A 72,089-nucleotide genomic window follows, 5' to 3' on the forward strand; every position below is an offset into this window, starting at 1 on the left:
AGGCGTAATCTACAACTAGCCTCAAAATATTTTATATCAAATTATTTTTCAACTATGAAAGAGTTTTCTCACAGAAGGCAGAGTAGGCTTTAATTCAACATAGTCAATAACCCCTAATTTTGTGCTTGTCTTGGTTTGCTCCTCCTAACCATGGAAGGCTGTGATCTGTTTTTATTTAATTTGGAATATTACTAAAGATTTGTTTAACAATTACCCCTTCTCCAAGGCCCAGGTTATTTTTGGAACAAAATATTAGTGGAATATAGTTTCCAATGGCCATATAGTTTATACTTTTAATGAGTTTTGGTGAAATTTGGTAAAAATTAGGGACAATCTTTGTGACAACATTAAGTAGAGCTAGTTTTTTTTTTTTTTTTAGTGATTACATAATAATTACTTTAAATGGGAACTCATAGTAATTTAATATTCTTATTAATATTTACACAATATTTACAAAATAAAATAGCATAAAAATAATGGTGCTTGCTCATTCCCTGAGTTCTGACCCATTTCCACTCACAGATTGTCTTTTATTTGGTGGTGATTTTCACCTCTCTAAATAGAGGGTCTCTATTTTTATGAGTGTGAATCAACTCGATGACAATGGGTTTGGTTTTGGGTTTTATATAATGTAGTATGCTTTCTCCCCTTTGATTTAAAAGGTTTAAACATTACGTGTTGTCTGAATACTGTGGTAGGAGAGAATTTGTCTAATTGCGCACTTGTATTGTTCTTTTAACTTACATATTTTTATTACTCTATTTAGTTCATGGGAGTCCCTGGATGGTGCAAACAGTTAAAGTGCTCAGCTGCTAACCAAAAAGTTGGAGGTTTGAATCTACCCAGAGGTGCCTCGAAGAAAGGCTGGAGATCTACTTCCAAAAAATCAGCCACTGAAAATCGTACAGAGCATATTTCTACTCTGGCACACATGGTATCGCCATGAGTTGGAATCCACCAGATGACAACTGCTTTTATTTAGTTCCATAGATTAAAAGTCTAAATTAGAATATGAAGCCTAATCTTTTATTTCTTCTTCTTTTTTGTTTAATCAACTGTAGACAGCATGTCTTGACTCCCCTCCTTTAAAATGAGAATATCTGTACTTCTGTTTTCTTAAGGTTTGTTCCCTCCCACCACTGTTGTTGTTCATTGCTAACCTCTGTCAAATAAACTTTTACACTGTCACAGATGATATCTTTTACAAGAATAATTTTTTTTGTATATTATATGTAGATTAATTCTGAATGTTAAAAATAAATATATTTATTATTTGCATCATTATCATTCTAAAGTCTTTCTTCATAGGGGAGCATAGAAATTCACAATGATTAACTTCCTTTTTTAAGATCCTAATAGCTCAGGCCTGTGTTATTGAAAATAAGTCTTATACTCATTAATGAAGTTTAAAACAAATACCTGAATTTACTTTCTGAATTCATAATTTCCATTTTGCTGTTATTTAAATAAAACAGTCCAGGTATGGGATGAATACACTGAAATTCATTTGCCCTAGATAAAATAGCTTCCACTTTGCTCTCTGCTACCTCTTCCTAAAAAAGAGCTAAAAAAAAAAAAAAAAAAAGTTTACTTTTCCTTACAAAGATCAGTGTTTTTTTTAGTTGATTTTATTTTCTTAGTTTTTCTGTAAGCTGCCTTGACATTATGATTTTTCAATCAACTTCATGTTAATTGAATGGCATACAAAGTATATGTTTCTAAATTATATTAGTGAGTTCATCTACATAGAATATTTACAGATAGCTTTGGTTTTATTTGTTTTTCATCAAAGTTGATTTATGCAGCTTATAGTTTTAAAATTAACTCTTCAAAGTGCCTTGCTGTATAAATAAGGATAAGGTATAACATCTTTCATAAAATATACCTTTTAAGTTATGTCATATTTGATATGTTGAATCAATGTACCCTTGTGATCAAATGATTAAGCTATTTACTGCTGTTGCACAGAAAACCATTAAATAGACCACAAGCACAACACTACGGAGTGGGTGTTAGGATTTCTCAGTTCCACTCACCAGTCAGTTGTGTGACCTTGAACAAGTCATTTAATCTTTTTTGACCTCAACTCTCTCAGATACATAGCAAAGAGACTGATTATGCCTATGGGCCTCTTTGCTTGTTGTAACGCTTTATGATTCTATTCTACAATTATCTTTGGGATAGATTTAGCATGAGTGAGGAAAGCTTCATTGCCACAGTTATGCAAACAATGTCACGAATTTTGGAGTTAATTTAATAATCCTCTTAGCTTTTTCCTTCTTTTATTTTCAGGAAAAAAGTAAATATTTGTTTAAGAAGAAATGTACTTTAGATTACTTTTAGCAGGAAAGTTGTAAAAGATTTACTCTTATAACTGAGTGTTTCTGGAAGCTGCTTTTCAGTCACAAGATACAAAGAGTTTGGAACTGTAACTTGAAAGTTCCACCTTATGGTTCTAACAGCTGAGAAAAATTTAGCCTTAGAATCTATAATATTATAAACTTGTTTTATTTCTCAGTTTTCCTATACATACCATAATATAGTTTCTTGTTACTAACAAAGAAGTTAAATATCTTTCTGAGGAAAAAAGTGCACTTTTTAATATATAAATAAGTTTGTACAACACAATCATAATGCTTGGGGTTTTGCCCTTATTTGACTGCTCTTCACAAGTTGGGTGAGACACACACTCACAAGTTGGGTGGCCCTAAGACAAGCTGATCAAGTTAATGTTTTGGAAAACTTGTCAAATATAGTGAGAGCTTTGGAGAAGCTAATGGTGTAAAATGTTCAACAAATAAAAGGGTCAAAGACTGGCATGTGTGAAGCCCATTTCCATTTTTAATGAGCAGCTGGACACTTACTAGGTGTTATGGATTGGAACATGTACCCAAAAATATGTGTTGTAAATCCAAACATCTATACCTGTCAATGTAATCCCATTGAGAATAGTATTTTCTTTGTCATGTTAATGAGATCATACAGTGTACCTTAAACCAATCACCCTTGAGATATCCAAAAGCAGATAAAGCACAGATACAACCATGCACAAATGGGGAAGGATGATGCCACACAGAGATCACCAAGGAAATCAGGAAGAGTAGCTGAAAGAGACAAGGATTTTCCCCCAGAGCCTATAGAGATTATATCATGAATTTGGACTTCTAGCCTTCTAAACTGAGAAAATAAATTTCTGTTTTTAAAGTCACCCACTTGTGGTATTTCTGTTATAGCCACACTGGGAAACTGAGACAGCAGGGAACGCCAAAACTACTTCTTTCCAAGAGCTACTTCATTTTAGTAGAATTCATTAGGAAGTGGCAAAATATATTGAGTAAGGTTGTCACATCATTATCTGAAACATCAATATTTACAAGCATGTTTTGTTGTTAGCTGCCATCAAGTTGGCCCCAATTCATAGTGAACTGATGCACAATGAAATGAAATCCTGCCCAGCCCTGTGCCATCCCCAAGATCAGTTGTGGATCGTACCTTTGTATCCATTGGGTTTTTGTTGGCTGATTTTCAGAAGTAGATGACCAGGTCTTTCTTCCTAGCGTGTCTTGTTCTGGAAGTTCCACTGAAACCTATTCAGCATTATAGCAAAAAGTAAGTTTCCACCGACAGGCAGGTGGTGGCTGTGCATCAGGTCCATTGGCTGGGACTTGTACCCAAGTCTCCCACATGGAAAATGAGAATTTACTGTGGAACCACAACTGCATCCTATTTACAAGCATAAAAACCAGTTGCCATCCGACACATGGATACCCGATGTGTATCAGAGTAGAACTGTGATCCACAGACTTTTCAACAGCTGATTTTTCAGAAGTAGATTTTTCAGGGCTTTCTTCAGTTAGCAGCTGAGTGTATTAAGTATTTGGACCACTCAGAGATTCCATTTACAAGCACAACTTACCAATAATAATGTTCAGAATAATATTAATCCTAATATCTAATAATAAATATTACTAGTGATGAATTAGAAAGAGCAGAGACTAAGGATTTAGACAGAGTCAAGTTCAAATTACAAAGTGGCTACTTGTTGGCTGTGTGGGTCAAGCTTTTGTGCCCTCCTTGTCCATTTGACAGTGTGGCAGAAATTATTAAAAAAAAAATTCTAAGAGGCAACTTGGCCTTGCTAACACCTCAGTTCAGGGCAGACTGAGAAGGAGTTCTCTTCAGGCACAAGTCATCATTAGCCTCTGAACCTCCTCAAAAGGATCTTCACTTTTCTCCCTCTGTGATTGTAGTGCAGTTACACGTGTGAGTCTCTTCTCAAGTGGCAAAGTGTGACTTTGGCAAATGAAGCATTTGACAGAGAGTAAAATCTCATGCTTAGTGTGGTTTAAAAGTTATCTAAAATTTAGTTGAATGGATTTTACATGTTGCAAAATATTTCCTTGAATCCAGACATTGCATTCTACTATACTTTCTTCCATCACCCTCAATCTTTCTCTCAAAAATGTTTGTACTTATGTATGAATTACATTTGCATATAAATGACTGACTCATCCTATATTGATATTGTTATAAACAAAAACACAAAAGACACCCATCAAATTAAAAAAAAAGCCCTAACAGACAAAAGATCTTATTAAACTTGTATTGATATTAAATAATTTGTTGAACATGTTACCTATTAATGTTATAATGATTTTAATGAACAGCTCATAAAACTTCTAGCATTATATATATATATATATATATATATATATATATATACACACACACACAGAGAGAGACAGAGAGAGCCCTGGTGGCACAGTGGTTAAGAGCTACAGCTGTTAACCAAAAGGGTGGCAGTTCGAATCCACCAGCTGCTCCTTGGAAACCCCATGGGGCAGTTCTACTCTGCGCTATAGGGTCGCTATGAGTTAGAATCGACTCAACAGCAACAGGTATATACATATATATATATACACACACACATATACATATATATGTATGTATTAGTAATGCACAGGGTCAGATAAGCAAATATGAACATGAATGAGAGATTTACCCAGTATCAAGCTTATTAATGATCTCAGAAATATGATAATTAAGAGGCAAAGACAAGGGAGATAAAGATCTGGGCCATCCAAGATATCTTTGCAAATTAGGATTGCCAGATAAAATACAGGATTCTTGGTAAAATTCAAATTGCAGAGAAACAATATTTTTTTTTGTTATTGTTGTTATAAGTGTGTCCCATATATTACATTAAATTAATTGTTTCTGTCCAATTTAAATTGAACTGGGCTTCCTGTATATTTACTTGCTAAATCTGGCAACCCTACCAGAAACTTCCTTTCTACATTAACCATATACTCTCACACCCAGAATAATAGATGAGGATTCCAAGGCAGGTTTTGTGGTTTTACCTCCCAGAGCAGCAGACATTTAAGTTTTATAACATCTCTGTTTTATAGAGCCCACAGAGTTGTATCTGCAGGGACAGATTAACCAGTAAGCAAAGTACACATGGGTTTACAGTAAGCAAGGTACATAAGGGCTTAATTGTATTTTCTCACGGATGTGGTGAAAAACAGGTGAAATTGTGCACTACAAACTAGTAAACAAGTACAAGTAAGCCTGTGTATACATACCTTGCTTATTGGGTAATTCATCCCTGTTTGTGTGGTTTACATGATAGTATCCAGGAATCCCTACCTCATAAATCCTTTGCAATTTTATATGTTATAAGCAGTCTTTCACCTAGGGATACCCATCAATATCCTAAAGAATTCTATAGATGAAGTCTCTTCCTTCTAGCAAATGTTATTAGTCTTATTATGTACCAGAGGTCCAGGCGATAAGGAAATTTAATCAGGTCACCTGCCCTCTTTTTTGTCCCCCAGGGGTTGTGCTCTGGTAAAGGGATTGAATGGCTCACATCCCAGATACTTTAACTTCTCCCTACCCAACAACATTCATGCCTTTAATATTTAAGTATTTAATATATATTTCCATTTATGTCATAAATAAGACGAAAAGCATATATTAAAAGAAAAATCAAAATTTCATGATTAAATTAGACATAATAGCCTTCATTATGTCTAATTTAATCACTGCTAACCAAAGGGTCAGTAGTTCAAATCCGCCAGGCACTCCTTGGAAACTCTATGGAGCAGTTCTACTCTGTCCTATAGGGTCACTATGAGTCGGAATTGACTCAAAGGCACTGGCTCCTGGCCTTCAATAGCCTTCAACTTGGAAGAGTTTTTCCTTTTTTTTAATCACAAGCTTGACTATTAATAAAATTCTGCTGTATTTCATATTTTTAACTGTGAGGAAATAAGCTAGAAAAGCTATTTGAGAGGAAACATTTAACAGTAGTCTCTTAGTTCCATCAAATAGATCTTCCATTTCCCCCAAATTGTGTTTAATCAAATATATGACATCTAGTAAGTATCTCAGAAAGAGTATGACAGAAATAAAAAAGAGCAATTTGATGGTTAGCAGGCTGCGGAGACAGAGGTAATATCCTCAAATCAGTGAATATAGATGAAATAGATTCTAAAAATGCTAAAACAGTGTAAAATTCAAGATTAACTTGGGTTACATAAATTTTGCATATAAGAATAAAATAGAAGACTCTGTTATCTGCACGATTATAAAGATGCTAACTTTGTCAGCCATTTAAACTTTTAAAAATACATGTTTGCATGACTTAGGTTAAAAAAACCAAACCCATTGCAATCAAGTCGATTCCGACTCATAGGGACCCTATAAGACAGAGTAGAACTGCCCCATAAGGTTTCCAAGCAGCAGGTGGATTCAACCTGCTGAGCTTTTAGTTAAGAGCTGAGCTCTTAACCACTGTTCCACCGAGGCCCTAAATCTCTTTTCAAATAAGTTTCTTTTCATTTCCCTTTTTAATGTTCAGTGGGCAATTAGAAGGGTGCTTGACAGTGTAGTCCCTGAAGAAAATGCATTGTACCTATTATCTCCACTAAAGAGGACTCTTGGAAATCCTAGAAAGAGAAAAGTAGGGTGGTAGGTTGATAAGAAAGAGAAGGAAGGGATGGCACAGTTAGCTGAAATATTGTCCCTAAAGTCATCCAATGTAAAGACTAACCTCAGATCTTAGAAAACTATAAAATTATAATATTTTTATATATTAGCAAGGAAAGAATTATGACTTTAAAAATAATGACAAAGGAATAGCATTTGTTCTCTGCTTCTATAAATAAAATATTGTTGTTGTGTGCCTTGGGGTAAATTCTGACTCATTGGGAACCTACGGTGACCCTACAAAAAAAAAAAAAAAAAACCCGTTGCAGTGGAGTCAATTCCGACTCATAGTGACCATATAGGACAGAGCAGAACTGCTCCATATGGTTTCCAAGGACCGCCTGGTAGATTTGAACTGCTGACCTTTTGGTTAGCAGCCATAACTCTTAATCACTATACCATCAGGTTTTCCATAGGGACCCTAGGACACGTTAAAAGAGTTTGGGAATATGAAACATCATCTTCCCCACTCATCCCAAACCAGTGTTTTGAGGCCTAGGTTTGAAACAGAATGGGCAATAATTGGAAAGAAAGGAATTTTTTTTAATTTATTTTTTGCTTGGGAACTTTTTGTTAAAATATGGCACTGAATTTATATCTGTCAATAAGTGAAAATCCCTGTTGTTGACAAATTTGAAAAACACATGGTTTACTACATGGCAGAAAGGATGATGCTTAGATATAGAAAATACTGAAACCTGACATTTCCAAACCTGTAGATATTTGTGACCATTTATTGCTAGATTCAACTTTACCAAAGGTACTTGGTATAATTTTCTCAAAAAATCTTGCAATTTCCCCACTTTTAAGGGCTGGTAAAATTTTGTTATGTTGTACATAGGGTAGCTGTGAGTCAGAGCCAATTAGAAGGCACCTAATAACAAGAAGAGAAAGTATTATAAAAGTTAGGCAATAGTATGCCAATATTTATTGTAAAGCATAATGTTAGCTTAGAAAATTGTTCACTGGCATATCAAGATAATTAGGGCCCTCTTGGTGTGAAACTTTCTAGTGTGAAAACGGAATAACACAATTCATTACACTTTTTCTCAACTATTTAACTACTTTGAATCACTTAATGTTTTATATGTAAAACAAATTGCTGCAGCTAAGTCAGCATTTTGGCTAATTTTTATTCTTCCCCCAACATAGATAGATAGATAGATAGATATATAAATTGACTGTGAAGTGACAGTATTTCTCCTCATTCTTAGTGGAACTTTACATTTTTCTATATTAAAACAAAATAAATCTGTCAAAAATTTAAGTAAGCATTTTGTATTGCATATTATATTTTCCTATGATGCATGATTAATTATATCAAATAGTTTCCTTTTTCTTTTTAATATAAACTGGTAGAATAAATGGCTGTGGTGGTTATGTACTGCCTTCTACTAATTACACTTTTTTCTTAAATCTTATATTTATGTAAACCTTACTGATTATTAAAGTGTGTTTTCATAGTTAAAGATATTTTAATCTTAAAACAAGGCTTTATGAAGGTAAAAAATTGTTTTCTTATATCACATATAAAGAAATTGAGGATCAGAGAGGTCATTACTTGTTCACGGTTGTTGTTGCTGTTTTTGTTAGGTGCCATCGAGTCGGTTCTGACTCATAGCGAAAGAGTAAAACTGCCCCGTAGGGTTTCCAAGCAGCAGCTGGTGGATTCCAACTATCGACCTTTTGGATAGCAGCTGTAGCTCTTAACCACTGTGCCACCAGGGTTCTTTGTTCAAGGTAACACTCCTAATAAACAGAGAACAAGGACTGTTTTAGGACCCCAAGCCATGTAGTTGACTGCTCTTTACACCATATAAAACTGTGTCTTCGTTAACAGCCAATGATCATCCATTCTCCTTTTTAATAATCTTACCTTGAAAGAGGGGCATTCCCTGGGGGCTCAGTGGTAGAATTCTCACTCTCCGTGCGGGAGGCCTGGGTTAGACATATGACCTATGCGCCTCACGCACAGGCACCACCCGTCTGCTCTGTCAGCCGCTTTTATGTTTGCATGCTGCGGAAAAGGTTTCAGCCGGGCTTGCAGACTAAGGGACTCACCAGAAAGAAAGGCCTTGTAATCTACTTCCAGAAATCAGCCAATGAAATATAGAATTGATGGCAACAGTCCTACCCACAAGTGACCTTGGGAATGGCATAGTGCTGATTCCACAGCCACTAATAACAGTAACCTCGAAAATAAAGTTATTATGTGAAGGAATTCACTTGACTCTATACATATCTCGATTTCTCTCTTTGCATTCTTTTACAGGGAAAAAAAAGTGGTAATCTTGACGGATTTCCCTGAATGACACAGGACAATCACGGGGGCTTATTATGACAAAGTTTTAAGAAAACTGAAACCTGAACTGGTGAGGAAAAGGCCAGGAAATTTGCACTGAGGAATTTTTTTCCGTCACTACATCACCTGCTCATTCTTTGAGGGTAGCAAGAGCTGTTCTATGAGAATTTCATTGGGAAACCTTACCCCAACCACCCTACAACCCTGATCTTACCACTTCAGACTTCTTTTCGTTCCCAAAACTCAAAGAACATTTAAAATGAATGCAATTTGGGTCCCTCGAGGATACCAAAACTGCGGTTTTGACCTGGTGTAAATCAAAGAGCACAGAATTCTTCAGGAAACGGTTAGAGAGATGACAACACCACCTTCAGAAGTGTATAGGCCTAGATAGAGGTTATGTCAAGAAAAAAAAGCTTCACATTTTGATATTTTTGTTTAATAAAGGTGTCATGAATTGAATTGTGCCCCCCAGAAATATCTGTTCACTTGGCTAAGGCCATGATCCTCAGTATTGTGTAATTATCCACCATTTTGACATCTGATATGATTTCCCTAGGCGTTGTAAATCCTATGTCTACGATGTTGATGAGGTGGGATTATCAGCAGGTATGCTAATGAGGCAGGACTCAATCTACACGATTAAATTTTGTCTTAGGTCAATCTCTTTTGAGATATAAAAGAGAAAAGCAAGCAAAGAGACATGGAGACCTCATACCACCAAGAAAGCAATGCCAGGAGCAGAGTCAGTCCTTTCAATCCAAGGTTCCTTCATGGAGAAGCTCCTAGACCACAGTAAGATTGATGAGAAGGACCTTTCTTCAGAGCCAACAGAGAAATCCTTCCATGGGAGCTGGCGCCCTGAATTTGGACTTCTAGCCTACTAGAGTATAAGAAAATAAACTTCTGTTTGTTAAAGCTATCCACTTGTGGTATTTCTGTTACAGCAGCATGAGATGACTAAGACAAAAGGTTTCTATGATCCTGTAGCAATACTTTTTGACTTACCCTCATATTTTGCATTTCCTGAAGAATAATGAATAATGGTGTTAAATATTTTTTATATTATTATTCTATATTTCTATAATCTTTTTCTGAAATGCCCATCCCCTAGTTTTATACTGGATTTTCAGTCTTTTACTTATTATTTGTAGGAGTTTTTTATAGATGCTACATATGTGTCCTTTTTAAAATATGTATTGCCAACATCTTTTCTCATTATACTGTTTTCTTTTAACTCTCCTAATAGCAGCTTTTAATATAAAGTACCTCTTAGGTAACATATTCTACTTTATCAACTTTTCCCTTTATGATTAGTTTTTATTATGTGCTTTAAAGATATCTTTACCTTCCAAAATGACATGGAAACATTCACCTATAAATTCCTATTGAATCTGATTACTTTGCACATTAAAATTGGAATTGATTTTTTTTAATGGAAATAGATAGGGATCAAAAATTTTTTTTCCTAATATTCTAATTGACCCAGAATTTGTTATTGAAAACACCATCCATTTTCCAGAGTACTGCAGTGTCACTTATGTCATTATTCATGTACATACACACAAATATGATTTGTAGCCTTTGTATTCTCTTTCTCCTTTACTGATCTATTCCTCTAACCTTGGATCAAAACCAAACATAAAAATTACTACCAAGAAAAAAAACAAAAAAAAAACACATTGCTGACCAGTCAATTCCCACACACAGTGACCCTGTAGGACAGAGTATAATTAACTGCCCTACAGGGTTTCCAAGTCTGAGATCTTTTTTTTTTTTCAACAAAATTCACCTTTTATTTAGACTGAAATAAACTAAAAAACTGATTTCTTCATCAAGAATAGCAGCAATATTTTCTGTATTATTCCTAGGTAAACCACAAAACACTTATCTGTGTAGGTTTTCCAGGGTTTGCTTATAAATCAAGACGAGGCAGTAGATACAGTCATGGAAAAAGACAGAAGAAAATAGCTGTATCAGTTTTTAGTGTTCTTAGCCTCTGATTCTGTCTTAACCATGAAACAGAAGTCTTCAACGTATACCTGCCAAAAAGTCTGTGAATGTGTAGGCTCAACAAAGTAATGTAAACAGCAGCAACTAGATGTGGAACAATGGTCAGCTCTTCCATTTGAACTTTAACTGTAACTTGTTCTTTTAGGTTCGTTTGATAAAGAGAAAATCTACACTGAAACCCTCAGTTTGTCTCACTCTGCTAATTCCCTTAGCTGTCCATTACAGATTTTTAACAACATGCTTAAAATTCCCACTTGTCAAAGACCAGTCTTAAAATTCATTGTAACATTTTATAAAATGTATTTCTTCTTCTCACACCTCCTCAAAATTATTACTTAAAAGAACTGTAACTCAGTACCTGATAATTGGATCTACAATGATGATAAATGTTATGCCTAAAATGACTTAACTAAAACAATTCCAGAGTGCCCCAACAGAGATCACACAGAAACAAAACGTGGCACTTCCGCTGCTATCTTTTGGAAGAACGGACACAGCTTCAAAGCATGAGAGTTCAAAGAGGGGTCATTTAAATAGGTAGATTATCAGTGGCTAATGTATTCAATCGGAGGCCTACAGGCAAAGATATTCAGTGATTAAGTGGCCTACATACACCTTACAGCTTCTCCTCCAAATATCAAATATAAGAGAAAAGCTATTTTAAAACACTATTATGTATTTTCAATAGTTTCTGAAGTATCTGTAGGAAGCTCTGATTTAGTTGTATAGAGTTTGATATGTGCCACCATGAAATCCAGATCACACTTTGTAACAAAATTTATGTTAAGCAAAGCCATGTGACCTTCAGTCTGTCAAAATATTCCTCAGGTATGCTCTGAGATGCTTTTGTCCATTTTCATAGGACTCACTCTCAACCTTCATCACAGGAAATATACATAGGACCTTCAACAGTGCATAAACATTAGGAAAGAACGGGGTGTCAGGCAGGTGGAAGGCTTCATAAATGGTGGATGGAAGCTCTGTATTGCTTCCTCTGTGTTTTCACATAATTCTCCAACAAGGACGCTCGGCTGACAGTGTGTCAAGATTGGGTAAGTCACTTCTGTACATGTCAGCATGGTGTTCATCGACGTATTGAATTTGAGCTATCACATGACAGAGTGTACCAGAGTAAAGCATTTAAGAGCTTTGAGGTGCTGTTCTGAGAATATATCTTTAAGTTCCTGAATAATGTGCTCCACTGTTGGGACACTTAAGGTTTCTTTATAGTAACTCTCAGAGGTTTGCTGAGAATCCAGGTTACCTTGTTGAGCTCTGGGGAATTTCCCAGGGAGTTTCATTTGACTATCGTTTGGTTGCCAAATTCGTGGTTCCTTCGCATCAGAATTCATGATAAACTTCAGTATTTTTCAGCACTTCATTTACTGAATGCAGCTCTACCATCAAGCTGCTGGCCGCAAAAAAGACATCAGAGGTTTGACCCTGGAGATTTTTCCCAATGGCTCTTGCAGAAGACAGAACATTTTTTTTTTTTTTAGTTTTTTATGAAATTTATTTTTTGTCAATGAACTTGAAATACTAACAGTTTTAACTCATTTCTTTTTTTTTAATAACTTTTATTAAGCTTCAAGTGAACGTTTACAAATCCAATCAGTCTGTCACATATAAGTTTACATACATCTCACTCCCTACTCCCACTTGCTCTCCCCCTCTTGAGTCAGCCCTTTCAGTCTCTCCTTTCTTGACAATTTTGCCAGCTTCCCTCTCTCTCTACCCTCCCATCCCCCCTCCAGACAAGAGTTGCCAACACAATCTCAAGTGTCCACCTGATATAATTAGCTCACTCTTCATCAGCGTCTCTCTCTCACCGGCTGACCAGTCCCTTTCATTTCTGATGAGTTGTCTTCGGGGATGGTTCCTGTCCTGTGTCAACTGAAGGTCTGGGGAGCATGGCCGCCGGGATTCCTCCAGTCTCAGTCAGACCATTAAGTTTGGTCTTTTTATGAGAATTTGGGGTCTATATCCCACTGATCTCCTGCTCCCTCAGGGGTCCTCTGCTGTGCTCCCTGTCAGGGCAGTCATCCATTGTGGCCGGGCACCAACTAGTTCTTCTGGTCTCAGGATGATGTAGGTCTCTGGTTCACGTGGCCCTTTCTGTCTCTTGGGCTCTTAGTTGTCGTGTGGCCTTGGTGTTCTTCATTTTCCTTTGCTCCAGGTGGGTTGAGACCAATTGCTGCATCTTAGATGGCCGCTTGTTAGCATTTAAGACCCCAGACGCCACATTTCAAAGTGGGATGCAGAATGATTTCATAATAGAATTATTTTGCCAATTGACTTAGAAGTCCCCGCAAACCATGTTCCCCAGACCCCCGCGCTTGCTCCGCTGACCTTTGAAGCATTCATTTTATCCCGGAAACTTCTTTGCTTTTGGTCCAGTCCAATTGAGGTGACCTTCCATGTATTGAGTGTTGTCTTTCCCTTCACCTAAAGCAGTTCTTATCTACTGATTAATCAATAAAAAACCCTCTCCCACCCTCCCTCCCTGCCCCCCTCGTAACCACAAAAGTATGTGTTCTTCTCAGGTTTACTATTTCTCAAGATCTTATAATAGTGGTCTTATACAATATTTATCCTTTTGCCTCTGACTAATTTCGCTCAGCATAATGCCTTCCAGGTTCCTCCATGTTATGAAATGTTTCAGAGATTCGTCACTGTTCTTTATCGATGCGTAGTATTTCATTGTGTGAATATACCACAATTTATTTACCCATTCATCCGTTGATGGACACCTTGGTTGCTTCCAACTTTTTGCTATTGTAAACAGAGCTGCAATAAACATGGGTGTGCATATATCTGCTTGTATGAAGGCTCTTGTATCTCTAGAGTATGTTCCCAGGAGTGGGATTTCTGGGTTATATGGTAGTTCTATTTCTAACTTTTCAAGAAAATGCCAGATAGATTTCCAAAGTGGTTGTACCATTTTACATTCCCACCAGCAGTGTAGGAGAGTTCCAATCTCTCCGCAGCCTCTCCAACATTTATTATTTTGTGTTTTTTGGATTAATGCCAGCCTTGCTGGTGTGAGATGGAATCTCATCGTAGTTTTAATTTGCATTTCTCTAATGGCTAATGATCGAGAGCATTTTCTCATGTATCTGTTGGCTGCCTGAATATCTTCTTTAGTGAAATGTGTGTTCATATCCTTTGCCCACTTCTTGATTGGGTTGTTTGTCTTTTTGTGGTTGAGTTTTGACAGAATCATGTAGATTTTAGAGATCAGGCGCTGGTCGGAGATGTCATAGCTGAAAATTCTTTCCCAATCTGTAGGTGGTCTTTTTACTCTTTTGGAGAAGTCTTTAGATGAGCATAGGTGTTTGATTTTTAGGAGCTCCCAGTTATTGGGTTTCTCTTCATCATTTTTGGTAATGTTTTGTATTCTGTTTATACCTTGTATTAGGGCTCCTAGGGTTGTCCCAATTTTTTCTTCCATGATCTTTATCGTTTTAGTCTTTATGTTTAGGTCTTTGATCCACTTGGAGTTAGTTTTTGTGCATGGTGTGAGGTATGGGTCCTGTTTCATTTTTTTGCAAATGGATATCCAGTTATGCCAGCACCATTTGTTAAAAAGGCTATCTTTTCCCCAGTTAATTGACACTGGCCCTTTGTCAAATATCAGCTGCTCATACGTGGATGGATCTATGTCTGGGTTCTCAATTCTGTTCCATTGGTCTGTGTGTCTGTTGTTGTACCAATACCAGGCTGTTTTGACTACTGTGGCTGTATAACAGGTTCTGAAATCAGGTAAGGTGAGGCCTCCCACTTTCTTCTTCTTTTTCAGTAGTGCTTTGCTTATCCGGGGCTTCTTTCCCTTCCATATGAAATTGGTGATTTGTTTCTCTATCCCCTTAAAATATGACATTGGAATTTGGATCGGAAGTGCGTTAAATGTATAGATGGCTTTTGGTAGAATAGACATTTTTACTATGTTAAGTCTTCCTATCCATGAGCAGGGTATGTTTTTCCACTTAAGCATGTCCTTTTGAATTTCTTGTAGTAGAGCTTTGTAGTTTTGTTTGTATAGGTCTTTTACATCCTTGGTAAGATTTATTCCTAAGTATCTTATCTTCTTGGGGGCTACTGTGAATGGTATTGATTTGGTTATTTCCTCTTCGGTGTTCTTTTTGTTGATGTAGAGGAATCCAAGTGATTTTTGTATGTTTATTTTATAACCTGAGACTCTGCCAAACTCTTCTATTAGTTTCAGTATTTTTCTGGAGGATTCCTTAGGGTTTTCTGTGTATATAATCATGTCATCTGCAAATAGTGATAACTTTACTTCTTCCTTGCCAATCCGGATACCTTTTATTTCTTTGTCTAGCCTAATTGCCCTGGCTAAGACTTCCAACACGATGTTGAATAAGAGCGGTGATAAAGGGCATCCTTGTCTGGTTCCCGTTCTCAAGGGAAATGCTTTCAGGTTCTCTCCATTTAGAGTGATATTGGCTGTTGGCTTTGCATAGATGCCCTTTATTATGTTGAGGAATTTTCCTTCAATTCCTATTTTGGTAAGAGTTTTTATCATGAATGGGTGTTGGACTTTGTCAAATGCCTTTTCTGCATCAATTGATAAGATCATGTGGTTTTTGTCTGTTGTTTTATTTATGTGATGGATTACATTAACGGTTTTTCTGATATTAAACCAGCCTTGCATACCTGGTATAAATCCCACTTGATCAGGGTGAATTATTTTTTTGATGTGTTGTTGGATTCTATTGGCTAGAATTTTGTTGAGGATTTTTGCATCAATGTTCATGAGGGATATAGGTCTATAATTTTCTTTTTTTGTAATGTCCTTACCTGGTTTTGGTATCAGGGAGATGGTGGCTTCATAGAATGAGTTGGGTAGTATTCCGTCATTTTCTATGCTTTGGAATACCTTTAGTAGTAGTGGTGCTAACTCTTCTCTGAAAGTTTGGTAGAACTCTGCAGTGAAGCCGTCCGGGCCAGGGCTTTTTTTTGTTGGGAGTTTTTTGATTACCGTTTCAATCTCTTTTTTTGTTATGGGTCTATTTAGTTGTTCTACTTCTGAATGTGTTAGTTTAGGTAGGTAGCGTTTTTCCAGGAATTCATCCATTTCTTCTAGGTTTTCAAATTTGTTAGAGTACAATTTTTCATAATAATCTGAAATGATTCTTTTAATTTCATTTGGTTCTGTTGTGATGTGGTCCTTCTCTTTTCTTATTCGGGTTATTTGTTTCCTTTCCTGTATTTCTTTAGTCAGTCTAGCCAATGGTTTATCAATTTTGTTAATTTTTTCAAAGAACCAGCTTTTGGCTTTGTTAATTCTTTCAATTGTTTTTCTGTTCTCTAATTCATTTAGTTCAGCTCTAATTTTTATTATTTGTTTTCTTCTGGTGCCTGATGGATTCTTTTGTTCCTCAGTTTCTATTTGTTCAAGTTGTAGGGACAGTTCTCTGATTTTGGCTCTTTCTTCTTTTTGTATGTGTGCATTTATTGATATAAATTGGCCTCTGAGCACTGCTTTTGCTGTGTTCCAGAGGTTTTGATAGGAAGTATTTTCATTCTCGTTGCTTTCTATGAATTTCCTTATTCCCTCCTTGATGTCTTCTATAACCCAGTCTTTTTTCAGGAGGGTATTGTTCATTTTCCAAGTATTTGATTTCTTTTCCCTAGTTTTTCTGTTATTGATCTCTAGTTTTATTGCCTTGTGGTCTGAGAAGATGCTTTGTAATATTTCGATGTTTTGGACTCTGCAAAGGTTTGTTTTATGACCTAATAAGTGGTCTATTCTAGAGAATGTTCCATGTGCGCTAGAAAAAAAAGTATACTTTTCAGCAGTTGGGTGGAGAGTTCTGTATAAGTCAATGAGGTCAAGTTGGTTGATTGTTGTAATTAGATCTTCCGTGTCTCTGTTGAGCTTCTTACTGGATGTCCTGTCCTTCTCCGAAAGTGGTGTGTTGAAGTCTCCTACTATAATTGTGGAGGTATCTATCTCGCTTTTCAATTCTGTTAAAATTTGATTTATGTATCTTGCAGCCCTGTCATTGGGTGCATAAATATTTAATATGGTTATGTCTTCCTGATCAATTGTCCCTTTTATCATTATGTAGTGTCCTTCTTTATCCTTTGTGGTGGATTTAAGTCTAAAGTCTATTTTGTCAGAAATTAATATTGCTACTCCTCTTCTTTTTTGCTTATTGTTTGCTTGATATACTTTTTTCCATCCTTTGAGTTTTAGGTTGTTTGTGTCTCTAAGTCTAAGGTGTGTCTCTTGTAGGCAGCATATAGATGGATCGTGTTTCTTTATCCAGTCTGTGACTCTCTGTCTCTTTATTGGTGCATTTAGTCCATTTACATTCAGCGTAATTATAGATAAATAAGTTTTTAGTGCTGTCATTTTGATGCCTTTTTATGTGTGTTGTTGACAATTTCATTTTTCCGCATACTTTTTTGTGCTGAGGCGTTTTTCTTAGTAAATTGTGAGATCCTCATTTTCATAGTGCTTAACTTTATGTTAGTTGAGTCGTTACGTTTTTCTTGGTTTTTATCTTGAGTTATAGAGTTGTTATACCTTTTTGTGGTTACCTTATTATTTACCCCTATTTTTCTAAGTAAAAACCTAACTTGCATTGTTCTATATCGCCTTGTATCACTCTCCATATGGCAGTTCAATGCCTCCTGTATTTAGTCCCTCTTTTTGATTATCGTGATCTTTTACCTATTGACTTCCATGATTCCCTGTTACGTGTATTTTTTTTTTTAATTAATCTTAATTTGTTTGTTTTTGTGATTTCCCTATTTGAGTTGATATCAGGACGTTCTGTTTTGTGACCTTGTGTTGTGCTGATATCTGATATTATTGGTTCTCTGACCAAACAATATCCTTTAGTATTTCTTGTAGCTTTGGTTTGGTTTTTGCAAATTCTCTAAACTTGTGTTTGTCTGTAAATATCTTAATTTCGCCTTCATATTTCAGAGAGAGTTTTGCTGGATATATGATCCTTGGCTGGCAGTTTTTCTCCTTCAGTGTTCTGTATATGTCGTCCCATTCCCTTCTTGCCTGCATGGTTTCAGCTGAGTAGTCAGAACATATTCGTATTGATTCTCCCTTGAAGGAAACCTTTCTTTTCTCCCTGGCTGTTTTTAAAATTTTCTGTTTATCTTTGGTTTTGGTGAGTTTGATGATAATATGTCTTGGTGTTTTTCTTTTTGTATCTATCTTAAATGGGGTTTGATGAGCATCTTGGATAGATATCCTTTCGTCTTTCATGATGTCAGGGAAGTTTTGTGTCAGGAGTTCTTCAACTATTTTCTCTGTGTTTTCTGTCCCCCCTCCCTGTTCTGGGACTCCAATCACCCGCAGGTTATCCTTCTTGATAGAGTCCCACATAATTCTTAAGGTTTCTTCATTTTTTTTAATTCTTTTGTCTGATTTTTTTTCAGCTATGATGGTGTTGATTCCCTGGTCCTCCACATGTCCCAGTCTGCATTCTAATTGCTCGAGTCTGCTCCTCTGACTTCCTAGTGCATTGTCTAATTCTGTTATTTTATTGTTAATCTTTTGGATTTCTACATGTTGTCTCTCTATGGATTCTTGCAACTTATTAATTTTTCCACTATGTTCTTGAATAATCTTTTTGAGTTCTTCAACAGTTTTATCAGTGTGTTCCTTGGCTTTTTCTGCAGTTATCCTAATTTCATTTGTGATATCATTAAGCATTCTGTAAATTAGTTTTTTATATTCTGTATCTGATAATTCCAAGATTGTATCTTCATTTGGGAAAGATTTTGATTCTTTTGTTTGGGGGGTTGGAGAAGCTGTCATGGTCTGCTTCTTTAAGTGGTTTGATATGGATTGTTGTCTCCGAGCCATCACTGGGAAACTAGTTTTTCCAGAAAATCTGCTAAAAAAAAAATGCAGTCAGATCCCTATCAGAGTTCTCCCTCTGGCTCAGGCTATTCAGATGTTAATGAAGCCTCCTGGGGAGGGTGGGGGAGGGAACAGAGAGATAGGAGAGTAGCACCTCAGAATATAGCCAGAGTTGCTTGTCTTGCTTGGAATGACTATTATATCTGAGATTCCCGCGGGCGCGTCGCCTATGTGTGCTGGCTGTGTGGAGATTGCTCCCGGGGGGTCTGGCCCGCTGGAGTCACGGTCAGATCCTCCGCTTCCAGCCCCACGCCCCGCGTCAAGGCTCCCCTACTGGGACGGTGCACTCTCAACTCCAAAATCAGTCGCTGCCTCCCGGGGACTTCTCGTCCCTCTAGCCGCGTGGCCGTGCCGCCCCCGAGAACCAGTTGGGCCTCCTCCCGGGGTTAGTTCAGATGGGTGGAGCAGCTCCCCGTGCTTGTGCCGTGACCGAGTGTCCCGGCTGGGACACTGTTCTCCCCGCTCCAATACCAGTCGCTGCCTCCCGGGGACTTCTCCTACCGGCTGAGTCCCACGCCGCCCGCGTGACCCGGCTGGTCCCCTTCCCGGGGTTAGTTCAGGGGGGTGGAGCAACTCTCTGTGTTTATGCCGTACCTGTGTCCAGTCCAAATCCCTGCGGGACGGTTCCCCGGCTCGGACGCTGCTCTTTCTGCTCCAAGACCAGTCACTGCCTCCCGGGGACTTCTCCTACCAGCTGCGTCCCATGCCACCCGTGGAACTGGCTGGTCCCCCTCCCGGGGCTAGTACAGGGGGGTGGAGCAGCTCTTTGTGCTTGTGCCGTACCTGACTGGTACGCTGGCTCCAGGCTCTGGAAACAATCGCTGCTTCCCCGTATTAGTTCATTCTCCATCTCTAAATCTGTGTTTGTTGTTCAGGGTTCGTAGATTGTTATGTATGTGATCGATTCACTTGTTTTTCCGTGTCTTTGTTGTAAGAGGGATCCGAGGCAGCGTCTGCCTAGTCTGCCATCTTGGCTCCGCCTCCTCAGAACATTTTTTAAGAACAACAATGGTAATGATGAAATCAAAATCTGTTGTTACACTACAGAGTACAAATGCTCTGTCAGCTGTACAGATATTTCATCTAATATTTGTGTCACTATTTATACCATCTAAACATAAAACAATGGCTTTTAGGACATCCACTAAAATTTCAAAAGCATCATTCCTGCCTGTCCATTGAGAAAGGCAAATTTCCTTTAGTTCATTACCCCTCTCTTCATTGTTCTGAAAAAGGACAGAAGACACATTGTCGTTCTAAAAGCAGTAGTGGCAATCAGTGGAAAAAAGAACAAACTTCCTCAAACATTCCCAATGCAAAAGATCCTCTCCTAACAGGTACTGATTTTGCCAACCACATGTTTAAGGCACAGGAAAAGCAGAGTGTGTAGATGGCTTGAGGATATTTCTCTAAAACTCTAGAAGCAACAACCTTCTTCATCTTGGAAGAAAATCCACTGGCCACAATGTACACTTGGCCAGGACAGTACTCCGTATTTAGTCCCAATTTCTCAGTTATCATAGTATGAAATTTTACAGCCAAAATTTCTGTATCAGCTTCCTAAGGTAGGGAGCCCACAGGTCCCTCTCTCAGGTTATTAGATTCATGGACAAACCTCACTAACACGGCCAGGTGCTCCTCCCCTGCTATGCCCACCATGTCGTCGGTGATAATGGACAAGTATCTCTCACTTCCCTGAGAGTTTCTTCCCGGATGCAGCTCTCGCAGACCTCTAGCATCTGTTTCTGCCGTGTTTTCCGAACAGAACAGTGTGTTAACTGCTTTTGTCTCTAAGCGCTTTCTCAGAACCTCTTAACCAGAATGTATCCGGCACTCCAGCAGAGCTTGAAAGTTATCAGGAGTAAAAGAGAGAGACCTTCTGAGATTTCATCAGCTTCATGTCCATCCAGACGATGTTTTGTTTTCCCATAAGAAGCAAAATTTCAAATAAGGATTTTAGGTGTTCTTCGTTTTCCTTCTCTTCAGGGGTTAAAGGTAAAATGTCTTCATCCTGTTCTTCACCCGCTTCTTCTGCATTGAGGTTCTGAGCATTGCTGTTGTTTCTTTATGTTTTTGTTCCTGTACAGAAGTTTCAACTTTTTTTTTTCCATTTCAGTGTCCTGATTTTGTCTTCACTTAATTATTTTATTCATTTTCTGTGTCGACTACGTGGATTGTTCAGATGACTGCTAAGATCAAATATTATTGGTATAGCATTATCTCGAAGTACTGTTCTATACAAAGTGTTTGGCATATAACCGACAATGTTTCTGAAGTCGACCACGTGTTTTATCTTCTAAATCTGCTCTCCTACAATTCTCCACCCACTTTAGGCATCTGACCGGATCCGCCGGAACCTGAAAACGGGCAGCTTGTCTGTGCTCTTCCGTGTGCCGTTGGGGGCAGCATTGCCTACCCGCCGGCTGCCCAGCTGTCCCCTGCGCGTCTCCGCAGGATACCCCGCCTGCCAGTCCGGGCGGGAAGGGGAGCCAGGCCTCCTAGCCTGCTGGCTCCACAGGGCCTGCGCCGACCACGTCGGATATCTTTACGGAAGCACATTGCCACGTTGTTCTCCGTGAAGTGACTGATGAGTTTCAACTGCCCGCCTTCCGGTTAGCAGCTGAGTGCTTAACCACTGTGCTACCAAGACTCCTTTTAATTAATTACTAAAGCTTTATAATAATCTTAATACCTTGTAGTGCCAGCCCTCCAGATTTTTTATTTTCAAGTTTGTCCTATTTCCTCTTGGGTCTTTCCATTTTTATATACGTTTTAGAATCAGCCTGTAAGAATTCACATACCCACACACAAATTGCTGAAATTTTTATTAGCATTTCATTGAATCTGTAGACTCGTTTGCAGAGCTGATATATCTTTATCATATTGGGCCATCTAGTCCAAGTACACAATATATTTTCTATTTAATTTCTTTCACTAATATGTTGTTTTTTAATACGTTGTAGTTTTCAGTGTAGAGATCTTGCACATAGTAATTTAGATTCTTTTCCGGGATATTGATGTTTTTTATCCTATTTTAAAGATAATTTCGAAATGTCATTTGCTAATTGCATTTTTCTGGTATGGAGAAATAAAAGTGATAGGGGTTTTTGTCTTTGTTTCCTGACCTTGTATGCAGCAACTCTATGTAAAATATACTTATTGATTCAAATGCTTTCTATGTAGATTATTTTGATTTTCTACGTATGTATTCATGTTGGTTTATTTATTTTTGAAAACTTTATTTTTGTTTTTTTCTTGCTCTACTACACTGGCAGCCGTATCCATGAAGATGTTGAATGGAATAGTTCATTATGGGTATCTCCTTTCTATTTTAAATTTTAGGGGAAAGCTTTTAATAATATACCATTAAGATGTGTTTATTGTAGGATTTTGAATATATTCTTTACACATTTAAAGAGTGTGCTTTCTGTCTCAGATTTTTATGAGTTTTATCATGTATAGATGCTAAATTATGTGAAATGTTAATTCTGCATATACTGAGATGATAATTTGATCTCTTTCTCTCTTTCCTGTTAATGTGATTAAAAGTACTGGCTGATTATTAAATATGAAAAAAATCCTTGCATTTTTAGAATACCACTATTTGGTCATAATGCATTACCTTTTTCCTCTATCACTAGGCTTGATTTAATAATATTTTTATACCTCTTTGCATAACAGAAATTGAAGTGCTATTGCCCTTTCTTATGAGGTGCTGTATGGGTATGGTATCAAGTTTATTCTCGCCTTAAAAAGCAAAGTAGAAAATGTTCACACTCTGTTTGTTTGGAAAAGTTTGCTTGAACTTGATGTTATTTTTGTTATACGTTAGGAATCTTTCACCAGAAAAGCCAATTGCACCTGGAGTTTATCTGAAGATTTTTGGTAAAAAATTCTGTTCTTCTAATACATGTAGGTCTGTTCAGCTTTTCAACTTCTTGTATCTTTCAAGAAATTTGTCAAATTTACATAAAATCTATTTAGGTAGAATGGTAGTTAGATAATTTGTTTAGCTCAGGCTACTAAAATCTAATAGAAAAAATACCCACCAAGTAGAAATAAGCTTACCTAGCCCTCAGATATTAGTTTCCAAAGATCATATGTTTACTATAAGAAACTAGGACTTCTTTCATTAATAACTTTTTCTGGTGTTTGGGCAAAGAAAGTACAAGATAAGACCGGAAAATATATCTATGGGTGTGACAGAAAATAAGGAAATGCTACAAAATAATGGTATGTATCAAAAGGACACATGTGCCACTTTACTGGGTCTTCCAGTGACAAATTTTGTATACTTTGATAACTAAGGCAAATAATAATAGTAAGGGATTATAACCCTTAGACTAAAATAAGAGCCCACGAGTGTATGCTGGTAGAAATAAATCAATACATAAATGAAAGAAGAGAAACCTTTTTTCTTGTGATACAATTCCAACTATTAGATGTAGAAAGAATTATGGAATTAGAAAATCACCTTTTGGCACCCACCATAGTTATAAGAGTTACAGGCAAGGATCATCAATGAGTGCTAAAACTAATAAATGGAAGTTTAATGAGACATGAGAATATCACCATCTTCCCCACAAGATAGTTACTAATTGTAAAGGAAAAAGCAATAACTTTGCATTGCAGACATCTGGTAGACACCACCTAAATCAAATAATCTGAGGTAACATTACCAATAAGATGACAAATAGATATCATGTGCCTCCTGATGTGGTGCGTTTACAACAGAACATCACTTCTGTGATTTTCTTCCAGAAAACAAGTAACCTAATTCTGATCATGAGCTAATATTACACAAACAATTTGAGAGACATTTTTCAAAATAATTGGTCTGTACCCTTAAAAAAAATGCCAAGTGAAGGAAGACAAAGACAGATTGAGGAACTCTTCTAAATTAAAGAATACAAAAAGATGGAACAGCTCATTAATACTGAACCAGGAAAACAAAAAACTATTTTTTGTTTGTTTTGGTATAAAGGATGTTTTTGATACAAATGAAAATTTTGGATAAAGCCTATAGATGATTAGATAATAAAAAAATATAGAAATATTAATATCATAATTTTGATTATTGTGACCAGGTTATTGATAAAATGTCTCTGTTTTTAGAAAATACACATGGAATTATTTAGGGGTAAATTGTGTTATTTCCTAAATTTCCATCAAAAAGTTCAGGAAAAAATATAGAGAGAAAGCAAGAGAATGGTATAGCAAATATCAGTTGGTAAAATGTTAATATTTGGGGAATTTATCGGTAGGAAGCACTGATGGCTCAGTGGTTAAGAGCTATGGCTGCTAACCAAAAGGTTGGCAGTTTGAATCCATCAGTCCCTCCTTCGAAACTCTACGGCACAGTTCTACTCTGTCCTGTAGGGTCACTGTGAGTTGGAGTCAACTGGACAGCAATGGGTTATCTGAAGGATTTATGGGAGTTATTTTTATTGTTTTTACATCTTTTCTGCAAGTCTGAAATTATTAAAGTAAGTTTTAAAATATTCTTTACCGCACAGTGTATTTTTTTTTTTCCTTTTGAGACAGAATAATTTTTCCCACTTTCTCTATGATTATAAGAGCATATGAAGTATGGAGAGGTTTAAAGGTGGCCTCCTGAAATGGGCACTTAAATCAGAGAGTATTTCAAAAATATTATGGACATTACATGTTTGCTATATTTATCATAAATTGCCTACAGAAATTGGGAGTACACAATTTCTGGACTGCCAAAACCTTATTCAGGCAGAAGCTTTAGAAAAGCCTAGAGGCAAGATTGGAAGAGAAAAAAATATATATACTACTTAAAAATAAGTTCACCCATCTTTCGATTTCACATTTGAAGTTTTTAACTTAGAAAGTAAAATGAGCAAGGGGGTTTGAACTAACAAAGTAAAAGACTTAGGGAGTCAGGGAAGTGATTGGAACCCTTCCATGAAGATTAGAAGTTAAAACAATCAATTGAGATAATGAAATACAGTGTGTGTTCTTTGATGTGTGTAGAGAAAGAATTGTGTTCAGGCAAGTTTAAAGAACCCATGGATTGTAAAAATCAATCCAAATGCCTATAGGACATGGAATGCAGCTATCAGTTGAAGCCAGTTTAGTGCAGCTATTATTCAAAATACAGCTGTAGCTGGCAAATGCCCACACATCTATCCCATTAAGTAAAAATAAATTTATAAATAATACATATGATAACTGATATATATATGATATAATACATATATATATCAGTGCAGAAAAAATTTTAAAAAGACAAGTTCTTGCTATATTGTCATGGAGGTAAAAGAACTAATTGAGTGATGAACAATATGAAATTTTTCAGTCAAAATTCTCTTAAGTGATTGTGAATTCATGCTACCTGGTGTTGAATTAAAAGTAAACAAATATAGTACTGCCTTTAGACACTGTTCCTTCATTAAGAAGGCAGACATATTAACAAGTATTTACTACACAGTGTGTAAACCCAAGAACTAGGGATACATTAAGGTATAGTGGTAGGACGTAAAAGGCAATGACCAGCAATGCCTAGGAAGTGATAGCTAGGGCCTCAGTGAGATGATAGTTTTAACCTGGTTTCCAGGTTTCGCTCGTTCATGGAACTAGTTAGAGATGAAAGGAGTCTCTGGCATTCTGTTTTCCAGCATCTTGGGCTAGTCTTTGAAGGTCACTCATCATTCTGGCTGCTGAGGCTACAGATATGTCCCAGCAACTCAATGAGCACAAGGAATACACATCGGAATCCTCTACTGCCTAGGATTAAGTGAAGAGAATGTTAAAAGTTTCTAAATTTTAACACATTAAGGCATGTTACTTCAATTCCTTGAATTCTACAATTTGTAATAACATGCTTACCTTTCTTGGCTGGTTAAAATGCCAGATTCCTACTTACTTTTAAACCTTTCTAAAAATTTTAATCAACAGTTGTCGCAGTCTTTTAGACTCCCATGTCGATCAGTGTCTATATTGTTTGTCAATTCATATTTATCTTATGAAACCTGTTGCAGTAATACAATAAACTTCTTAAGTGTTATGTATAATTTTAAACATTTCTGTCAGGTTTCCTCAACTTTATCTTAAGGTCAAAGAAAATAATAATGGTAGTTTGAGTTTCTTCCTTTTCCACAGAATCCTAGGAATTACATTTCTCAGGTGATACAAAATTAAAAAAAACAAAAAAAATGAATGATTGGTTTAAATAAGTTGTCCAGGAAAAAGGGGCAAAGGTATAAACTAATTCCATGGTTATATGAAGAAAAAAGGAGGAATTCTATTTAAAGGAAAGAAGTAGAATTAGACAAACTTGATGACTCCCTGCTTCATGGATGACCAAGAGATAAGAGATGTTTGGTAAGAATTCAACGTTTGGAGCTTGAGTAACTGAACAGAGAGGGCCATATTTAGCATATATAGTAAATATAGAAGAAAAAGATTTTGCCTTGGGGAGGAGGTGCAAGTTCTGTCAGTGCTTATTAAATGTCTGGCAATGTCAAGTGATTTACATTCTCATAACTAACCTAATATCATTATTCATCCTTAAAACATGGCAAAAATGAGACTCAGAGTACAGTATCACTAAATGACAGATTCAAACTGAGATGGTTTGACTGCAGAGTTCCTGCTTTTAACTGTTACTTCCTCTCAGTTGCTTCATCCTTTAAGTGCAAATTAAAACCAGATCTAACACTGCTGTGGGATCTCACCAAGCATTTTCTACAGGTTAATTTCGTAATACCTAGGAATAACTGAGAAGAAAAAGACCTAATTAGCAAACCTTTGAAGACTACTTAAATCAGTATAATACCAGGGACCTTTTTACAGCTTATTAAACATATTCATAAGCTTTCCACTACAGGGAGAACATCTGCCCAGCCTTAAATGCCCATTAATTAGTATCATGGTTGGCACATAGTAAGTGCTCAGTTAATTTTTGTTGACCATACAATGAGTGAATTAATAAAGTAATAAAAAAATGACATAAATGGGTACACAGAAGGGATTCAATAAAGATAATTTATTCAATTACCTTATGGAGCCCTGGTGGCACAGTGGTTAAGAGCTTGGCTGCCAACCAAAAGGCTGGCAGTTTGAATTTACCAGAGCCTTCTTGGAAACCCTATGGGTCAGCTCTACTCTGTCCTATTCGGCCGCCATGAGTCAAAATCAACTTGAAGACAGTGGGAACCTTGTGCTTTAGCTTTTCTCTTGAAAAATGGGAATAATTTTTTGTAAGTATTTATTGTAAGATTTAAATAAAATAGTTATATATAATGAATTGTCTGCCTCATAAAAATTTGTAATTATCTGAATTAGTATTATTGTTAAAGTAGAAATGGGGGGTAAAGATACCAAGAGGTTTTTTGTAGATGCATTAAACTGCAAGCTAGAAGATAAAAAATCACACTGGATTAAGGATGATTCATTTCTCCATGAAATATTTTTTCTCTTTTGTTTTCATCATCAATACAGTATACTATGAATCATAACTTATCAGGCAATTATTATATGCTAATTTTAACCAGAACACTTGTGGCTGTGAGAATATATAGTTGCACCAATGCAAGATCTTGCAATAAATTGCTTTTGCATAGTGTACAATCTCAGAAGAAAATACTAAATATAAATATAGGAAAAATAAGATTTAGTATTTCAATTTTGGAGAAAAAATGTATAACAAAAATAGCATTAATATTTCTTATCAAAGAATAGAGACTAATCATGTTCTCCAAAGACCAAAAAAGAATACCCAGGCAAATAGTCACAAAGTAAAATAATAAAGTCCAGAATAACTTTGAAGTCAAATGGATGCAGAAAGGGGAGGTTAATGTTTCACGAATTAAGAGAGGTGTCAGGGAGACTGGATGTTTGCATCTGTTACCTTCACTAACTTCTGTTATTCTGAGAGCTGAAACATCATCAAATGGTCACTTAATGGAAATGCGGATGAAAGGGGGAGCCCTCGTATATGATCCCTTTTAACAAAAGTATGTAGTGGCTAAGTGCTACGGCTGCTAACCAAGAGGTCAGCGGTTTGAATCTGCCAGGCGCTCCTTGGAAACTCTATGGGGCAGTTCTACTCTGTCCTACAGGGTCACTGTGAGTCAGAATCGACTCAATGGCAGTGGGTTTGGGTTGTTTTGGTTTTATGCTCTACAGAGTGAGTGTGGTTAGGAAATTATCACTATAACAAAATAAAGAATAAGCTTATCTTAAAAGAGTGGTTATTTACATACAGAACTGTTAGTTGCTTTAACAGATCGGAAGCCTTGAGGCTTGAGGAACAATTTTAGCCTTTCCTTCTTTTGCTTCAATTGGTAAATACCAAATTTGCCACAGTATTTTAAAATATATTAATTTTAAAAATGCATATAAACTTAACAGATTAAGCTTTCTTATACTTCTATTTAAAGTTGTCAGTGGAAGGTGAACATTCTAATGCTACACTACTCCAGAGAGTAGAATATTTTTATGTTCATGCCAGAAAAGATCTAAAGATTTATTTTCTGCAGCTCTCTTTTTGAGGCACACACTCTATAATTAATGTGAATGGTGATATTTGATCTCTGACCCAACAGGAAAAACAAAACAAAACACAGAACATTTGCATCACTTAGAGGGGATGAAGATGACATTTCGTTTCTTACATTTACATTGGCCCTTCCCATTTCTAACTCTGTGCCAGGCTTTCAAACTGCCCATGAGGTTTTCAAGGAGTAGCTGGTGGATTTGAACTGCTGACCTTTTGGTTAGCAGCCTGAGCTCTTAACCACTATGCCACCAGGGCTCCAAAGAAGGCATAAACCCAAACCCAATGCCATCAAGTCGATTCTGACTCATAGCGACCCTATAGGACAAGCATAGGTGAAGAATTTTCAACAAGGAATTCTTAGTTGATTTGCAATGTACGATATAAAATCCATATTCAAATTGGAATGTTAGAAGTTGGGCCGAAGCTCACATACCTTTTGAAAGACTTGCTCTAGGTTGCAACAGAACCTGGGCATTTTTCAAAACTGTTTAGTGGTTAGGTGTGAAAATCTACTGAATCCTTGTGGTTTTCATTGCAATCAAGTAAGGCCAAATTATTGTCATAAGATTGATGACTGGATTTCATTTTGCTCCAAATTTGAATTTGTCATGCAAGCCAACAGAGATATAAAGTTAAAAAAAAACATATCTTTTAAAACTACATCATTATGTATAATACTATAGCTAAGAAATTTCCGTCTCTTTAAATACTGCTCCTTTGTATAATTAAAATCTACACATCTATTTTTGATACCTCCAGATACGTCCTTACCTGTTTTCTTTTTAGGTCTAATCTACTGTCACATTTTACCATCTCTTCATTAAATGTAGGTTCTGAATGGCCCATCATCTGTTTACCTCACTAGTTTATTTAAACTGTAGTGCCCTCATATTCACTTAAGGCTAACACCCCACCCCTTTGGAAGTCTGGTGATATAATGCTTCATTTATGCCATCACCTGTCTATCAGTTTGTCATACTGTGGTGGCTTGTATGTTGCTAGGATACTGGAAGCTGTGCCACTGGAATTTCAAATATCAGCAGACTTGCCCATGTGGCCTCAGGTTTCAGCAGAGCTTCCAGAGTAAGAAGAAAGGCCTGGCAATCTACTTCCCCAAATCAGCCAAAGATTACGCATTAATGTTAGCCATTACTCTTAGAACCTGTAATCTGTAAAAACGTTTTCTATTTCATATTCAACTGCAGAGTGTTCCGAATTTTGATAGATTTCTCATTGAAGAAACAACGTATTTCAGAATCAAGCCAATTTTGGATGCTATGTATAATGTCAACATCATGGAACATCATATTATCATAGTAGATGTTCTGAATTAATAAATAAACATGTTGGAGTGCCTAGAACTCATTTTTCATGGTATTGTCATCAGTAACCTCTGAAATTGTGTTAATAAATGCTTGATGCTACCATAGGTTTAGTGACTTTAGCTTCAGCTAAACTAACTCCAGCTTTTGCAGTCTGTGCAATTCTCCAGTCAATACACAGGTAATCATTGTATGCCACCAGTAATGTTTACATATGCATTAAAAATGCATTTACATATGAAATTCATAATCAAACTCATTAAAAGAACCTTACCTACTAATGTGGAATATGAAATATTTATATTTGCTTGTTGATATTTAACTTTATATAGCTTAAACCAATTTCGGATTTAGGTCCATAAAGTTTAAAAAAAAAAATCAAATTTACTTATTCATAGATTAATTAAAAAGTGTTTTATTAAAATTAAAATTATACTATTGTGTTTTACATATACAAAATATTGAACGTAATATATAACACTACAATACATAAAATACAAAACCATTTACTGTCAGCTGTCACTGGTCTTGGACCAATTCAGATAACTAATCGGTGGTCTTCACGCATTTTGTAATTGTTATTTTTGCATGCTGAGATGTAAAAATAACTAGAAAAAGAACACAAATTACTAATAGATGTGCTAGCCTTAATAACGGGAATGAGAATAATCTGAAACTTTACGAGTAGAATTCTCGACATAGGGTATGGTTTAGGAAAAGTGTAAATACTCCTATTTCTGGCATTTGGAAACAGTGGTTGTTTGGAGGCAGGCAAGGGTAAAGTGTATTTGGAAGCACATGGAATTTGTAGAATAATCACAACTCAAAATTTTCTAAAGTTTATTTTTGATACCTCTCTTAGTTTCTTAGTGCTGCTATAACAGGAATTTCAAAAGTGGATGCCTTTAATGTACACTTATTTTCTTACATTTTAGGAGGCTAGAAGTATGAATGTGAGAAATCCATATTTTATAGCTGAAACAATATTTAAGTTTTAGTGAAAATGTTTAAAGGTATTTATATATGAATTTATTGTTGCAGATGACAAAACTTATATTTTTGGTAATCAAGTTGTTATGACAAATCTGAATATATGAAACAATTTTAAAAGATCACACGCAATATACTTCTTACTAGTTTTATAAAAGAATATTTATTGTTTTTATGCCTATAAAAGAAGTATTTCTTACTTGAAGAAAGTTTGGAAAATAGAGAAGAAAATTAAAGGCAATTATACTTCTTCCTCCGTGATATAACCAGTCTTATTAGTATGTTTCCAGTTGTTATTCTTTCAAATATTGCTCTTTGATGTGGAAAATATTATGCAAGAATTAGCACATTAAAATATTCTAATAATGCCAAAAATACGTTCCTTGTTCATAATTTTTTAAATATGGTATAAGAAACATTGTAACATGTTTCATTTCTCATATATTTTTACTAAAAATAGTATTTTAATCAATGTGTTTATTATGTCATATTGCAGAAAATAACATTCAGTGTGAATCTCTACAGTTGCTATTTTAAAGAATTTATGTTGGGATATTGTCAATTAAATATAAATAGGATTTTCTCTGAGTTTTTATCATTCTACATATAAAATTCTAATTATTGTAACTAGCAAATCAGACTTAAAAATATGCCATGTGTGGAATATGAAGAGAGCAGTTTCTATACATAAAAATAATTTATGTCAGTCTTGCAAAAATACTTAGCAAGTTGGAGTATATCATAAATGTCCATATAGAAAATATATAAACTAAATTTAATGATATAAGAAACATTTCTGGTTAATATTTAACTAGCTTTTCCACCAGCATGGAAACTAAATTAGTGCTAGAAGAATGACATTTGTCAGAAAACATTGTGGTTTTTAAACACTTTCTTGATAATATTTGATAAATTTCCAACTATTTAATGGTTGGATAGAATAATACCATCACCATTTTTCAACATGGGGTCTAGATAAGCCCCTCTTTATTTCTCTGTGGGGAGGATTGGACTGCATGGTTGATTTTAAAGGAATTTAAGTAATATCAGATGTTCAATTTAGTGGTGGAAAATGGATACAGAAAAGAATAAATAACCTCAGACAATGTATCCTGGTCAGTGTATTTTCTTACAGCTCCTGATAGCAGAGCTACTATCTCATTATGGCAGCCGGAAATCCATTCATTAAGTTAAATGCAGTGCCTCCAGGAGAGGAACTTCAAGAAGAAAATTTCACGATGTACATGCCAAAAATTTGTTGTTTAAATAGATCCAAAGATTTTTAAAATGCTATATTCTCTTATACATTTTAAGTTAAAATAAAAAATATATCAGTTTAAATAGCTTCGTTCTTGTTGATGGGTGGCATCGAGTTCACAGTAACCCTGTGTGACAGAGCAGAACTGCACCATAGGGTTTCCTAGGCTGTAATCTTTACTGAACCAGATTGCCAGGTCTTCCTGTGAAGCCACTGGGTGGGTTCAAACTGCCAACCTTGCAAGTAGGAGCCAAGTGTACCACAAAGTCTTGTTTATAAATAGCCTTAGATAATATATTTTTTGATATTTTGTAAGTATTGACACTTGAAGGAGCCCTAGTGGCCCAATGCTTAAGCACTCTGGTGCTAACCAGAGGTTGGCAGTTCGAATCCACCAATCACTCTGTAGGAGAAAAGAATTAGATATATTACAGCCTAGGAAACACTATAGGGAAGTTCTCCTCTGTCCTAGAGGGTTGCTGTGAGTAGGAATCTGCTCCACAGCAAACACCACCAGCAACACTGACGTTTCAAAATAAAAGTATTTCTTCAACCCTTAAAGCATTTTCTGTTACTAGAACACATTTCAAAAATTTCTTCTGTATTGGATATAAAAGTATTAAAATATAATAATTAAAATTAAAGACATTACACATTTTAAAAATAATGTTTATTCATGATGCGTAACTTCTGTACAGTACTAGAAAAACAAAACAAAGCATTTAAGGACCTGAAAGTGACTTTTTTTTTCCATTAATTCACATATCCATGGGTGGATATTACTTATTTATAGAATGAGATAGGGTGTATCAATCAGTGTCCAATCAATGTGACAGTAAAAACAAGAGGTATATATTTAGAGGTTTAATGCAAGGAATTGGTTCATGAGATTGACAAGGCTGGCTAGGCAAGTCTGAATTCTGTAGGGAGGGTCTCAGGAATGGCAGTCTGAGACCCTGAGAGAGAAGCTGCAACTGGTATCCACAGGCAAAATTTCTTCTTCAGGGAAGTTTCAGCTCAGTTCTTTAGGTCCTTTAACTGATTGAATCGTACACACCCAGATTATCTTGGACAGTCTCCCTTATTTAAATTTACTGATTATGGAATTTAATCACACCTACAAAATACACCTAGATTAGTGTTATTTTCTTGTTTTCTGTCTTCCTTCCCTCCTTCCTTCTGTCCCTCCTTCCTTCTGACCTTTCTTTGTTCCTTCTCTCTCTTTCCTGTTTGGATTGGTGTTTTTTTGACTAACTGGAGGCTGTAGCCTAGCTAAGACAACACATACAGCTATCATACCTGGTTTGCCATAAGCTTTTGGGAATCTGTTTTTTTGACCTTCCCTTTTTCATGTAATACATCTAAGTACTGAGAATACTTTTTTTTGGAGTTTATTTTGTTTTATTGTATTTTAGATGAAGATTTACAGAACAAACCAGCTTCTCATTAAACAATTAGTGCACATACTGTTTTGTAACATTAGTTGCCAACGCCATAACGTGTCAACACTCTCCCCTTCTTAACGTTGGCTTACCTATTTGGATTTCCTGTCCCCTGCTACCTTCTTGTCCTTGCCCTTGGACTGATGCGCCCATTCAGTCTTCTTTTGTTTTATGGGCCTGTCTAATCTTTGGCTAAAGGGTGAACCTCAGGAGTGACTTCATTACTGAGCTAAAAAGGTGTCTGGGAGCCATGTTCTTGGGGTTTCTCCAGTCTCTGTCAGAGCAGTCTAGTTTTTTTTTTTTTTGTGTGTGTGTGTGTGTGTGTGTGTGTGAGTTAGAATTTTGTTCTACATTTTTCTCCAGTGCTCTCCGGGACCCTCTATTGTGATTCCTGTCAGAACAGACAGTGGTGGTAGACAGGCATCATTTAGCTGTGCTGGAATCAGTCTGGTGGAATCTGTAGTACATGTGATCCGTTAGTCATTTGGACTAATCTTTCCTTGTGTCATTGGTTTTCTTCATTCTTCCTTGCTCCAGATGGGGTGAGACCACTGGTGTATCTTAGATGGTGGCTCACAAACTTTTAAGAACCCAGATGCTATTCATCAAGGTAGAATGTAGAACATTTTCTTTATAAACTATGTTATGCCAATTGAGTTAGATGTTCCCCAAGACTGTGGTCCCCAGCCCTCAGCCCAGCAATTTGGTCCGTCAGGGAGTTTAGATATGTCTATGGAGCTTCCATCTAAACTGTGGAGCTTCTAGAAACTGATGGAGTAGTGCTTAAGTACTACAGCTGCTAACCAAAAGGTCGGCAGTTTGAATCCATCAGGCAATCCTCAGAAACTCTGTGGAACAGTTCTACTCTGTCCTGTAGGGTTGCTATGAGTTGGAATCAACTCGACGCCAGTGGGTTTGGTTTTTTGGTTTATGGAGCTGCTGTGATATTGCCTTGGACAAGTTGTGCCAGCTTCCCCAGCATTGTGTACTGTCTTACCCTTCACCAAAGTTACCACTTACCTATTGTCTATTTAGTGTTTTTCCATCTCTACACTTCCCCTCCCAGGAAACCATCAAAGACTGTTTCTTTTTGTGTATAAACCTTTTCATAAGTTTTTATAATAGTGGTCTCATTCAATATTTGTCTTTTTGTGATTGACATATTTCACTTAGTATATAATGCCCTTCAGGTTCATTCATGTTGTGAGATGCTTCACAGATTCATCATTGTTTTTATCATTGCATAGTATCCCATTGTGTGTACGTACAATAGTTTGTTAATCCATTCATCTTTTGATGGGCATCTAGGTTTTTGCTATTGTGAACAATGCTGCAATGAACATGGGTGTGCATATGTTCATGTGATGGCTCTTACTTTTCTAGGATATATTTCTAGGAGTGGGAATGTTGGGTCATATGGTGTTTCTATTTCTAGCCTTTTAAGGAAGCACCATATTGTTTTCCAAGATGGTTGTACCATTTTGCATTCCCACCAGCAGTGCATAAAAGTTTCAATCTCCCCACAGCCTCTCCAACATTTGATATTTTCTGTTTTTTTTTAATTCATGCCAGTAATGCCGGGGTGAGATGGGTATCTCATTGTGGTTTTGGTTTGCATTTCTCTAATGGATAGTGATTGCGAACAATTCCTCATTCAAGCAATATCCACTTGCATGTCCTCTTTGGTGAAGTGTCTGTTCACATCCTTTGACCATTTTTTAATTGGATTGTCTTTTTATTGTAGAGGTGTTGGATTTTCCTGTAGATTTTAGAGATTAGCCCTTTGTCGTATTTGTCATAGCCAAAACATTTTTCCTAGTCTGTAGGTTCTCTTTTTACTCTTTTGATGAAGTCTTTTGATGAGCATAAGTGTTTAATTTTTAGAAGATCCCAGTTATCTAACTTATCTTCTCGAGTTTGTGTGTTGTTTATTATGGTTTGTATCCTGTTAATGCAGTGTATTAAGGCCCCCTAGCATTGATCCTATTTTTTCTTCTATGATCTTTATAATTTCAGTTTTATATTTAGGTCTTTGATCCATTGAGTTAGTTTTTGTATATGGGGTGAGGTATAGTTCCTATTTCATTTTTTTTTTTTTTTTTGCAAACGGGCATCCAGCTTTGCCAGCACCATTTTTCAAAAAGACTGACTTTTCCCCATTTGATGGGCTTTGGGCCCTTGTCAAAGATCGGGTGACCATAGGTGGATGGATTTACCTCTGGGTTCTCAATTCTGTTCCATTGGTCAATGTGTCTGTCATTGTACCAGTACCAGGCTGTTTTGACTTCCACAGCTATATAATAGGTTCTGAGATCAGTGAGTGCAAGCTCTCCTACTTTATTCTTCTTCAATAATACGATACTTCTCTGGGGCGTCTTCCTTTTTCATATAAAGTTAATGATTAGTTTTTCGATCTCTTTAAAGAATACTGTGTTATTTGGATCAGCATTGCATTGTATTTTTAGATTGGTTTGGGTAAAATGGACATTTTCACAAGGTTGAGCCTACCTATTCGTGAGCATGGTATGTTTTTCCATTTATGTAGTTCTCTTCTGGTTTCTTGCAGTAGTGTTTTATAGTTTTTTTGTGTGTAGGTCTTTTACATCACTGGTTAGATTTATTCTTAAGTATTTTATTCTTTCAGAGGCTATTATAACTGGTAATGTTTTCCTAATTTCCTTTTCTTTGTTCTCTTTATTGGTGTACAGGAATCTCACTGATTTTTGTATGTTTGTCTTGTATTTTGTTACTCTGCTGAATCTATTAGTTCCAGTAATATTCTTATGGAGTCTTTTGGGTTTTCTATGTATTTTTTTTTTTTTTTATGTATAGTATCATATTATCCGCAAATAGGGACAGTTAAACGTCTTCATTACCTATTTGGATATCCTTTATTTCTGTTTCTTGCCTTCTTGCTTTAGCTAGAACTTCCAGCACAGTGTTAAATAGGAATTGTGACAAAGGGCATCCTTGTCTTGTTCCTGTTCTCATGGGGAATGTTTTCAGTCTCTCTCCATTAAAAATGATGTTGGCTGTTGGTTTTGTATAGATGCTCTTTATTATGTGGCTGCCAGGTGGTTGGAGGAAGGGAAGAAATGAAGGTAGAGAGAGACGAGATACTGAGATAAGAAAAGAAGAGAGACAAACATGCTCCGAGGCAGCCCTCTGACATGGTAGTGCAGACCAGGGAAGGGGCTCCCCAGCTGAGAGGCACTGCACAGCCTTTCAAGAAGGAGCAGAGATGGCACATGGCATCAGGTGTTCATGAGAAAAGAAAAGAAGGATGGTAGAGACAGACAAGAAAACAAGGAAAGGGGGAAAAAAAAAAGCCCCAAGGAATCCCACTGGCTTGGTGTCAGAGGTATGGAAATTGGCTCCCCAGCCTAGTGGTGCTGCATAGCCCGTCTAGAAGGAGTGGAGATGGCCTATAGCACCATGTATTCAGGAGAAATTAAAAGAAGAAAGGTAGAGAAAGACAAGAAACTGTGAAATGAAGAAAAATATGCCCCCAGGAGGCCCACCTGCATGGCGGCATGGACCAGGGAAGTGTCTCCCCAGCTGAGTGGCAGTGCACACACTGTAAAGAATAAGTGAGATGGCACACGGCACTGAGAAAGAGAGAAGGAACCAGAAGAAGCCCAAATGAGCAACAACAGCAACAAAAAATGCACTGAAACGTCCAGCTAGTGTGGGTGGGGGAAATTCAAGCAGCAAGGGACCAGCATCCTCCTGGCGGGGGAACCGTGGCTGCTGAAAAGTGGTGAAGGCCAAGCAGGTGGAAGAAGGGTAGTGGTGGGAAAGTGTATATTGCTGGTTTCTAGGTGCTCTGTCTTCTGCTGGGAGCTCCGTGAAGCTGCCTTCCTGTACTCCCTGTCCACCATTCTTACTGCCTGAGGACTGCAAGATGATGAATCAGTGCCACATTAGCTGATAGGGGACCTCTATTCTGTATTTCTCCTCGCTCTCTGTTCTCTGTCAGTTTCTTATGCCATTCCATGTTTGGTTGAGTTCTTTATACCTTCATTTGACGCTGAGGCTTCCAGGATTGATGTTTGACCCTGTATTACATAGTTTTTTGGGTCTTTGCTGTGGGGGGACAGCATGGCATTTCTGATAGCACCACAGTGGTCTAAATATTGAGAATTCTCGCTCACAAAAGTAACTGGATAGAAATGGAAGCTTTTACTTCTTAAATTTGTTAAAACTCTTCTAGAGTCCCTGGGTGGTGTAAATGGTTATCATGCTCAGCCGCTGGCTGAAAACTGAAAGACTGGAGCTTCAGGTCTACCAAGAGATGTCTCTGAAGGCCTGGTAACCTACTTCTGAAAAACCATCCATTGAAAACCCTAATGGAGCACAGTTCTACTCTGATACACATGGGTCACCATGAGTCAGAATAGACTCAACAGCAACTGTTTTTTTTGTTTTTTTTAGTCATCTCATGTTATAGGCCAAAATTCCAATAGGGGCTGTCAAAAAAATAATTTCCAGTTCATCTGATGAAAATTCAATAAGATCCTCCTTCAATTCTGTAAAAAACAAACAAAAAAACTCGAAGTCACTTGACTTTTGGAACAATTTTTTGCCCCATCATTTTCCCAGTTTGTAAAAAATGAACAAAAAAGTTCTAGCAAATATGTATTATTCCTGTCTATTACCATTTTACTTACAGGGACTATTTATACCATAATATTTGTAGAAAAGGTTGTGAAAATAAAATATTTACTTTATGAAATCCTTTGAATATAACATTTTGATAGGATGCTGTAGAGATAAGTAGAATGTTTTAAATTTTAAAAACACTTTAGTGAAAACTTTGGTGCTTCAGATTTGGTTCACCCAATATATAGAAAATATCTGCCATATAAGTTAATTGGCAAAGTCAATGATTATTGTCAGATTAATAAGGCAAATCATACTGAAATGCTGTCAGAAAAATCTGATTAAGTTTCAACTCAAATGAATATATTAATATACATATTTTGCCAACAACTTTGTTTTTGATAGACGTATAGATGTTAGTGTAGACCTGCAGATATAGATGTAAATATTGCAGAAAGCATTGTTCTGAGTTTCAGATGTGGGTGATAAAAAGATATTGCCATTTTTAATAATTTGTACTGGCATTATGCCAGTAAGCTCTTTTTTCATAGCTCTAAACCCACTCTTCTCTGGTCAGCTTTCTGATGCTGAGCTGAAACTCTGCAAACCATATTTCTACATGGCAGCTTGTTCCCTATTAATGATCTACCAATAGTGGCTTTAGAAGAACAATGCAGGACTAAGAAAAAGAAATTTTCTCTTTCCTTTTTGCTTCCTCTCAGCATTGCTTTTTTTCCCTAACAGAAGTAGTTCGTTCCCATAACAGTGGTTAAATATAGTTAGTAATTTATTTCTTATATACTCCCAGCATCAGCCTCACTGCACCTCTTTAGAGACAGCAGCATCAACCAAGCAGCATCGCCTCCTGGAATGTCTGAATGTGAGCTCTGTAAGGCTTCTCTTCTAAGCTTGTAAGTGTTCATAATTTCAAACAATCCCCTTTATTTCCTCACCCATAGTGGTGTTGATACTTTCCGCAGTTACTACCTCCATGATAACTTTTTCAATTTTTTTGTTTTTCAGTATAGATATAACAGTTAAATGTAGTTACTAATTTATTTTATCTGTCTCCATTAAAATAGGTGTATAAATTTTGTTTCTTAACTCTGATTGATGTAGACATACTGTTTTCTTGCAGAACTGAAAGCAACCACATATATCTGCCATTATTTCATTGACTGAAGGCAACCACATATATCTGCCATTATTTCATTGAACCATATGTTGAAACCTAGCTAGAAGGGAAATAGATTAATCACATTTTTAAAACCTATCTAAAATTTATAGTAACAATATGTAAAACATAAGGTGGATGGAAATTAAAATTATTCCAGCCAACCTAAGTATCTGTTAGCTTAAGAGAATTAATTTTAATGAAATAACCTGGATAAGATAAAAATTTTTCATCTTTATTTTACTGCATATAAAAATTAAAATTACAATAGAAAGTTAAATATAACTCTATAAAGAACAAAATAGACAACCTGGGAATTTAAATCAGTAACTTGGAGAAAAACCTGGAAAATTCTCATGAATCACAGAGAAGAAATTTAAAAATATCAAATAAATAAAAAGTGAGAGAGAATCTGATATGCAAGGACAGGGAACAAACATCTGAAAAGAAGTATAAGCATCTCAGGAACCACACAAGAACAATTGGAAAACTATATGAGAAGCAAATATCTAATTGAAAAAAAAAAAAAAAACTCATTGAAGGAACACTTAGGGTACAAAATAAAATTGTTCACATATTCCAGGTGAAGTATAAAAAAAAAAAAAAACTGGGTATGGAAAATATTTTTTTAAAAAACAATAGAAATTCTAGACATGAAAAATGCCACATATCAAATAAAAAAAAAAGCACAAGGTGGAATTAACAGCAGATTAGATGTTGCAGGTAAGGAAAGTGAATTTGAAGAATGGTAGTGTAAACCATCTTAAAAAATACATATAAACTATTCAAAAAATATAAAATATTCTAACAAACATGTAAATGAAGACATAGAAACAAAGAAGTGGAGGAGGTGGCCAAAATATTTGGAGAAATAATAACAGAAAGATTTCCAAATTTAATAAAAACTATAATTTCACAGATCACTGTGCTCAACAAGACCCAAGCAGAGTAAGCATAAAGAAGACCACCTGAATTACAATGTAATCAAACAGTGGAAAACCAGCAACAGAGACTATTCTAAAAGCAGGTAGAAGAAAATGATATTTTATGTATAAAAGAACAAACCTAATAACGAACAGAGATTTCTTATCAGAAATAATAAGATTCAGAGGCAAAATGTCTTAAATGAACTAATGGACTAACAGAAAAACAAACACACACATACAAAATCCCTAGATATCATCCTATTATTCTATTTTTATAGATATTTCAAAACAGAAGGCAAATTAAAGACTCAAAAATACACCCAAGAGCTGAAAAAGACTTCAATAATGACAGAAATTCACTACAAGCAATTTTAAGAGAAAGTCTTCAGGCAGAAGAGATATGGTACTAGATTAATTTGGATCTAAACAAGAAAAACAAGGTACAAATAACCACTGAAACAAACAAACAAAAATCAGATAAACTAATCTAAAGACTTAAATGCAAATAAGTCTGAAACTATTTATGAACTGGATATTTTTCTAGAGAAATACAGATAACCAATTTGCCCCTAGTAAAATTAGAAAGCTTAAACAGACATATTCCTATACTATCAACTGAGAAAGTAATCAAGGATTGCCTGTAGAAAAAGAAACAAGTTTAATAGTTTCAAAGGGGTTCTATTAAACCTTCAAAGACCATATTGTCTTAATGTCCTTTAAATTTTTCTAGTGCACTGACAATGAAAGAAGCATCCTAAATTCTTTTACAAACAGCTAAACAAAGTAGAAAATAAGAAAAATACAGACCAATATCCCTTAAGAATATTGATGCAAAGAGAATTTAAAAGCTCATTAAAAAAAGAATATAAGAATGTAATAAGAATATGAAAAAGAATAACCAACTCAAACCTGTTGGCATTGAGTTGATTCCAACTCATTGCAACATTACAGGATAGAGTACAACTGCCAAACAGGGTTTTCAAGGAGTAGCTGGTAGATTCGAACTGCTGACTTTTTGGTTAGCAGCTGTAGCTCTTAACCACTGTACCACGAGGGCCTCGCCATATAGGTTGCTATGAGCTGGAATTGACTTGATGGCAATGGATAATATGGAAGGTGGGATTAATTCCAGGAATAATATATACCATGTTAATAGATGCAAAGAAAAAAAAAAATCATATGGGTACCGCCATATATGATTAAAAAGCCTTAAAATTTTCAACACCCACCTCTATTGGATAGAAATTGTTACTATTAATGTATAAATACAAATCTAAATATGTAAATGCATATATAAAATTTCCCCAAAACATGATGGAAAACACTAGAAACATTTCCACTAAGTTCTCAGAGACACAAATGCACACTTGAATCTGCTACTATTCAATATTGCACTAGAAGTATTAGCCAGTGGAATGTATTAGCCATTGGAATTAGACAAGAGGAATAAATTTAATGCGTACAAATTGGTATGAAAGAAAAACTATTTTTATTTACCGATTATATGACAGCATACTAAGAAACGTGATCCAACCGAATGTGGAAATTATCGAACAATATCATTACTTTCACAGGCAGGTAAAGTTTTGCTGAAGATCATTCAAAAGCAGCTGCAGCAGTAGTACATCAGAAAAGACTTCCAGAAATTCAAGCCAGATTCAAAAGAGGTTGTGGAACCAGAGATATCATTGCTGATGGCAGATGGATCCTGGCTGGAAGCAAAGAATACCAGAAAGATGTTTACCTGTGTTTTGTTGACTATACAAAGGCATTCGACTGTGTGGATCATAATACATTACGGATAACATTGTAAAGGGTGGGAATTCCAGAACACTTAATTGTGCTCATGAGGAACCTGTGCATAGATCAAGAGGTGGTCCTTTGTACAGAACAAGGGGATATTGTGTGGTTTAAAGTCAGGAAAGGTGTGTGTCAAGGTTGTATCCTTTCATCGTACCATTCAATCTGTATGCTGAGCAAATAATCCAAGAAACTGGACTATATGAAGAAGAACAGGGCATCAGGACTGAAGGAAGACTCATTAACAACCTGTGTTATGCAGATGACATAACCTTCCTTGCTAAAAGAGGACTTGAAGCACTTATTGATGAGGATCAAAGACCACAGCCTTCAGTACGGTTTAAACCTGAACATAAAGAAAACAAAAATCCTCACAACTGGATAAATAAGCAACATCATGATAAATGGAGAAAAGATTCAGGTTGTCAAGGATTTCATTTTACTTGGATCCACAATCAATACCCATGGAAGCAGCAGTCAGGAAATCAAAAGGTGCATTGCATTGGGCAAATTTGCTGCAAAAGACCTCTTTAAAGTGTTGAAAAGCAAAGATATCACTTGAAGACTAAGGTGCACCTGACCCAAGCCATTGGTGTTTTCAGTCAAAAACTGGATGATGAATAAGGAAGACAGAAGAAGAATTGACGCCTTTGAATTGTGGTGTTGGTGAAGAATATTGACTATACCGTGGACTGTCAAATGAAAGAACAAATATGTCTTGGAAAAAGTACAACCAGAATACTCCTTAGAAGCAAGGATGGCAAAGCTATGTTTCACGTACTCTGGACATGTTATCAAGCGGGATCAGTCTCTGGAGAACATCATGCTTGGTAACGTAGAGGGCCAGGAAAAAAGAGGAATACCCTCAACGAGATAGACTGACACAGTGGCTGCAACAGTGGGCTCAAGCATATCAATGATTGTGAGGATGGTGCAGGACCGGGCACTATTTCATTCTGTTGTACATAAGGTTGCTTTGAGAACCGCCTTGACGGCACGTGAGAGCAATAACATACTGAGAAACACACAAAGCATCAATTACAAAACTAACTCTAATAATAATTCAGTAAGGCACTAGGATATAAAATCAATATATAGTAATCAATACTCTTTATGTACTAAGTAATATTCAAGTAGAGAATATAATGGTAGAGAAAACATCGTTTAAAATAGCAACAACACAAAATAAATACTTAACAATAAGCTTCAACAAACCTGAGGAGGGGGAACTAAAAAAAAAAAAAAAAAACTGAAGGATTAAAAAAAGAAAAAGTAGGCTTGAGCAAATAGTAGAAGTACATTTCCTGTTCTTGGATAGAATTATTCAACATTATAAAGATGTCAGTTCTCTCTCAACTGATTTATAAATACAATGTCATTCCAATAAAGGTACTACCAATTAAAAAAAAATTAATGGAGTTAGACAAATTGATACCAAAATCCCTATGGGAGACAAACACCTAAGAATACTCAGGGAATTACTGGGGAGTTAAAAAAAAAAAAAAATTATACAGAGAGAAATTAAAGTATGCGAATCTTCTATAATTAAAATAGTATCATATTGGTACACGATAAGGCAAGAGGTTAAAAAAAAAAGAATACTCAGGGAATTACTGGGGAGTTAAAAAAAACTATACAGAGAGAAATTAAAATATGCGAATCTTCTATAATTAAAATAGTATCATATTGGTACATGATAAGGCAAGAGATTAGTGGGTGTAAAATAGCCCAGAATTAGACTCAAATAGGTAGGGAAACAATATAATAACTAGAAGAAACATAGGTGTAAGACTTTTTAACTGTGACTAAAAATCCAGAAACATCAGTAGATGAATGGATAGACAAAATTTGATACATATAAACAGTGGAATACTACTCAACCAGTAGGTAAATGAAGTCTTAATGTTACAATATGAATGGAGTTGGAACACATTACACTGAGTGAAATAAGTCAGTCACAAAAGGGCAAATACTGTATAACTGTACTTACATAAAAAGACAAGAAAAGGCAAATGTTTAGAAAAAAAGTTTATTAGTGATTATCGGGGGTAGGTGGGAAGGGATAAAAGGAGAGTTAATGGTGATGAAATATTGCATTAATTAAGGGTAAGTTTGCATTGCCAATTATTGTAATTGCTGTCAGTAAGTTGTACACCTGTAAAAAGTTGAGCTGGCAAAAGTGTGATAGATATATTTATAACAACAACAAAAAAAGTAGTTGCTCAGGCTGATTATGTACAGCCAAAAACTTCTTGGAATTTGATTTCTTGGTTTGGAGGTTTAGGGTCATGGTTTCATGGAACATCCCAGTTAATTGGCCTAGTAACATGTTTTGTGCTTCTGTTCTGTCTCCTAGTTCCATGTGTAGTGCCTGAGGTCTTAAAAGCTTGAAAGTGGCCATCCAAGGCACAATTGTCATCTATTGACCTGAAGCAACAGAAGAGGAAGGAGAGTCAGGAATAGGAGGAGGATGTGGAACGTGTGACTAATTGTTTCCATGAAAACTGACTTCTTTGCGGTGAGATCAGAACTGGATGGTGCCCAGCTACCATTACTGAACATTTTGATCAAAGATTCCGTTGAGGTGCCTGGATCAAGAGGGAGAAAATGAAGAACAGAATTGCAAATTCTCATGGACTTTAGACTTCCTGGAGCCATGAAGGTCATATGAACCCCTGGAACTATTGCCCTGAGATGATCTTTAAATGTTAAACCAAAAATATCTCCTGACATATTCTGAAAACCATAGTTTAGCGTTAACTAGTAAAAAATGTCTGCCTTTATTAGTTGGCATTGTGCTCTTTTAAGATCTATCTATATTGGGTCAAATTGGCAATAGCAACTTGAAAGATTAGATAGAACCTTACGGGGCAGTGAATTTATGTTAATGGGGGAGGAACAACTCATAAAAGGAGGGTGGAAATGGTTGTACAGCTTAAAGAGTATAATTAATGTCAGTAATTAGTACATGTAGAAACTGTTGAATTGTGTGTTTTGCTGTGTATATTCTCTACAACAACAATAAAATGAAATTATGTTAAACAAGAAGCAATAAAATAAACAATTTATACATTTGAATGCATAAGTATATATATATATAATTTTTTTAATTGCATGGAAAAAATAAAAGCAAAACCAAACCAAAGTCAAAGTAGATCTGACACACTGGGAGACAGACGACCGTTACAACATTTTCCAAACTAAATTAAATACATCAACTTTCCTGTACTCCAGATATAACTGTCAGAAGAAACAATAGGAAACTGACCCCATTAATAAGAAAACTAAAGCATAAAAGAGAAAGGAACAATTAATATGAAATAGATAAGGCCTAAATGAAAAATTAGCAATGTACAAGGAAAAGTATGATTAAATGGACAGTAGACAACTCTTCCATAATACTAATATCCTAGTGAAATTTCTCCCCTAACTTGATTATTCTAAAGTTCATTAGATGCAATAAATAATAGTCAATAGGAAATTTATTTTTGAACAGGTATCTTATCTGATATTAAAAAAGCTAAAATAATCAATGTAATAGATGTATGAAGGTTCCTGGGTGGCACAAGAGGCTTGCAATTAGCTGCTACCCTAAAGATTGGCAGTTCAAACCTACCCAGCAATAGCATGAAAGAAAGATCTGGAAAACTGCTTGCATAAAGATTACAGGCAAGAAAACCCTATGGAGTATTTTTACTCTGTAACACATGGGGTTGCTATGAGTTGCAATGCAAATACACACACACACACACACCCCTGTTGCCGTCAAGTGGATTGCAACTTATAGTGACCCTACGGGACAGAGTAGAACTGTCCCATAGGGTTTCCAAGGAGTGTCTGGTGAATTTAAACTGCTGACCTTTTGGTTAGCAGCCTAGCATGCTGTAGCTCTTAACCACTCCATCACCAGGGCTCTAGACTAGACTTGCAATTCATTTTCTGGCTTTTTTCCTGTTACTTAAGATGGAAAGGAAGCCCTAGCGGTGGAGTGGTTAAGTGGTAAGGCTGTTAACCAAATGGTCAGCAGTTTGAATCCACCAGGAGCTCCTTGGAAACTCTATAGGGCAGTTCTACTCTGTTCTGTAGGGTCGCCATGAGTTGGAATCAACTGTATAGCAACTTTTTTTTTTTTAAGATTGAAAAAGCAGAGGAGACAATAGCTTAATTGGTGATGCTGAGCTTCAAAGGGTGGAAATATTTGGTCAGTAATATTAGCGTGGGCACATCATATGCTTTGAAGCATAAACACAAAATATCAAAAGTATAAAAAGTATAAACCTTTTTTTTTTTTTAATCACACTACAGTGAAAATTATACTTTCCAGCATATAAGACTAATGTAGAGGCAGCATCAGCCTAAAGAGCAAAGTGTCAAGTACTATTTTACTATCTTAGACTATCTGAGCCATTACTAGAACTGGTGGTAAATACATCCATTGAGTTCTCCTAACTGTAAACACCTGATATCCCAGTGGAAAACTTCTGGAGTGGAAGAGTGGGGAAAAAATAAATAAAGCTTGAGAATACTCAGGAATTTGGTCCTTTCTAAACAAATTTCTGGTAGTTATAGTAGAGAAGGTTGTGAAGGCAAGTTTTGATATTCTCAGACCTGTACATGCCACCACCAAGGGATACCCTGGAAATGAGTCTACCTCTCTCCAACCAAAAAAAAAATAGCTGCTATGAAATGCCAAATATGAATGAAGCAAACTATTGCCTTTCCGATACGGTAGAGGCTTGCTATAGTCTGATTATATACGCATCTGACCTCAGCTTGAACCAAACCTTTCACAAATAATCGGTGGCAACCTTATGCCTCAGTAGACAGCAGGTAACAATATGCTTTAACTAATTTAGACTCTGGCTATGACACATCCCGGTTTTATACTCCGTGAGGATCATTAACAGAAAAATCTATATAAATAAAATACAAATAATCAATACACATAAAATATTTGGTGAAAAATGAAACAACCAAAATCTTTTATTTCAGTGAATCAGTAAAGATTTTAATTCTTAATACAGCCTTGTGTGATAGGCAATTACATAGACCCTGATGACTATGCAGTCTAAAAAATCATGTTGAAAATTGTCATTATGTGTCAGGAACATTAGAAAGCCCAGACTACTATACTTAGTAAATTAACCTCAAGTTTTCTACTCTGAAGAAATTATCTCAGATGCATATAAAAATTTTATTTACAAAAGTATTTATTAGAATATTATAAGAATCAAAATTAGGAAAAAAATCAAATGTCCAAAAATAAAAGATAGTTTAATAAATTATGTTATGACATACTATATAACCTTTAACATTTGTTCTTGAAGAATTTATTTAGAAATTATTGAAATGTTCCTGTTAATGTGTAAATTAAAAATTATAATCCCAATGTACGGGAAAATATATTTATGTATTCAAAAAAGTTTTTTTTGAGAAAGTATAACTAAATCATACCCTACATTTATTTTCTTCTTTCTATAGTATATAATTTTCTCTTTATAAAGCGATGTGCCTATAGATATAAGTAGAAAAATAGCAATATAAATTAAATCGCATAAAGAAAATTTAAAAGAAATCAATTAAAAATGTTTATTAGGAATTTATACATATGATCATAGAAACTTTTTTCCCTATAACTATTCTGCACTCATTAATGTTTGGAATGGATGTTCAAATGGTTTGCAGTCTACTACTAGCCAAAAGGTTTGCTGTTTGAATTCTAGTGCCTTGGAAGAAAGGCCTAGAGATCTGCTCCCGTAAGATTACTGCCATTGAAAATCGTATTGAGTGTAGTTCTACTCTGAAACACGTGGGGTCTCCATGAGCTGGAATCAACTAGATGGTAAATGGGTCTTTTTTTTTTTTTTTTTTACGTCTCTGCAATGGATTTTCATATGAATGCAGGGTTAACAATACAGCCTGTAAGGCATATTGGAAGTATAGGCTATATTCACTTTGCATATGATAATAACTGTCATTAGATATGTGAAATGTTCTCATTAAAGTAGCCCGTTTTTTTCTCATGTGTCTGTCCATCTATCACCTATCTATATTATCACAGAGAATAAAATCATATATATGAGTTTAGATTATTTAAATAGAGAATTAGTTAAGATATAGGAAAATATTTATTATATACGTATAAGCATATGGTATTTGAAATACTGAATTTGAAGTCAGATTGGGTTCCATAGTGAGCAGGCTAAATTAATATAAAATAAGACCCCATAATATAGTCATTTAATTGATACATATGTTTACTAATTTTACTAAGTTCTCAAGGAGGAGTAAGACTTCAAAATCTTCTAATGTTCTTTTTTTATTTTTATTTTTTCCTCACCTCTTGACTTTGAGCTTCCATAAGAACTCCCTAGGAGTCCCCGACTGATGCAAATGGTTAAGCACTTGACTACTAACTGAAAGGCTGGAGGTTTGAACTTGCTCAGAAGTGCCTCAGAAGAAAGGTCTGGTGACCTGCTTCCAATGGATCACAGCCTTGAAAACCCTGTGGAGTGCAGTTCTACTCTGCACACGTTAGGTTGCCGTGAGTCAGAAAAGACTGGAAGGTGATTGGCCCATTATTTAGTTAAGCACTCCTTCTCAGAGAGTCTGTTTCTCGCCGCTCTTTCAGCTGTTTTCCACGGTTATTGTATCGGGGCAGTGTTGGTGTGGTGGTCAGATGTTGAGTAGGTTGAGTGTTCTATGACTTTCTATTGAGTCACAGCCTTTGAGTCGACCTATGTCTGTCTTGGAATCAACTCCATGGCAATGTTTCTTTTTTTGGTTTTTGATGTCTGTCTCAGGGCTATGGCCTGTACAAGTGTTTCTGTCCCTCCTCCAGTGGTATAGTTTTTCTTTTTCCCCTGCCATCTACTCTTTTTCCTGGCTACAATATTCCCAATCTATTTCATTGAAGTCCTGTTTCCTGTGACTATTATATCCTCTCCACTCTACTCCTTCCCCCTAATTACAGAGAATATAGAAGGGTCTAGGAGGATGGTGGTACAGTGGTTAAGAGATCAGCTACTGACCAAAATGTCAGCAGTTCAAGTCCACCAGCTACTCCTTGGAAACTCTATGGGGCAATTCTACTCTGCCCTATAGTGTTGCTATGAATCAGAATCAACTCGATGGCAATAGGTTTGGTTTGGTTTGGTTTGGTTTAGGAGGATGAAGTGATAGGAATTTCCTTCCCTTGTGGGATGTTTTCAGAATCGCGCTCTGGTGAACAGCGGTATAACTAGGGGTGGTGTCACACACCCTCCGTCTCCCCCTATGGACATCCTTCTGTAGCAGATCGTACAGAATCCTTAGTAATGTTTATTATCAATTTTAATCATAGAAAAACGTGTGATAAATTTAGTTGCAAATTGCTTAAATGTAATATTTCTTAGATTATATGAATACTAACAACAAAAGTGTTTTGTAAAATCTTTCTACATTGAATTACAATATTAGTTACATTTTTAGTAATTGAGTGGAAGCCTTTTTTATTTTTCTCCTTCTTTTCCTTGATTTACTACTTCATTCTCAAAAGAGTTATTGATAGACCCGTTGCTGTCGAGTTGATTCCAATTCATAGCCACCCTATAGGTTCACAAATACTAATTACCACAATAGTGTAGTTAAAATACCAGAAAAATTTGACAAAATCAGCACATGAAAAAACACTGGCAGCAATGAAAACAAGAGCATGTGCTTGCAATGCGTGCAGACAAAACCACTTGATTTGAAGCATCCTCTTGTAATTGGGTAATTATGACTAGAGCACATAGAAGGTTCAAAAAGTAAATTAGCATAGGGCTTTAGCCTTATAGGCATATCGATACATGTAAACTGAGCTTATGAAAAATGTTTTTATAACTAAAGGGATATTTTTAAAAAATAAATTTCTGCTGAAACACTGTACAAAAATTTTTTAGATATTTTGGTATCACTCCCCCGACAGCGTCACCTGTTGCAGACCACCTCCCTAGTGACACCACTGCTGATGAAGTCATTTCTCCTACAGACTGGATCTTGTTATGGAGTTGGTTCTGTTCCCCTGCCAGGGGCATGATGGGGACAGTTTTTGGATCCTCAATGTGAGAACCTGGTAAGGTTCCTGGAGGGAAAAGCCTGTGAAAATGTGGGGGCTTTCCTAAGACTGCAGCACCCAGGAGTTTCTCACTCTCGTACAAGTCCACATTCAGCCCCTGGCAGTTTGTCAAAATTAGCCTTTAAGAGTTCTTACCAGTTTATAGCTCCTAACAGTTTCTGCTCCAGGTAAGCAGATCTTGGATTCTGAATCTCTCTGGATGCAACTGTCTTTCCAGATTTTAGAATGGCAGTTTTCCCTATGACTTCAGTTATCTGGTACATCCAAAAAAATACATTGACTTTTAGATTGAGCAACTTTTTGTTGTTGTAAGGAGTGGAGGGGTGACTTCTAAGATTTTTACACATCAGAGCTGAACCGATGTCCCATTTTGAATCTCTCACATTTAAATTCCCAATATTTCCCAAAAGAAACTCAGTCTCTTAATCTCATTTTGTAACATATTCAATTTTCAGATCGCTACTGAATATCATTCAAAAGTGGTTGCAGCAATCCACAGGGAACTTCCAGAAATTCAAACTGGAATTCAGACGAGCACAGGGATTGAGATTGCTAATGTCAGATGGATCTTGGCTAAAAGCAGAGAATGGTAGAAAGATGTGTACCTGTGTTTTATGAACAATAACAACAACCTTCAGATAATCTAATTATTAAGTATTCCCTTTCTATTTCTTTTTGATGCAGATATATTTTTCCTAAGATTTATGTTGTTGTTAGGTGCCTTGAAGTCAGTTCCACTCATAGCAACACTGTGTACAAGTAACGAAACACTGCTGGGTCCTGCGCCATCCTCACAATCATTGTTATGCTTGAGACCATTGTTGCAGCCACTGTGTTAGTCCATGTCCTTGAGAATCTACCTCTTTTGCTGACACTCTACCAAGCATGATGATCTTCTTCAGGGAGTGATCCCTCCTGATAACGTGTCCAAAGTATGTGAGATGAGGCCTTGCCACCCTTCCTCCTAAGGAACATTCTGGCTGTACTTCTCCCAAGACATATTTGTTCATTCTTGTGGCAGTCCATGGTATATTTAATATTCTTTACCAGTGCCATAATTCAAAGGTGTTAATTCTTCTTTGGTCTTGCTTATTCATTGTCCAACTTTCCCATGCATATGAGGTGACTGAAAATACCCTGACTTGGGTCAGGCACACCTTAGTCCCCAAAATGGCATCTTTGCTTTTTAAGACTTTAAACAGGTGTTTTGCAGCAGATTTGCCCAATGCAATATGCCAATTGATTTCTTAACTGCTGCTTCTGTGGGTATCAATTGTGGATCCAAGTAAAATGAAATCCTTGACATCTTCAATATTTTCACATTTATCATGATGTTTCTTATTGGTTCAATTGTGAGGATTTTTGTTTTCTTTATTTTGAGGTGCAGTCTACACTGAGGCTGTAGTCTTTTATCGTCATCAGTAAGTGCTTCAAGTCCTGTTCACTCTGAGCAAGCAAGGTTATGTCATCTGCGTATTGGAGGTTGTTAATGAGTCTTCCTCCAATCCTGATGCCCCATTCTTCTTCATATATTCCAGCTTCTCTGAGTATTTGGTCATCATACAGACTGAATAAGTGTTGCACACCTTTTCTGGCTGTAAACCACGCAGTATCCCCTGTTCTGTTTGAATGACTTTCTCTTGGTTTCTCATGAGCACAATTAAGTGTTCTGGAATTCCAGTCCTTTGAAATGTTATTAATAATTTGTTGTGATCCACACAGTCAAATGCCTTTGCATAGTTAATAAAAACACAGTTAAACATCTTTCTGGTGTTCTCTGATTTCAGCCAAGATCCCTGAGACATCAGCAATGATATTCCTCATTCCACAACCTCCCCTAAATCCAGCTCAAATTGCTGGCAGTTCACTGTCGATGTACTACTACAACTGGTTTAGAATGATCGTCAGCAAAATTTTACTTGTGCATGATATTAATGATATTTTCCAATAATTTCTACATTCTGTTGGATCACCTTTCTTTGGAATAAGCACAAATATGGATCTCTTCTAGTCAGTTTACCGGGTAGCTATCTTTCAAATTTCTTGACATATATGGGTAAGCACCTCCAGCACTGCATCCGCTTGTTGAAACACCTCAATTGGTATCCTGTCAATTTCTGGAGCCTTGTTTTTTGCCTTTGCCTTCAGTGCAGTTTGGGCTTCTTCCTTCAGTACCATAGGTTATTTATCATATGCTACCTCCTGAAATGGTTGAACATTGACCAATTCTTTTTGGTACAGTGACTCTGTACTTTCCTTCCATCTTCTTTTGATGCTTCTTGCCTCATTCAATATTTTCACCAAAGAATCCTTCAATATTGCAAATTAAGACTTGAATTTTTTCTTCAGTTCTTTCAGCTTGAGAAATGCCTAGTGTATTCTTCCCTTTGGCCTTCAACTCCAGATCTTTGCACATTTCATTATAGTATTTTACTTTGTCTTCTTGAGCCACCCTTTGAAATCTTTTGTTCTGCTCTTTTACTTCATCATTTTATCTGTTTGCTTTTAGCTACTCTGTGTTCAAAAGCAAGTTTCAGAGTCTCTTCTGACATCCATTTTTTTTCTTTTCTTTCTTCCCTGTATGTTTAATTACCTTTTGCCTTCTTCATGTATGATATCTTCTATGTCTTTCCACAACTTGTATGGTCTTTGGTCATTAGTGCTCAATGTTTCAAATCTATTCTTGAGAGGGTTTCTAAATTCAGATGCGATATACTCAAGGTTGTATTTTGGCTCTCATGGACTTGCTGTAATTTTCTTCAACTTTACTTGAACTCACATATGAGTGATGGTCTTTTCAGCAGCCAGCCTTTGGCCTTGTTCTCACTAATAATATTGAGCTTCTCCATCATCATCTCTTTCCACAGATCTAGTCAATTTGATTTCTGTATATTCCATCTGCCAAGGTTCATGTGTGTTGTCAGTATTGATGTTGTTGAAAAAAAGGTATTTGCCATGAAGAAGTCCTTGGCTTTGCAAAATTCTATCATATGAGCGCAAGTGTTGTTTCTGTCACCAAGGCCATATATTCAACTATTGATCCTTCTTCATTTCCAGCTTTCCCATTCTAATCACCAGTAATTATGAATGCATTTTTATTGCATGTTCGATCAATTTCAGACTGCAGAAGTTGGTAAAAGTCTTCAATTTCTTCTTCATTGGCATGAGTGGTTGGTGCATAAATTTGAATAATAGTTGTACTAAACTGGTCTTGCTTGTAGCCCTATGGGTACAACCTTATCAGTGACACTGTTGTACTTCAGGATAGATCTTGGAATGTTCTTTTTGACAATGAATGTGATGCCATTCCCTTTTTAATTTTTCATTCCCGGTGTCATGGATTGAATTATATCCCCCAAAAAATGTGTGTACCAACTTAGTTAGGCCATGATTCCCAGTATTGTGTGGCTGTCCTCCATCTTGTGATTGTACTTTTATGTTAAGAGAATTAGGGTGGGATTGCAACACCACTGTTACTCAGGTCACCCCCCTGATCCAATGTAAAGAGAGTTTCCTTGGGGTGTGGCCTGAGATAAAAGGAAAGGGAATCAAGTAGAAAGTTGGGGACCTTATGCCACCAAGAAAGCAGCACCAGGAGCAGAGCCTGTCCTTTGGACATGGGGTCCCTTCACCTGAGAACCTTCTCAACCAGGGGAAGATTGAGGACAAGGACCTTCCTCCATAGCCAAAAAAGAGAGAAGGCCTTCCCCTAGAGCTGACACCCTGAATTTGGACTTGTGACCTACTAGACCATGAGAGAATAAATTTCTCTTTGATGAAGCCATCCACTTGTGGTATGTCTGTTATAGCAGCACTAGATAACTAAGACACCTGGCATAGTAGACCACATGATTGCCTCATTCGAAATGGCCAATACCAGTTGACTTCGACTCACTAATGCCTAGGGTATTGAGGTTTATGTGTTCCATTTCATTTCTGAAGGCTCCCAATTTTTCTAGATTCATACTTCATACATTCCATGTTCTCATTATTAATGGATGTTTGCAGCTGTTTCTTCTCATTTTGAGTCACTGTACATGAAAATGAAGGTCCCAAAAGCTTTACTCCATCCATGTAATTGAGGTCATTTCTATTTTGAAGAGGCAGCTCTTCCCCCATCATATTTTGAGGGCCTTCCAACCTGAGGGGCTCATCTTCTGGCACTATACCAGACAATGTTCTACTACTATTCATAAGATTTTCACTGGCCAGTTTTTTTCCAGAAGTAGACCACCATGTTGTTCTTCCTAGTCTGTCTTGGTCTGGAAATTCTGCTGAAAACTGTTCACCATGAGCGATCCTTCTGGTGTTTTTTTTTTTTGTTTGTTTGTTTTAATTTTTATTGTACTTTAAGTGAAAGTTTACAAATCAAGTCAGTCTCTCATACAAAAATTTATATACACTTTGCTGTAGGGTCTCTATGAGTCAGAATTGACTTGATAGCAACGAGTTTGGTTTTGGTATATACTCCTAGTTGTTATCCCCCTAAGAAGACAACACACTCCTCTCCACTCTCTATTTTCATGTCCATTCGGCCCCCCTCTGACCCCCTCTGCCCTCTCACCTCCCCTCCAGGCAGGAGCTGCCCACATAGTCTCATGGGTCTACTTGAGCCAAGAAGCTCACTCCTCATCAGTATCATTTTCTACGCCATAGTCCAGCCCAAACCCTGTCTGAAGAGTTGGCTTTGGGAATGGTTCCTGTCTTGGGCTAACAGCAGGTCTGGGGACCATGACCTCTGGGGTCCTTCTAGTCTCAGTCAGACCATTAAGTCTGGTCTTTTTACGAGGCCCCCTGTGTGTTTTATCATACATATGAATATACATGTAGCACATCTAAGCATGTATGTATTTATACCAAAAAATACCTATATATGCACATGCATGTACTCACATGTACCTTCTTATGCACATGTAGTATACACATCTATGTCTGTAATCACACATATATTTTTAGGTTGTTTTCACTATTGTTGAAAAATTGTATATGTTGTAACATTTCCAGTAATTGTCCTTTTTTCTTACGTACCTCTCAGTGTCTTCATTTACCTTGTTAAAGTTTCACTGACTTCTTTCCCATATTGTGTGTTACCGTTCCCATGACAAGAAACAAGTGGCTTCTGCTATCTAACAAGCGATTCACCCTCCTTCCCCCTCCTATCATTGGTGACCGTCAAAGAACTTTGCTTTCTGTGTATATACCTATTATTGACTTTTTATAAAAGTGAGACCATACAACATTTGTCCCTTAGTGGTTGACTTATTTCGTTATATACTCCAGATTCATCCATGTTATGTTTCCCAGGCTCATCATTGTTCTTTATGAAGCTCATTCTTGAGCTTGAAAGGGAACATAACATTTATTTCCTAAAATTTTAAAGAAAATAATTAGTAAATTTTGAATACAAAATATTTTAATTAACTCATAAATCTAATGTACACATATAGATATGTATGTAATAATGTTCTCTTTTAGGCAACTATTTTTAAAATGTTAATAAGGACATATAAAGTAAAATTCTCTACTCAGTGTTTTGTACAGAGTAGTACTGTAAGATCATTCCATTGTGCATTTGTTTTTAAATAAAGGGATAAGAAGGTAACCAGAAAGGTCATTACTCTGAGCCAGTTTCAATTAGGTACTTTAGCTGTTTAGAGTCTGGTGTTAATGAGGTCGAGGCTAAGGGTCTAATCCTCATGTGGGCCAATTAGAATTGTTCTGCTTCCAGACCTCAGACTATGGATCTTGCAAAATTGCCCTACTTATAAAAAGAAGACCAGGTGATAAAAGTGTGAATGGATCAGTAAAATCCAGAAAATCTCAGTCTACTAACACAGGCAAAGTCACTGTCCATTGTAATGTTATTGTATTCCAATTAGACTAGTCACTCTTGATTTCAAAACCATGCTTGGTGGTTTGTATTTTTTGTGTATGTGTGTGTGCTTTAAGTGAAAGTTTACAATTCAAGTCAGCTTTTCATACAAAAACATATACACACATTGTTAGGTGATCCTAGTTGCTCTCCCTACAATGTGACAGCACACTCCTTCTCTCTACCCTATATTTCCTGTATCCATTCAACCAGCTCCTGTCCCCCTCTGCCTTCTCATCTCACCTCCAGACCCGACCTGCCCACATAGTTTCATATATCTACTTGAGCTAAGAAACACACTCCTCACCAGTATCATTTTATGTCTTACAATCCAGTCTAATCTTTGAAGAGTTGGTTTCGGAATGGTTTTAGTTTTGGGCTAACAGAGAGTTCAGGGGCCATGTCTTTTGGGGTCTATCTAGTCTCAGTCAGACCATTAAGTCTGGTCCTTTTACTAGAATTTGAGGTCTACATCCCACTTTTCTCCTGCTCCATCAGGGATTCTCTGTTGTGTTCCATGTCTGGGCAGTCAAGGTGGTAGCCGTGCACCACCTAGTTCTTCCAGTCTCAGACTGATTGAGTCTGGTTTATGTGGCAGTTTCTGTCTCTTGGGCTCATATTTTCATTCGCCTTTGCTCCAGGTGGGTTGAGACAAATTGATGCATTTTAGATCGCTGTTTCTTAGCTTTTAAAACCCTAGCCACCACTCACCAAAGTGGGATGCAGAAAGTTTTCTTAATACACTTTGTTATGCCAGTTGACCTAGATGTCCCCAAGGTCCCCAGACCCCTGCCCCTGCTACACTGTCCCTCGAAGTGTTTGGCTGTATTCAGGAAACTTCTTAGCTTTTGGTTTAGTCCAGTTGTGTTGACTTTCCCTGTATTGTGTGTTGTCCTTCCCTTCACCTAAAATAATTCTTGTCTATTATCAAATTAGTGTGAGTACCCCTCTCTCTCCATCCCCACCCTTGTAACCATGAAAGAATGTTTTCTTCTGTGTTTAAACCTTTTATTGAGTTCTTATAATAGTGGTCTCATACAATATTTGTCGTTTTTCAACTGGCTAATTTTACTCAGCATAATGCCTTCCAGATTCATCCACCTTACGAGATGTTTCAGATTCCTCGTTGTTCTTTATTGTTGTGTAGTATTCCATTGTGTGAATATACCATCATTTGTTTATCCATTCATCCGTTGATGGGCACCTAGGCTGTTGCCCTCTTTTTTCTATTGTAAACAGTGCTGCAGTGAATATGGGTGTGCATATATCTATTCGTGTGATGGTTCTTATTTCTCTAGGATATATTCTAAGGAGTGGGATTGCTGGTAGTTCTAACTTTTTAAGGAAGTGCCAAATCGATTTCCAAAGTGGTTGTTCCATTTTACATTCCCACCAGCAGTGTGTAAGTATTCCAGTGTCTCCACAACCTCTCCAACATTTATTATTTTGTATTTTTTGGATTAATGCCACCCTTGTTGGGGTGAGATGATACCTCACTGTAGTTTTAATTTGCATTTCTCCAATGGCTAATGATTGTGAGCATTTCCTCATGTATCTGTTAGCCACCTGAATGTCTTCTTTGGTGATGTGCCTGTTCATATCCTTTGCTCATTTTCTAATTGGGTTATTTGTCTTTCTGTTGCTGGGGTTTTGCAGTATCTTACAGATTTTAGAGATTAGGTGCTGACCAGACTTGTAGCTAAAAATATTTTCCTAGTCTGTAGGTTATCCTTTTACTCTTTTGGTGAAGTCTGGAGAGCTTAAGTGTTTGAATTTTAAGAGCTCCCAGTTACCTAGTTTTTCTTCTGGTGGGTGTGCATTGTTAGTAATGTTTTGTTACTATTTATGCCATGTGTTAGGGCTCCTAGCATTGTCTCTATTTTTTCTTCCATGGTCTTTATTTTTTTAGATTTTATATTTAGGTCTTTGATCCATTTTGAGTTAGTTTTTGTGCATGGTATGAGGTGTGGGTCTTGTTTCATTTTTTAGCTGATGGATATCCAATTATGCCAGCACCATTTGTTAAAGAGACTATCTTTTGCCCATTTAAGGGACTTTGGGCCTTTGTCAAATATCAGCTGCTTATAGGTGGATTAATTTATGTCTGGAGTCTCAGTTTTGTTCCAATGGTGTATGTATGTGTTGTTGAACCAGCACCAGGCTGTTTTGAGTACTGTGGCGGTATAACAGGTTCTAAAATCAGGTAGTGTGAGGCCTCTCACTGTGTCCTTCTCTTTCAGTAATACTTTACTTATCTGGGGCCTCTTCTCTTTCTGTATGAAGTTGGTGATTTGTTTCTCCATTTCATTAAAAAATGCCATTGGAATTTGGATCGGATTTGCATTGTATCTGTAGATCACTTTGGATAGATTAGACGTTTTCACAATGTTGAGTCTTCCTAGCCATGGACAAGATATGTTTTTCCACTTACGTAGGTCTCTTTTGATTTCTTGCAGTAGTGTCTTACAGTTTTCTTTTTATATGTCTTTTATGTCTCTGGTTAGATTTATTTATAAGTCTGGGGGCTATTGTAAATGGTATTGATTTGGTGATTTCCTCTTCGATGTTCCCTTTGTTGGTGTAGAGGAATCTAACTGATTTTTGTATGCTTATCTTGTATCCTGATACTTTGCTGAACTGTTCTATTAGTTCCAGTAGTTTTCTTGTGGATTCTTTGTGGTTTTCTGTTTATAAGATCACATCATCTGCAAATAGAGATACTTTTACTTCTTCCTTGCCAATCTGGATGCCCTTTATTTCTTTTTCTTGCCTAATTGCTCTGGCTAGGACCTCCAACACACTGTTGAATAAGAGTGGTGATAAAGGGCATTCTCGTCTGGTTCCTGTTCTCAAGGGGAATGCTTTCATAATCCCTCCATTTAGGATGATGTTGGCTGTTGGCTTTGTATAAATGTCCTTTATTCTGTTGAGGAATTTCCATTCTATTCCTATTTTGTCAAGAGTTTTTATCTTGAATAGGTGTTGGACTTTGTCAAATGCCTTTTCTGTACATTTTCTAAGCCACCTCACAAGACCATATCCTCTAGGCTGCATGGCAACAACTGAACATATATAGTAGAACAAAGATAATAGGGGAGACACTTCAATGCATTCATATACTTTGATACGTTATAAATATACATATGCACTTTATACTTTGCTCTGTTTATTTAAACCTAACCTTTGAAGTAGAAATGAAGGAATGAATGACTTTCCAAACACAGCAGCATTGAGCTAGTTCTCCCTTGCTTCTTTATTTTCTGTATAATCATTTATCCTATGCTGGTGGTGGTTGTCATTAAGTGCCATCGAGTGGGTTCCAACTCATAGTGACCATACGTACAATAGAAGGAAACACTGCCTGGTCCTGTGCCGTACTTAGACATGTGAATATGTTTCATTTACTAGTTAATGAAAAGTTACTGGATCTGTGCATCCTTTATTCAATTTATTTTAAAAGTACTTTCTAGTTTGTGGCTATTGAATCCACTATTTCATTTTCTTGTTCATCATCTCTCTCTCATGTTTATATTAAGGCAGCTTTTTAAAATCATCGATTAAATTGAACAAATATTAAAGTTTATTTTATTCATTTTCTTTTTGCTTTGACATTGAGTATGAGATAAAGTTGTTAAACACAAATACATAAAGAGGAAGAGTTTTTATTTTTTTAAAATACACTGTGTGAGGTCTAGAAGTTTTAGAAAAGGACAGGACTTTGGAGGTCGTATAATGTTATTTCTCCTTCCATTTTAATCCAAACAATTATTTTCTTTTGGTAGATTAAGCAAAGATAGAAAAAAAATGAGTAATCTTACATTCCACTCTTAGCTTCCCAGCCAATTTGTAATGTGATATTGAACCAAGTCTTGTATGCATTACTTCTGTCTCTTGCCAATTAAACTCTTTACCAGATACTGCTTTTGAAGGATGTGTCAGTTTAAAATGTAATATCTGTATTCAGAACTTCAAGACTTCTGCTTGGAAGTCAAAAAAAGATTGGAGATCTGTTTGAACATCCACAAGGATGATAATCAAGATCTGACGTAAATTTGTAGCAAACAATTGGAAAGAAACATCACTCTAAGTAAACTAAACCAATCAAAAGACATTTAGGGAAGATTTGGGTCCAGATGTTGTTCCAACAAGGAGAATTTTGATACTGTTTGCATTGAACACAAGTGTATTCAGTAATTGGAGATAAAATGACATCCATTAGGGACATAAATCAGAACCAGGAATGATGCAGAAATAAGACGTACATGTAAAAAATGAAACGTGAAAACACGGTGCTGTTGGCTGTCCCTGAGTCAATTCTGACTCATAGAAACCCCATGTGACAGAGTAGAGCTGCCCCATAGGATCATCTAGGCTATAATCTTTGTGGGATCAGATCACCAGGTCTTTTTCCCATGGAGCTTCTGGGTGGATTTGAACCACAAACATTTTGGTTAGCAGCCAAGCACTTAACCATTGTGCCATTAGGGCTCCTTAAAACACAATTAACATACATCAAATATTTCAGAGTTACTATACATTAACTCAAAATGTGGGTCTGAATTCCTTAAAAGCTGGAGGAAAATACATCTTAATGACTCAGACTGAGTTTATGATATTGATGAAAGTAACTCACTGGAGAATAAGAAACTGTCCTTAAGAGCTTTTATTGTGGCATTGGAACCAGGGACTGATTACCCACTGAGCAAGGTAGGCATATGGGTTTACTTGTGCTTACTTACTAATCTGTAGTGCAGAATTTCACTTATTTATTTTTTTTATCTCATCAAAGATGTGGTGAAACGCATATGAAATTGTACACTTCAGATTAGTAAATAAACACAATTAAGCCCGTTCGTACCTTGCTTGTTGTAAGCCTGTGCATACCGTGCGTACTGGTTAATCTGTCCCTGAATGGAACAGAAGATGACCCAGATTAATATTGACACTTAAGAAAAGTCTGCAATGTGCAAGTCAATTCCAAGTCAACTAAAGGAAGCAAACCCTGTGTTCTCAGCCAGAAAGGAATACTGTTTACTCCAGATGTCCCTGTGACTGAAATAGATGGTGTCAATCATGTGGATCTCACTGTCTGATACAGAGGACTGGGTAAACTGAAACATCAGAAGTTTGATGGAACACGGTCATCACCACACTGTCCAAAATCAAAAGTAAAAATAGAGCTATGCTTACTAGTGCTGAGCCACTTTCTCTTTTCATGTCCCCTGAGCTCTCCATCCAGTAAACCCTTACCTCAGCTGCTTTAAAGAAAATAATGGATAGAGGTGAAGCCAAGATTTCCCTATCTCTGAAGGTAACCCAAAAGCCGTACACACGCAACTGCATATGCTAAAGGACTTTGAGAAGGAGAAGACTCAAAAGTTTATGGCTTTGTTGGCTACAGGCATCCAATTCACCACATTACCTGTTCCTGCTGGATGTGGGAAACTCAAATTCAGCAGATGAAATTGGGGCAAAGTTTGTAACAAAGAAGGGAAACTAAAGTCACCTTGTGGGTGAAGCCCTGTGGGTGATTTACTATACTGCTGTTGTGACTTTTATTGCTGAATATTGAATTATTATTAATGGTTTACATGCTTGTAATATAAATGCTCATAAAGTTCTCTATTCTCCTGATAGATCTATATGTAGAGAAGTGGTAGCAGGATAAGCACATTACTTTCAAACCACTTTCTGGTTCTCTCTCTGATGGTCCAACAAAAGTAACATAGAATCTCAGGGGGAGAAATGGAAAACACAGCCTTGATTAAGGACTTAAAGGCGGCAGGAGTAATATGAAATGAACTATTTCAACAATGAAATATAACAGCCTCGTATGTCATTAAAAAGGCTCAGGGGAGCTGGAGGCTTACAGTGGATTGTTGCCAACTGAATTTTTTCTTACTCTCACTTCCCTGAATGTTCCAGACATTGTGACTGTAACTGAATCCAGTGCCCAGACTGGTGGCACTGGGTATGCTGTTTTAGACACTGCTAACAATTTCTTTAATGTCCTACTGGCACCTGAGGAAAAAGACTTATTTTCATTTATTTAGCAATTCCTTTAATACAAGCTTACAGTAGTTTTGGAGGGATAAACTCCTCCTCCCCATCCCCACCTTTTTTTTTTTTTGCCATTTGCAGGTGGGTCAGGATTTAATGTGAGTCCTCTACCCTCTGAGGTCCAAAACGTTCACTGTACAGATGATGCCCTGTTGGCTGTCAGGTCAGAAGCCTCAGATTCAGTGGGCCTGGGTGCAGTGTTATACCTCTCCAGTAGTTAAACATTGATTCAGGGGCCTGCTTGCCAAAAAGAGTTTCTTGGACTGTTTGAGCAGATACACAGTGCTCCAACAGTAAATAAATATCTTGAATTTTGTCTTTTTGACCCTCCGTCACCAAAAAGAGATCTAGGACCTTATTGGGATGTTTGGGTATTTGAGATAGAATGTGCTTCACTTGTTCTTTGTAATTTGATCCGTTATATCAGCTCACCCACAAATCAGCATCTTTTAAATGAGGCCTAAACTAACAGGCTGTCTTGGAAGCTGTCCATCAAGCTGTAGCATGCTCTTTATTTTTGAGGCAAATAATCTAATGACCCTTTGAGCTGTAAATCTCCGTAATTTATGATTTTGCTTATCAGACCCTCTGGCAAAGGGAAGCACCCTTTGGGTTTGGGATTTTTCATGTCTCAGGCATGAAGGTACATCCATTTCAAAAACACAGTTTTTAGCTTGCTATTGGGGTCTTATCAAGACTGAATAACTATTCCATGAAAACCTTATGACTCTCTGGCCTGATTTTGCCTTTTTTGAGATAAGTCATCTTGGACACAGTAACAAATAAGATTCTTTTCAATGGGAAGAAACGTAAAGATATTTGGAAGAGGAAGTTATGGTTATGGGACTTAGGTTCTTAACTCTGGTCAGTCCTCTGTGTTCCATTTGTTCAGAATATGAGATAAAGAGAAGAGAAACAAAGTGAAGCCTTAAAGAAAAAAGGCAGAGGAGAGCTGCAAAGGGAAGCCCAGAAGACAGGCAGGGTTGGCAGTATGGCAGTGTCAGTGGAATGCTAGCTCTAGAATCTGCAAAGCCATATTTGATTCCTGGATATCTGTACCCCTAATTGTGTTGCCTTATGCAAGGTACTTAATCCCCCAAACATCCATTTCTCATTTAATCAACAGAGGTTTTAGCACCTAATATAAAAGATGGCTGTGAAGAATAAGTGAGATGGTGGTACAGTGGTTAAGAGCACATCTGCTAACCAAAAGTCTGCAGTTTGAATCTACCAGTCACTCTTTGGAAATCCTATGGGGCAGTTCTACTCTGTCCTATATGGCTGCTATGAGTGGGAACCAACTCAGTGGCACCTAGTAAGAGCTACAACAGCATCATAAAGTAAGCTGAATTGCAGAAGGCACATTTGGACGCTTGGCAGTTCGAATCCACCCAGCGGCTCCACGGAAGAAAACTGGCAAACTGGTTCCATAATGATTATAGCCAAGAAAACCCTGTGTAGTAGTCCTACTCTGTAACACATAGGGTCACCCTGAGTCAGGGGCTGACAGAAGGGCAGCTAACAACAGGAGGTAATATATATTGAAAACCCTAAAATGATGAGTTTTGACCTCTTTTGTACAATCAGCATCAGCAATTTGATTATTTCACATCATTTTTTATCAGTACCAGACATAGAACAGATATTATATATTATAAATTATACTTAATTTCATTGTGGGTCATTAACACAGAAATATAAGAGTCATACCGATTAACAAGGTTGAACTTAAGTATAAAGCTTAGACTGTAGTGAGTTTTGGGGGACAAAATACATTAAAATTGAATTAGGATTTTAAATTTATATTGACAGCAAGGAGACAACAAACAGGGAGGTTGGAGTTGGTTTGACCTGAAGCTGAAGATAAATGTAATAATATCAAATAATATAAATTGGAGAGAAGTGATACTTTTGCATATGATTTTGTTATGTGTAATACCTGTTGAATAGGAAAATGTTTTATGTCAGAATATAGGTCAACATTGTGATTTTTTTTTAATGGAGAAAAATAAATTAATTAAGTATAACCCAAAATATCTGAAGATGGTATCCAGACCATCATGGATTGAATTATGTCCCCTGAAAATGTGTGTATCAATTTTGCTGAGCCATGATTCCTGGTATTGTGTTATCTTCCTACATATTGCAAATTCCACCTCTCTGATGTCAGTGAGGGAGGATGAGCAGCAGTTGTGTTACTGAGGCAGGACTCAATCTACAAGATTAGATTGTGTCTTGAGGCAGTCTCTTGAGATATAAAAAAAGAGAAGTGAGCAGAGAGACAGGGGGACTGCATACCACCAAGAAAGCAGTGCCCGGGGCAGAGCATGTCCTTTGTATTTGGGGTCCCTGCGCAAAGAAGCTCCTAGTCCAGGGGAAGATTGATGAAAAGGATGACTGAGAAAGGAGCTGATGCTCTGAATTTGGACTTATAGCATACTTTACTGTGAAGAAATAAACTTATCTTTGTTAAAGCCATCTACTTGTGGTATTTCTGTTATAGCAGCACTAGATAACTAAGACACCAGAACCAATAATGGAAATGTTTATGTACATAATGGTTTACGGACACTTTATGTAATTGATATTGTACAAGTTACATCATTTCAATTTTCATATATCTAAATTTTCATTAGCTTGTAAAAAGAATGACAGTTGTTCTTCTCAGTACAGAGTAGTGTTAAGGTGTAATCTCTAGAGTCAGAGACTTGAATCTGTATGGGTTCAAGTCCTTGTTCTACTTTCTAACAGCATGGCTTTGGGTAAGCATCATCTATAATGTGAAAATATTATAAGTACCTACTACATTTATTCATTTTTTTGTGAGATTTAGAGCAGCTCTGGGCATAGAATAAGTAATCAGGAAGTGTCATATTTTAATATTATTTTTCAGAATTATTATAAAGTATTTTTTGATAAAGGTCTTCTAGATTTCTGTGGTTGGATTAGGTGTGATTCTCACTTTTTTCTTTTATTGTTTTTAATTCCAGTCTTTTGTTTCTAATTAATTGTACATTAAGGTACACCTCTCTTTTTTTTCCCCCATCTTCATTTCTGTCCATTTTTATTTTATTTTTTAAATATAGAAGTATGGGTACATCTTCTAAATCCTAGTTTTAAACACGGGTAGGGATGAAGGGTGACTAGACAGATGTGATGTTGAATGCAAATTTCATTTTTTAAAAAATATTTTCCATAAATTTCAAAAACTTGAATCTAAAGAACTGATCAAAATTTAAGTGTTATGATTAATATCACATACAAGTAAAATTTTGCTGAAGATCATTCAAAATTGGCCACAGCAGTATATCAACAGGGAACTGCTAGAAATTCAGGACAAATTCAGAAGAGGTCGTGGAAGCAGGGATATCATTGCTTATGTCAGATGGATTTTGGTTGAAAGTGGAGAATACAAGAAAGATGTTTACCTGTGTTTTATTGACTATAAAAGAACAAGAGGACTGTGTGGTTTAAAGTCAGGAAAGGTGTCTGTCAGGTTTGTATCCTTTCACCATACTTATTCAATCTGTATGCTGAGCAAATAATCCGAGAAGCTGGACTATATGAAGAAGAACAGGGCATCAGGATTGGTGGAAAACTCATTAACAACCTGTGTTATGCAGATGACAGAACCTTGCTTGCTGAAAGTGAACCCACTAAAAAAAGTGAAGAGGGCTTGAAGTACTTACTGATGAAGGTCAAAGGCCACAGCCTTAAGTATGGATTCCACCTCAACATAAAGAAAACAAAAATCCTCACAACTGGACCAAAAGCAACAAGATGATAAATGGAGAAAAGAGTGAAGTTTTCAAGGGTTTCATTCTACTTGGATATGAAATCAACACCCATGGAAGCAGCAGTCAAGAAATCAAAAGAAGTGTTGCATTGGGCAAATCTATTGCAAAAGACCTCTTTAAAGTGTTAAAAAGCAAAGATGTCACCTTGAAGACTAAGGTGTGCCTGACCCAAGCCATGGTACTTTCAATTGTGTCATATGCATGCGAAAGCTGAACAATAAATAAGGAAGACAGAAGAAGAATTGACGCCTTTGAATTGTGGTTTTGGCGAAGAGTATTGAATATACCATGGACTGCCAAAAGAACCAACAAATCTGTCTTAGAAGAAGTACAACCAGAATGCTCCTTAAAGGCGAGGATGGCGAGACTATATTTTACATACTTTAGACATGTTGTCAGGAGAGATCAGTCCCTGGAAAAAAGACATCATGCTTGGTAAAATATAGGGTCAATGAAAATGTGGAAGATCCTCAACCAAATGGATTGACACAGTGGCTGCAACAGTGGGCTCGAGCATAACAATGATTGTGGGAATGGAGCAGGACAGGCAGTGTTTTGTCCCGTTTTACATAGGGTCACTATGAGTCAGAACCAACTCAATGGCACCTAACAACAACAACTAGAATCACTGAGTTTTAGCGTCCTACGTATCATTCGGAAACCCTGGTGGCATGGTGGTTAAGTGCTATGGCTGCTAACCAAATGGTCAGCAGTTTGAATCTGCCAGGTACTCCTTGGAAACTCTATGGTGTAGTTCTACTCTGTCCTACAGGGTCGCTATGAGTCGGAATTGACTCAACGGCACTGGGTTTGGTTTTGGTTTTTAAAGTATCATTCAGAGACCTGTCATTATAAAATCTAAATGTAATGGTTCTGTGTGATTTAAATGTCATGGCGGTTACCCTGCTATTCTGCTGGAAAAACTTACCTTTGAGTAAAGGGGCAATAGCCCTGCCTAAAGTTGTTGTTATTGGGCTGTTGCTACAGTTTCTAATATGCAGGGTTATGATAAAAATTATTATACAACCTGGATAATTTTGAGACTAGGAACATTACACTGGGGCTGTAAACTGGGGCTGTCTCAGGAAAATTAGGATGGATGTTAATTCTACTGATGTATATTAAACAATAACAAAAACAACAACTAGTCATTTATGAAGTAATTGTTTAAGAAGCCCAGTGGTAGCTTCTGATTTCAGTTTTATCCCTACAATTATGATAATCTCCCAAATAGAATTCTTCTATATGTTTTCCCACTGTTATATTTACCTATTGGCAGCCTGCTGGGTGTCTAAACCAAGAACATTCTCTCAGAAGCAAATCAAAATTGCTATGTCTAAATTTTAATTTTCCAGTTTCCAAGCTTAGAAGAACCAATAAGCATGCAATCAATTTTAATTTAAATTGAAACCCACTGCTATATTTACTGTAGATGATCTTTCAGGGAACTGAGTCTAATGTAATTTCTTCACTTAGCTAATCAAATTGAAGGGATGCTTTGGCCAACCTGTTACAAGGAGAATATGTAATCAAATAGGAAGAGATGATGTTATGTTTTTTGATGTTTCATATTTTACTGTTATTTCTTGATTGTGAGAAGTAGTGAGTCATTTCGATTAAACATGTCAGAGTATGTAATGGCTGCTCATAGTAGTATAATAAGCAAAAGAGAAATTATGCCTATGAATGGAGTCTTAGAGAGTTCTATTACACAGACATAGGTAATCTACTGCTTAACTCCTGGGAGCATCTTTAGCTCTTGTAATGTGAAGGACCCCCCTGAAGTTGTGGAAATTAGTCATGTTATAAACAGGGTTTAACAGTGTATTTTAGTGGGAAGCCAGAAAAACACAAACACACAAACACAATAAAACAAAAATTTCCAGTATCTTTTCATACTTACGTGATTTGTTTTCTCTCAAGCCCTTCAGGAATAAAGTCTTATACCTGGGGATAAAAGAAGAGATTAATCACAAAACTTCAAAAACGTTGAAGCCTTCCTAATGGAATAAATAGATTACCTATGGTTTAAAAGAATGATAGACAGACAGACAGTACCAGAATAAAGGATAATGAGTCTTATTCTGAACCAGTGCTCAATAGACTTTTAGTAGGATTGAAAGTGCATAGCTGTATGAGCTACATATAATATCAGAGTCATAACACTATTTCCTTCCTTGATTTGTTATGTAATTGTGCAAAATGACTTAACATGCATATTTGATCATTTTCTCACTGTAACTAACCAGTGATACCTACTTGTTTTCTAAAACCCATGTGTTGTATTCATAAAATAATTTGAGCATTATTTGAACATGTATACTAATTGCGCACTTTCGCACTTTGCTTTTATACAGGGCAAAGTTCCAAGTATACATTCAACTTTTTTTTTTAATTGTGCTTTAAGTGAAAGTTTACAAGTCAGTCACTCACATAAAACCTTATATACACCTTGCTACATACTCTCAATTACTCTTCCTCTAATGAGACAGCCTGCTCTCTGCCTCCACTCTCTCTTTTCGTGTCCATTTTGCCAGCTTCTAACCCCCTCCAGCCTCTCTTGTCCCCTCCAGGCAGGAGATGCCAACATAGTCTCAAGTGTCCACCTGATCCAAGAAGCTCACTCCTCGCCAGCATCACTCTCCAACCCATCGTCCAGTCCAATCCATGTCTGACAAGTGAGCTTCGGGAATGGTTCCTGTCCTGGGCCAACAAAAGGTCTTGGGGCCATGACCACCAGGGTCCTTCCAGGCTCAGTCAGATCATTAAGTCTGGTCTTTTTATGAGAATTTGGGGTCTGCATCCCACTGCTCTCCTGCTCCCTCAGGGGTTCTCTGTTGTGTTCCCTGTAGGGCAGTCATTGGTTGTAGCCGGGCACCATCTAGTTCTTCTAGCCTCAGATCAATGTAGTCTCTGGTTCATGTGGCCCTTTCTGTCTCTTGGGCTCATAATTACCTTGTGTCCTTGGTGTTCTTCATTCTCCTTTGATCCAGGTGGGTTGAGACCAATTGATGCATCTTAGATGGCTGCTTCCTAGCATTCAAGACTCCAGAGGCTACTCTTCAAAGTGGGATGCAGAATGTTTTCTTTATAGATTTTATTATGTCAGTTGACTCAGATGTCCCTTGAAATCATGGTCCCCAAACCCCTGCCCTTGCTACACTGGCCTTCGAAGCATTCAGTTTATTCAGGAAACTTCTTTGCTTTTGGTTTAGTCCAGTTGTGCTGACCTCCCCTGTATTGTGTGATGACTTTCCCTTCACCTAAAGTTGTTCTTTTTTTTTTTTTTTAAAGTTGTTTTTATCTACCAACTAATTAGTGAACACACCTCTCCCACCCTCCCACCCTCCCTCCTCTCATAACCACAAAAGAATGTTTTTTTCTCAGTTTAAACTATTTCTCAAGTTCTTATAATAGTGGTCTTATACAATATTTTTCCTTTGCAACTGACTAATTTCACTCAGCATAATGCCTTCCAGGTTCCTCCATGTTATGAAATGTTTCACAGATTCCTCACTGTTCTTTATCGATGCATAGTATTCCATTGTGTGAATATACCATGATTTATTTATCCATTCATCCATTGATGGGCACCTTGGCTGCTTCCATCCTTTTGCTATTGTAAACAGTGCTGCAATGAACATGGGTGAGCATATATCTGTTCGTGTAAAGGTTCTTATTTTTCTAGGATATATTCCAAGGAGTGGGATTTCTGGATTGTACGGTAGTTCTATTTCTAGCTTTTTAAGGAAGCACCAAATCAATTTCCAAAGTGGTTGTACCATTTTACATTCCCACCAGCATTGTATAAGTGTTCCAGTCTCTCCACAGCCTCTCCAACATTTATTATTTTGTGTTTTTTGGATTAATGCCAGTCTTGTTGGAGTGAGATGAAACCTCATTGTAGTTTTGATCTGCATTTCTCTAATGGCTAATGATTGTGAACATTTCCTCAAGTATCTGTTAGCTACCTGAATGTCTTCTATAGTGAAGTGTCTATTCATATCTTTTGTCCATTTTTTAATAGGGTTATTTTTCTTTTTGTAGTTGAGTTTTTGCAGTTATCTTGTAGATTTTAGAGATCAGATGCTGATCGGAAATGTCATAGCTGAAAACTTTTTCCCAGTCTGTAGGTAGTCTTTTACTCTTTTGGTGAAGTCTTTGGATGAGCATAGGTGTTTGATTTTTAGGAGCTCCCAGTTATCTAGTTTTTCTTCTGCATTCTTTATAGTGTTTTGTATACTGTTTATGCCATGTATTAGGGCTCCTAACATTGTCCCTATTTTTTCTTCCATGATCTTTATCGTTTTAGATTTTATATTTAGGTCTTTGCTCCATTTGGAGTTCGTTTTTGTGCATGGAGTGAAGTATGGGTCTTGTTTCATTTTTTTGCAGATGGATATCCAGTTATGCCAGCACCATTTCTTAAAAAGACTGTCTTTCCCCCATTTAACTGTTTTGGGGCCTTTGTCAAATATCAACTGCTCATATGTGGATGGATTTATGACTGGATTCTCAATTCTGTTCCATTGGTCTATGTATCTGTTGTCATACCAGTATCAGGCTGTTTTGACTACCGTGGTGGTATAATAGGCTCTAAAATCAGGTAAAGTAAGGCCTCCCGCTTTGTTCTTCTTTTATCCGGGACCTCTTTCCCTTCCATATGAAGTTGGTGATTTATTTCTACATCTCATTAAAGAATGTCATTGGGATTTGGATCAGAATTGCATTAAATGTATAGATCGCTTTTGATAGAATAGACATTTTTATAACATTAAGTCTTCCTATCCATGACCAAGGTACGTTTTTACACTTATGTAAGTCTCTTCTGGTTTCTTGCAGAAGTGTGCTGGAGTTTTTTTTTTTGTATAAGGCTTTTACATCTCTGGTAAGATTTATTCCTAAGTATTTTATCTTCTTGGGGGCTACTGTAAATGGCATTGATTTGGTGATTTCCTCTTTGATTTTTTTCTTTTTTTTTTTTTGGTGTAGAGGATTCCAACTGATTTTAGTGTGTTCATCTTGTATCCTCATACACTGCTGAACTCTTCTATTAGTTTCAGTAGTTTTCTGGAGGATTCCGTAGGGTTTTCTGTGTATAAGATCATGTCATCTGCAAATAGAGGTACTTTGACTTCTTCATTGCCAATCTGGATGCCCTTTATTTCTTTATCTAGCCTAATTGCTCTGGCTTGGACCGCCAGCACAATATTGAATAAGAGCAGTGATAAAGGGCATCCTTGTCTGGTTCCCGATCTCAGTGGGAGTGCTTTCTGGCTCTCTCTGTTTAGGGTGATGTTGACTGTTGGCTTTGTATAAATGCTCTTTATTATGTTGAGGAATTTTCCTTCTATCCCTTTTTTGCTAAGAGTTTTTATAATGAATGGGTGTTGAAGTTTGTCAAATGCCTTTTCTGCATCAATTGATAAAATCATGTGATTCTTACCTTTTGTTTTATTTATGTGGTAGATTACGTTAATTGTTTTTCTAATGTTGAACCATCCCTGCATACCTGGTATGAATCCCACTTGGTCATGGTGAATTATTTTTTTGATATGTTGTTGAATTTTATTGGCTAGAATTTTGTTGAGGATTTTCACATCTACATTCATGAGGGATATAGGTCTATAATTTTCTTGTGATGTCTTTACCTGGTTTTGGTATCAGGGATATGGTGGCTTCATAGAATGAGTTTGGTAGTATCCCATCCTTTTCTATGCTCTAAAATACCTTTAGTAGTAGTGGTGTTAACTCTTCTCTGAAAGTTTGGTAGAACTCTGCAGTGAAGCTGTCCAGACCAGGGCTTTTTTTTTTGTTGGGAGTTTTTTGATAACCTTTTCAATCTCTTCTTTTGTTATGGGTCTATTTAGTTGTTCTACCTCTGTTTGTGTTAGTTTAGGTAGGTAGTGTGTTTCTAGGAATTCATCCATTTCTTCTAGATTTTCAAATTTGAAGGTAGTTTTTCATAATAATCTGATATGATTCTTTTAATTTCA

At 36.6% G+C, this 72,089-nt stretch overlaps 2 pseudogenes; both read right to left on the reverse strand.

Annotated features, from left to right (window-relative positions):
• Window positions 1–11,926: 11,926 nt before the first annotated feature.
• Window positions 11,927–12,802, reverse strand: LOC135230428 (52 kDa repressor of the inhibitor of the protein kinase-like; annotated as a pseudogene).
• Window positions 12,803–20,087: 7,285 nt separating this feature from the next.
• Window positions 20,088–21,782, reverse strand: LOC100667077 (52 kDa repressor of the inhibitor of the protein kinase-like; annotated as a pseudogene).
• Between the last annotated feature and the right edge of the window lie 50,307 nt (window positions 21,783–72,089).

Source organism: Loxodonta africana, chromosome 2 (genome assembly GCF_030014295.1).
Source record: "Loxodonta africana isolate mLoxAfr1 chromosome 2, mLoxAfr1.hap2, whole genome shotgun sequence".
Taxonomy (NCBI): Eukaryota; Metazoa; Chordata; class Mammalia; order Proboscidea; family Elephantidae; genus Loxodonta; species Loxodonta africana.